The sequence below is a fragment of the Mirounga angustirostris genome, unplaced genomic scaffold, assembly GCF_029215605.1.
Source record: "Mirounga angustirostris isolate CCGP_5_RB_7025 unplaced genomic scaffold, mMirAng1.0.hap1 SCAF_2, whole genome shotgun sequence".
Classification (NCBI taxonomy): domain Eukaryota; kingdom Metazoa; phylum Chordata; class Mammalia; order Carnivora; family Phocidae; genus Mirounga; species Mirounga angustirostris.
The window spans coordinates 112,384,036-112,456,124 of NW_026991710.1; the positions used below are offsets into that span (position 1 = coordinate 112,384,036).

The 72,089-nt window shown below is 34.8% G+C and overlaps 1 pseudogene; it reads left to right on the plus strand.

Moving 5' to 3' along the window:
* Positions 1-1,689: 1,689 nt before the first annotated feature.
* On the plus strand, positions 1,690-51,516 carry LOC123848850 (exportin-4-like; annotated as a pseudogene).
* Positions 51,517-72,089: the final 20,573 nt, after the last annotated feature.

Genomic DNA, 72,089 nt, shown 5'->3' on the forward strand with positions numbered 1-72,089 from the left:
AAAGAAAGGTGTAAGCCTAGAAGAGAGCTCTCATCAGAACCTGGCCATGCTGACATCCTGATCTCAGACTTCTAGTCTCCAGAACTGTAGAAAAATAAATTGCTGTTGTTTAAGCTATCTAGTCTATACTATTTTGTTTTGGCAGCCTGAACTAACACAGGTATTCTCAACTGTTATTTCCTTGAGTTTACTGGTTATTTGACCTCCAGTATATAATCAGCCACTAAACTCACCCAGTTAATATTGTAATTTAGATAACACATTTTTTATCTCTAGAAGTTCCATCTTGTTCTTGTTTATATATCTTCCATTTCTCTTTTGCATTATGGTTTTCTTTAAAATCTTGGTTTAGGTTTTCCTTATGTGGTTCACAATTCTGCTTCTTTGTATGGCAAGTGATTGTTTCATTAGGTCCCAGACATTGCATACGTCATATTGTTAAATACTTATATTTTGTGAAATTCCTTAAGAGTATTGAAGTTTGCTTTGGGAGGATGGGAAACGTTTGTTTTTGTTTTTGTTTTTTTTTGTTGTTGTTGTTTTAGTTTTGTTAGAGCTAGTCCAGAGTAGGCTTTATTCAAAAGCTAATATAGCCCTACTACCCCAGTTGTGACCCTTCAGAGGTTTCTACTGATTGTCCAGGCATTCAACAAAGATTCTTTACTCTGCACAAAATTTTAATTACATCCCTATGTGTATCCTGGGAATTAGTGTTCTTATAAATTGCTTGTAGTTGGTTTTACTTGGCTTTGTGGGGTTTCAACCTGTGCATATGCACATTAATATTCAGCTAAGAGGGGAAAAGATGGCGGATGAGTAGGGGACCCTATTCCAACTGGTCCCCGGAATTGAGCTGGATATCTACCAGACCACTCTGAGCACCCACAAAATGAGCCTGAGATGTAAGAAGATAGATCTGGATCTCTACAAACAGAATATCGCAGGTGATTGGTTTCAAGGTATGAAGCAGGGAGTCGTGATTCCATGGGCAGATATTGGAGGATAAATGGCAGTGGGACGGAGCCTGGCCGTGGGGATCCTACACCTCCAGTGAGCGATAGCCTCCCGCGCTGGGGACAGGGCACAGACTTGCAGAATGGTAGCGGCAGGGGAAGGACTTTAGGGCAGCCCCCAGGATGAAAACCCAGAGCAGCAGGGTCACCAGTGTGAACTGGGAGCAGCTGGTGGTTTTAGAAGTACAGAGGGCGGAGATGTGCCCAGACCTGGAGCAGAACCCAGGATACTGCAGTTTATAACAGCACAGACAGAAACAGAGAAAGTGTGGCCTGGAGAGCTCACTGTAGAGTAGACTGTGGTGTCTCTGCTCTGAGGCAGAGGGTTGGAAATGGTGTCTTCTGCTCTGACTCTCGGAAGAGATGCGGAAAGCCGCCAGGGAAAGTTGCCAGAGAACAAAAGCCCCCCCAAACTGGTTTCCATTGAGCTCATCCCCCACCACAAGGGGGCAGGGCAACTCTGCCCAAACAGGGTTGCCTGAGTAACAGCGTGGCTGGCCCCTATCCCAGAAGACAGGCTGGGAGAACAAGAGGCAAGCAACCCTAAGGTCCCTGGAAAACAGGTGCATCTTGCTTGGGTTCTGGTCAATAATTTGGACTCTATACATTCCCTCAAAGACCCATCAATAGAGTGACTAGGAGGAGGAACCCCCAGAATAGGAAAGACTCAGAGATTATGACTTATGCTGCAGATTTACAAATGGATGCAGATATAACCAAGATGTCGGAGATCGAATTCAGGCTACCAATTGTGAAGACAATAGCTAGAATAGAGAAATCAATCAATGGCAACACAGAGTCTCTAAGGGCAGACATGAAAGCTGAATTGGCAGAACTTAAAAATGCTATCAATGAGATCCAATCTAATCTAGATGATCTAAAAGCTAGGGTCAGTGAGGCAGAAGAACGAATCAGTGACCTGGAAGAAAATTTAATAGATAAAAAGGGAAAAGAGGAGGCCAGGGAAAAACAACTCAGAATCCATGAAAATAGAATCAGAGAAATAAGTGACACTATGAAGCGTTCCAATGTCAGAATTATTGGAATCCTGGAGGGAGTGGAGAGAGAGAGAGGACTAGAAGATATATTTGAGCAAATCGTAGCTGAGAACCTCCCTAATCTGGGGAATGTAACAAACATTCATGTCCTAGAGGCAGAGAGGACCCCTCCCAAGATCAAGGAAAATAGGCCAACACCCCGGCATATAATAGTGAAACTTGCAAATCTTAGAACCAAAGAAACCATCTTAAGGGCAGTTAGGGGGAAGAGATTCCTTACGTACAGAGGGAGGAACATCAGAATAATGTCAGACCTATCCACAGAGACCTGGCAAGCCAGAAAGGCCTGGCAAGACATATTCAGGGTACTAAATGAGAAGAACATGAAGCCAAGAGTACTTTATCCAGAAAAGCTGTCATTTAGAATGGATGGAGAGATGCAGAGCTTCCAAGACTGGCAGAAACTGAAAGAATATGTGACCACTAAGCTGGTCCTGCAAGAAATATTAAGGAGGTTCTATAAAAGGAGAAAGACCCCAAAAGTGAAATACAACAGAAATTTATAGGGATAATCTATAAAAACAACATCATCACAGGCAACATGATGACAATAAATTCATATCTTTCAATAATCACTCTCAACGTGAACGGCCTAAATGCTCCCATAAAATGGCACAGGGTTGCAGATTGGATAAAAAGACAGGACCCATCCATATGCTGCCTACAAGAGAGTCATTTTGAACCTAAAGATACATCCAGACTGAAAGTGAAGGGATGGAGATCCATCTTCCATGCCAGCGGACCTCAAAAGAAAGCTGGGGTAGCAATTCTTATATCAGACAAATTTGATTTTAAACTAAAGTCTGTAGAGACACAGAAGGACACTATATCATTCTTAAACGGTTTACCCAACATGAAGATCTAACAATTGTAAATATCTATGCCCCCAACATGGGAGCAGCCATCTATATAAGCCAACTGTTAACCAAAATAAAGAGTCATATTGATAATAATACATTAATTGTAGGAGACCTCAATACTCCACTCTCAGCAATGGACAGATCATCTAAGCAGAAAATGAACAAGGAAACAAGAGCTTTGAATGATACATTGGACCAGATGGACCTCATAGATATATACAGAACATTCCACCCTAAAACAACAGAATACTCATTCTTCTCAAGCGCACATGGAACTTTCTCCAGAATAGACCACATACTGGGTCACAAGTCAGGTCTCAACCAATACCAGAAGATTGAGATTATTCCCTGCATATTCTCAGACCACAATGCTTTAAAACTGGAACTCAATCACAAGAAAAAAATTGGCAGAAATTCAAACACCTGGAAGCTAAAGACCTCTCTGCTCAAGAATGTTTGGGTCAACCAGCAAATCAAAGAAGAACTTAAACAATTCATAGAAATCAATGAGAACAAAAACATATCAGTCCAAAACCTATGGGATACAGCAAAGGCGGTCCTAAGGGGGAAATACATAGCCATCCAAGCCTCACTCAAAAAAATAGAAAAATCCCAAATTCACCAACTAACTCTACACCTTAAAGAACTAGAGAAAAAGCAACAAACGATGTCTAAGCCACACATTAAAAGAGAAATAATTAAGATTAGAGCAGAGATCAATGAATTAGAAACCAGAAACACAGTACATCAGATCAACGAACTAGAAGCTGGTTCTTTGAATTAATAAGATTGATAAACCACTTGCCAGACTTATCCAAAAGAAAAGAAAAAAGACCCAAATTAATAAAATTATGAATGAAAGGGGAGAGATGATGACTAACACCAAGGAAATAGAAACAATTATTAGAAATTATTATCAACAACTATATGCTAATAAACTGAGCAATCTGGATGAAATGGATGCCTTCCTGGAAACCTATAAGCTGCCAAGACTGAAGCAGGAAGAAATTGACAATCTGAATAGGCCAGTAACCAGTAATGAGATTGAAGCAGTGATCAAAAACCTCCCAAAAAATGAGTCCAGGGCCTGATGGATTCCTTGGGGAATTCTACCAAATATTCAAAGAAGAAATAATACCTATTCTACTGAAGCTGTTTCAAAAAATAGAAACAGAAGGAAAATTTCCAAACTCATTCTATGAGGCCAGCATTACCTTAATCCCCAAACCAGGCAAAGACCCCATCAAAAAGGAGAATTTCAGACCGATATCCCTGATGAATATGGATTCCAAAAACCTTAACAAAATCCTAGCTAATAGGATCCAACAATACATTAAAAGGATCATCCACCACGACCAAGTGGGATTTATCCCTGGGATGCAAGGGTGGTTCAACATTCGCAAATCAATCAATGTAATAGAACACATTAATAAGAGGAGGGAGAAGAACCATATGGTCCTCCAATTGATGCAGAAAAAGCAGTTGACAACATACAACATCCTTTCCTGATTAAAACTCTTCAGACTATAGGGATAGAGGGAACATTCTTCAAGTTCATAAAATCCATCTATGAAAAACCCACAGTGAATATTATCCTCAATGGGGAAAAGCTGAGAGCCTTTCCCTTAAGATCAGGAACACGTCAAGGATGCCCACTCTCGCCACTATCATTCAACATAGTACTAGAAGTCCTAGCAACAGCAATCAGACAACAAAAAGAAATAAAAGGTACTCAAATTGGCAAAGAAGAAGTCAAACTCTCTCTTTTCGCAGATGACATGATACTTTATGTGAAAAACCCAAAAGACTCCACCCCCAAATTACTAGAACTCATCCAGCAATTCAGTAATGTGGCAGGATATAAAATCAATGCACAGAAATCAGTTGCTTTCTTATACACTAACAACACAACTGCAGAAAGAGAAATTAGAGAAACGATTCCATTTACAATAGCACCAAAAACCATAAGATACCTCGGGATAAACCTAACCGAAGAGGTAAAGAATCTGTACTCTAGGAACTACAGAACACTCATGAAAGAAATTGAAGAAGACACAAAAAGATGGAAAAATATTCCATTCTCATAGATCAGAAGACTAAACATTGTTAAAATGTCTATGCTACCCAGAGCAATCTATACCTTCAATGCCATCCCGATCAAAATTCCAATGATATTTTTCAAAGTGCTGCAACAAACAATCCTAAAATTTGTATAGAATCAGAAAAGACTCCGAATCCCCAAGGAAATGTTGAAAAAGAAAAACAAAGCTGGGGCATCACGTTGCTTGATTTCAAGCTATATTACAAAGCCGTGATCACCAAGACGGCATGGTACTGGCACAAAAACAGACATATAGACCAATGGAACAGAATAGAGAACCCAGATATGGACTCTCAACTCTATGGCCAAATAATCTTCTACAAAGCAGGAAAAAATATGCAATGGAAAAAGGACAGTCTCTTCAATAAAAGGTGCTGGGATAATTGGACAGCCACAAGCAGAAGAATGAAACTCGACCATTCTCTAACACCATACACAAAGATAAAATCAAAATGCATGAAAGACCTCAATGTGAGACAGGAATCCATCAAAATCCTAGAGGAGAACACAGGCAGTAACTGCTTTGACACATTGGCCACAGCAACTTCTTTCAAGATACATCTCCAAAGGCTAGTGGAACAAAAGCAAAAATGAATTTTTGAGACTTCATCAAGATAAAACCTTCTGCACAGCAAAGGAAACAGTCAACAAAACAAAGAGGCAACCCACAGAATGGGAGAAGATATTTACAAATGACACTACAGATAAAGGGCTGGTATCCAAGATCTATAAAGATCTTCTCAAACTCAATACCCAAAAAACAAATAATCAAGTCAAAAAATGGGCAGAAGACATGAATAGATGCTTCTCTGAAGAAGACATACAAATGGCTAAGAGACACATGAAAAAATGTTCATCATCGTTAGCCATCAGGGAACCCCAAATCAAAACCACATTGAGATACCACCTTACACCAGTTAGAATGGCAAAAATGGACAGGGAAAAAGAAACAACAAATGTTGGAGAGGTTGTGGAGAAAGGGAAACCCTCTTACACTGTTGGTGGAAATGCAAATTGGTACAGTCACTTTGGAAAACAGTGTGGAGGTTCCTCAAAAAATTAAAAATAGAGCTACCCTGTGACCCAGCAATTGCACTCCTGGGTATTTACCCCAAAGACACAGATGTAGTGAAAAGAAGGGTCATATGCTCCCCAATGGTCATAGCAGCAATGTCCATAATAGCCAAACTGTGAAAAGAGCCAAGCCCTTCAACAGATGAATGCATAAGAAGATGTGGTCCATATATCCAATGGAATATTACTCAGCCATCAGAAAGAATGAATACCCAACTTTTACAGCAACATGGATGAGACTGGAGGGGATTATGCTAAGTGAAATAAGTCAAGCAGAGAAAGTCAATTATCATATGGTTTCACTTATTTGTGGAACATAAGGAATAGCATGGAGGACATTAGGAGAAGGAAGGGAAAAATTAAGGGGGGGGGAATCGGAGGGAGAGATGAACCATGAGAGACTATGGACTCTGAGAAACAAACAGGGTTTTAGAAGGGAGGGGGATGGGGGATGGGTTAGCCCTGTGATGGGTATTAAGGAGGACATGTACTGCATGGAGCACTGGGTGATATATGAAAACAATGGATCGTGGATCACTGCATCAAAAACTAATGCTGTATGGTGACTAACATAACATAATAAAATTTTTAAAAATTAAAAAAAAATCTTCAGCTAAGAGGACCACTATATATATTTTTCTGCAAGCTCTCTTCTTTCTGAAAATCTACCCCGCAGATTTCATCAGGCTCAGTCTCCCCAAATTCCAATCTCTGTCTCTTCAACTCAACAAAACTCTCATGTTCTGCTTTCTCTTTTCTTGCACTGCAATCCAGAACTTTCTTCCCTCTATATAGAAAGACAGAGCAATTGCAGTGAGCACCTCATTCTCTCAGGAAACATAATCCTATAATTTCTGTATTTCAATAATTTCCATTTTCTGATGAGTAAAAACACTGGTTCATACATTTTCCAGATTTCTTTTTTTTTTTTTAAGATTTTATTTATTTATTTGGGGGGGAGAGAGAGTGCGCATGAGTGTGGGGGAGGGGCAGAGGGAGAAGCAGGTTCCCTGCTGAGCAAGGAGCCTGATGCGGGACTTGATCCCAGGACCCTGGCATCATGACTGGAGCTGAAAGCAGAGGCCTAACCCACTGAGCCACCCAGGCATCACCATTTTCCAAATTTCTAATTGTTTGCATTGGAAAACAAGCTACATACCACTTATTGCCTTATAGGATTTGCAATAAGTACTGATTAGGGACAAATATAAAGTAAAGAATACTTATTTCTGAATTCTTTTGTTTTGCTTCAGAAATAGGATTAATGTGGGATAGGATTGAGACAATAGGCATGAGCATGAAAGAAAAGATTTTTCGAAAGGAAAGGGATTTATGCAGTTGGTACATATCTAAGAGATAGACAGTTAAGAAGAATTTTCGAAATAACAAGATGGGGCTTAAGAAACATGTGGCTTATGCACACATATTAACCATTTTTTCTCCCAACATCCCACTAAAACTATGGTACAGGAATATTAAAAGTACAAGACTTTACAGGATAGGAGGTAAAAGCAGATAAAAATTTGAATGATTTTTTGAATCATACAGAGCAATAGAATCACTAATTTAATGAATAATAGTGTTTCTAATTTAAAGGCATTTTGAGAAGCATAACTCCAAACACCTAAGTTTATTTATCCTTTTGAATCTCTGAGAAACTTAGTACTTAAAGGGATCATTTCAAAGATGACAAAATCATTGAGATCAATTTTACATTAACTTCTCAGATTTTGTTATAGGAAAGATATTTAAATGCATTTGGCAACTTCTTTAAATAAAAATGTAGTATTTTACATCTAAAATCTACCTGTAAAATTCTCATTTGTACAAAGGACTTGATACTATTTATTACTAAAGCTAGAGCAAATATTTTCATTTTTTTCTCCAAACTGAGCACATTTACACAAATTAAGAGATAACTCATGTAATTATTGCTGTTTTGAAAAATGTGTGAGCGGGGCACCTGGGTGGCTCAGTCGTTAAGCGTCTGCCTTTGGCTCAGGTCATGATCACAGGGTCCTGGGATCGAGCCCCGCATCGGGCTCCCTGCTCAGCCAGGAGCCTGCTTCTCCCTCTCCCACTCCCCCTGCTTGTGTTCCCTCTCTCGCTGTCTCTCTCTCTCTCTCTCTGTGTCAAATAAATAAATAAGAATTTCAAAAAAAAAAAAAAGAAAGAAAAATGTGTGAGCAAAGACTAAAATGTCTTCTGGTTATTTTTTGAATATTGTCAAATTAGTATTTACCTGTTTTCTTTTATGCAATGCACAATTTCATTTCTTAAAGGAAGATGGCAGGGTATTGTAATATTTGAATAAAAGGACTATCTCTACAATCAACTACAAATATGAATTTCATTCTTGTTTTAGACTCATCTTAATAGATGGTCTGGTTACCTCTGGGTAAAAGATTTATCTCTGACTGAACATCTACCAAATAATATAGAAATGAATAGCATTGCAAACATGGACAAGAAGAAGCAACTGAATATGGTGGAACATTAATATTGTGGTTTGCTCATAAGTGCAGCAATATAAGATAAAATGTAGGATTTCTTTTGTTAGTACTTTAAAAGATCTCATGAGTATTATAAAATATATCTTGTAATATGGGACAGAATTAGTATCTCTTATAAAATATTTAAGAAATATAGATATGTGGAATTTAAGAAACAAGACAGAGGATCATAGGGGAAGGGAGGGAAAAATGAAACCAGTTGAAACCAGAGTGGGGAGACAAACCATAAGAGACTCTTAATCTCAGAAAACAAACTGAGGGCTGCTGGAGTGGAGGGGGGTGGGAGGGATGGGGTGGCCTGGTGATGGATATTAGGGAAGTTATGTGCTATGGTGAGTGCTGTGAATTGTGCGTGATGAATCAAAGACCCATACCCCTGAAACAAATACATTATGTGTTAATAAAAACTTTTAAAAAATGAAATATAGTTGTATACCTAAACAAGGAGATCTGTTTCTATTCAGTCCATCACAAGAGCAATAACAAGATTTCATAAATTAATCACCTCAGGCTGATTGAAGAGCATTGTAAAAATGTGATTTTAGCTCTTTAAAAAATATTTGACTTCCAACTCAAGCCATCAAAAAAGAAATATGAAGGCAGATGGTTATTAACTTTGAAAACCTATGTCTCATATTCTCTTTTGAGATGCAGTCAAAAACACTGGTCAGAGTAAGTGTCCCTTAGGTTGAGACAATTCATACCTACTGATAGATGTTTATAGCTGTAGCCAGTAATGCCAACTACCTTCTTCTTCTCCCCCTTGAAAGGAACTGAAAAATATTTCTCCAGCTGCTATAAAATTATTTACTTATAGGAATAAGAAAGTTTTACTATAATGCTGTTCTAGGAGTCCTGATGGGTGAAATAGTGCAATGAATGGAACTTCTGGTGTTTATAATAATAAAATCCCTTGGAGAGGGTCCAAAATCCATTTGCCTAATACTGAATCGTGTGTTCCTAATGCTGTGATAGCAGCATTTCAGTCTATTCTGGAAGAACAGATGCTCACTATTCGGGTTTTGCTGATTTTCACAGGAGATTGGCTATGTCTACTCACTAAATGGCAGAACAACTTAGAAAATATCTCTGGCCATACTTTCTTCATTTAAATTATTAAGAGTGCAACCTATATAGTAATATTATCATAACTATGTATAACTCCAGTCTTTCAAAATTTTGTTGACAGGGTGATGAATTAATTTGACTGAAAGCCAAACCAGAATTATTTTTTTTAGTATCTTATGCAACTGTGCATGCCAATGTAATTTAATTTTCATTAATTTCAATACATATCGAGAAATGGATGTTAAAGCTTAAGACATCTAAAGTGCCACATTTCTTTTTACATCTATGTCATGATTTTATCAATGTCAGTATTCAAAATAATGTTTTATGCAACTATAATATTTTCTGATTTAAATACCAAAAAGACCATATACAGTTAATTTTTACTTACCCATCAGTGATAGATAGATAGATACACAGATAGATACACAGACAGAATAGAATAGATACAAAGGTTCTGCTAGTAACTTCAGATTTTGACTCTAATCCAAAAGATGGGCATATATCTGTTGGAAGTAACAGTAGCCCATTGTGATACTTCATTTATTGCTTGAAGAAGTTGAAAGATAGTATAAAACTGATCATTACAAATTCAATCCCATTCAATTTTAATTATGTTAGTGATGCTGTTTATCAAGCCTATAATGAATTTGTTTTTGATTCTCTAGCTAATTCACCACATGAGATTTTCTCTCTTCCCTCTTCAATACCCTAAGCTGATAATCACTCCTCCTTCTATGCAATTTAAAATAGTAGAGACTATACAATTTAGTTTCAGAAAATTAGGGTTTTAATTAAGACTTTTCATTTATTAGCTGTGTTGCTTTAAGTCATATAGCACCGTGTCTCTCTGTTCTCATTTATAAATAATAATAGTACCTAACTCACAGGAATAATGTGAAAAGAAAATGTGAGCACACATGTTGAAGTGTTACGCATAGCCTGTTGTGAATAAATCATTGTGTGACAGAGGTTCTTAAAGTATGGTCCTGAGAAGAACAGTATCAGAAGTACGAGGAATTTGTTAGAAATGCAAAGCAATTGAATCCCATCCCAGACCTACTGAATCAGAAACTCTATAGAGAGAGAGCCTAGTAATCTGTCTATCTATCTAAAGATAGAGCCTAGTAATAAGCCATGCAAGTGATTTTATGCTCAGTGAAGTTTGAGAACCATTAGTATAAGGAATCTTACTTGTCTTTCAACTTACTTTTCTTTCAACTTGTATAAGAGTCTTGCCTGCTATAGTCCTTTTACAACCCCTTGTAATTTATATCTAATGATTTTTCAAGGGATCATTGACAATGACATTGATCTTTTATATATGGCTTTATGACAAAAATATTAAATATTTAATATATAATGAAAATCATCTCTAGATATGTAACATAATTACATAATATATAATAACTCATGTAGATATCTATGTTAATATTAATTTTAATTAGATTTTACCTACCTGTGGAATTGGTGAAGACATCATACATCATGTTGTGTTAGGATCTAGGAAATATCACCATTTTGCTCCAATTTAGATTCCTCTTATTACTGTTGCTCAAATTCTGGTAACTTGCGTCCTCCCTCCCTCCTTTCCTTCCTTTTCTTTCTGTCTGTCTGTCTTTTTTCATACATGATACATATCATCATTTGACATGTTTGCTCTCCTTAAATAGTGCTGTTACTACTATTGCAACTGCATCAGAATGTCTTCATGCAGTTGTTTTTAACTCACTTTAGGTAAACAATTTCTGTTAGAATAGCATAGACGAAGAGAAGCTAAAAGAGCAGCAAAAACAACCACTAATAGAGGTGTTATTTAATGAAACTTTTGTTGAGTTTTGTATGTGCATATGTTTAGTTGCAATGTAAAATACTTTCTTACTCTGGGTTGAGGAAAAAAAAGAAAAAAAACTGCTTGTATAATGCCGGCCTTCAATATTTTTTTTCTCTTTTTTCTCTCTCAAGTGTCTAATACTTCTGTGTTCAGTCTTCTGCCAACACTCTTTTAATGGATTTGTGTTTCATGCTCTATTCCTTTGGGCAAAAAAAAAAAAAAAAATCAAATCCAAATTGTTTACAAGATAAAAAATGGACTCCCTATCAGAGAGAAATAGATCTTTATTAAACATCTCTGGCTGAGGCTGTTTAGGGTTTTAATACTTAACCATTTCTATCCCACTGTTTGGTGATTTGCAGAAACATTCTCACACTATAAAAGAGTATGTATTTTCTTGTAATTTTAAGTATTTTATCTCCTATTTTAACAGTTTTGTTCACAATAATATAATGATTTATCCTAAGAATGATGTAATTTGTAAAATTACTTATGTGCCAAATTCTACCTGCTTTAATTAATTTAATATTAATTGTAACTTTATAAATAACCATTGTCCCCATTTTACAGATGAATAAACTGAAGAAAAGAGAGTTTAAATGACCTGTTCCAGACCACATAATAGAAGTGGTAAAGCAGGGATTTAAATGATAGTGGTCTTGTTATAGAGCACTTGGTCTTAATTGATTCAAGATATTCCCAAAGACAAGACTTAAGAGTAGCAGTTTTCATAAATTCCACTTCAGTCATCATGATCTGTTCTTATTTCTTTTTAGCAGGGCTAGGAGAAAGTGTCAGCATTAGCCTCTAGGGTTTTACATAATTTTGAATTTTAACTTTTGAACATTTGAGGGAGGTGGGAATAGAAGACTCATCTCTTAATTGTTAGATTACTATTTCTGAAGAAGAAATGTCCGTTTTGGATAAAGAGACTCAGGAGAACACAAAGAAGGATTTGGCTTGCTTCTTTCTTACCTCTTCCCCCATCTTCCAGCACTTCTTCTTTTTTTTTTTTAAGATTTTATTTATTTGTCAGAGAGAGAGAGAGCATAAGCAGGGGGAGTGGTAGGCAGAGGGAGAAGCAGGCTCTCTGCTGAGCAAGGGGCCCGATGTGGGACTCAATCCCAGGACCCTGGGATCATGACCCAAGTGGAAGGCAGACACTTAACCAACAGAGCCACCCAGACATCCCATCTTCCAGCACTCCTGATGCTCCATTCCACAATGGAAATGTGCCTAAACTCAGAGGTGTCTACTGGGGACAGAGAGCATGTCTGATTATATTCATTTCAATTGAGGGTGTATTTGATTACTTCTTCCCTGTAAAATATTCAGTCTTGGAAAATTTTATTTGGCATGATTTCCATAGGGTTTTTTTTTTTTTTTTCTTTTTTTTGCCCCTATTAGTTTGCTTTTGAATTCTTTTTTTTTTTTAACATTTTATTTATTCATTTGAGACACAGAGATACAGAGAGAGAGAGAGCATGAGCAGTGGGAGAGGCAGAGGGAGAGGAAGATACAGACTCCCCGCTGAGTCAAGAGCCCGATGTGGGGCTCGATGTGGGGCTAGATCCCAGGATCCTGGGATCATGACCCGAGCCGAAGGCAGACGCTTAACCATCTGAGCCATCCAGGGGCCCCTGCTTTTGAATTCTTATCACATTTTATCTTCTCTTTTTTTTTCATTCTTCTACTTTATGATTTTGCATCTTTGGCTTCCTTGGCTTTCTTTTTTTCTTTTTTTTTTCTTTAATTATTCATATTTACTTTAATAATATGATGTTTTCCAGGTAGAGATGAGGCTAAAGTTAATGAGGTACTTGCCTTGGGACACAGTATTTAAGATAGCACCAGAACTCAATAGTCAAGATATATAATATTTACGTAGTATTTAAAAAAAAAATCACTGGTAAACAATGTCATTTCTTTTTGTAAATAAAGTTTTACTGGAACAAGCACTGGGATTAAGTGAGGTAAGTGAGTCACAGTCATGGAAGTGCAGGATTCAATTGTCTTTAAATTTTTGCTTTTTCTAATGTTTTTAAAATTATTTTTACCTTAAAAAATATTTCATTTAGGGGCGCCTGGGTGGCTCAGTCATTAAGCGTCTGCCTTCAGCTCAGGTCATGATCCCATGGTCCTGGGATCGAGCCCCACATCGGGCTCCCTGCTTGGCGGGAAGCCTGCTTCTCCCTCTCCCACTCTCCCTGCTTGTGTTCCCTCTCTCTCTGTGTGTCTCTCTGTCAAATAAATAAATAAAATCTTTAAAAAAATATTTCATTTAAGTGTTACTTGTATTATGTATTTATTTTGTACCCCTTTGAATTTTCTGCTCCAAGGCAGTAGTCTCACTCACATCACCCTAGTCCCAACCTGGAAATATATAGTTTTGTTTTTGTTTTAATCCTGGAGCCCACTTTCATACTCTAATTATTATTATTTTTCCCATGATATCTACAACCAAAAATCTTTCCCAATAAGTAATGATTCTGTTCGTATAGATAGTACATATGGATTAGTAGACTTTTATTAAGTGTTCAATATATACCAGGCTATGTAAAGCATGGCCTACTACACAAATTCAGAGCACAGGTTCAATACATCTCTTTTATTTTCCAAACAAAATATAATAAATCTTCTGCATATCTAACTGGGATGAATCCCAATGTCTACCTCTTGGTGTGCTTTTCAGATTTTCCAAAATCATGCAAGGCTATGGCATTCATGACAGTGATCTGAATGACTTCCACACTTAAACTGGAAATAAAGCACCTAAAGAATAAACATCACTGAACTTTTCTTCCTTGCCTTTTTTCCTTGGTGTCACATGGTGCCCTCCTCCAGTCCTCCATAGAACAGTAGCCATCGCCAGTCCACTTTGTAATAATGCCTTCCTGGCCTGGGACCTAACACAAACTGCCATAATCCTATACAGCAAAGAGATCTAAACTCCTTCTAGGTCAAGTACAATTAAATTTATTTGTGTTCACCTCCATTCTCTGCTTATTTACCCATTCTCAGCCTTTATTCTTAGAACACAAGCAATGTACTTTGTCTTCTAGAAAAGCTTCTGGCATCAGTCTCATGCAAGGAAGATGGTAGTTATTTTCCAAAGAACCCATACTCTTTGTCTTGAGAGTAGTTCAACAGCCTAGACTCCCACAGCCTTCAGAGATGAGTCTTTTTGCACTTTTACACACTGTGCCAAACTGCCCACCAATACGTGTCTCCTAACTTTAACTCCCAATGATCAGGTATGGAATACTGTTTGTTTCCCCCTGGAAAAGCACTAGATTTTTATGTATATTGGATCCTCTTCCTCTCATACTTTATTTTCTGTTCTAACAATGCCAAGTAGTGGGTATTTTATAGTCACAAAGAAACAGAAATTCTAAGATAGTAGTTTTCAATAAAGATTTATAGAACTAAGAAGGCAAACTTTTTCAAAATAAATTAATCAATCAATTAATTAATTAAGCATGTTGGTTCTCCCAAGTTGAGGAATGCTTATTTTTTCTTCCACCATTTATCCACCTCAATCCAGTGAAAAGAGCTTGTTATGTTCTTCCTCTTGAGGACATTTTATTTCCTGAAGTAGAAAGAATATTTCAGCTAACACAGGGCCTGATACTGAGTTATATATTCTGGGGGATGTCAATCACAAAGTAAGAGTCTTTCCTTCTACTTGCTTTGGTCTTCTGCTGTTTTGCCCTTTCCTCCACACAGACACAGTTGGCGCCCATTATCAGCTCTTTCCTTTTTATCGGTCTTCTGGTATTTGGCATCTCTTACCTGCCTCCACTCCTCCAATCCCTGCTAGTCTGTATTTCTCTGCCCAGATAGTAGAGGACCTTCAGTCCTACATCCACAAACTTAGGTCTATAGACTGATGACAAGGATCAAAGACAATTTGGGGAGAGAATCAGGGATTCCTTCAGGCTTCACTTCTAAGGCATCATTGCACTTACGATTTTATAAGATATATGCTTACCCATTAATTCAGCTAATATTTTGATTGTCATTTATTTAATTTTCTAGTTTTAAATTCTCTATTGGTTAAGTCCAAGAAGTAAGTGGAGGGGTTTTTGTTTCATCACTTTGAAAATGCTGTTATATATGATCACATTTATAATCCCCTTAACAATTCTATGGATTAGGTGGTCAGTTGTTTCTTAAGTGAGATATTAGAAATTTGGAGACCTTAAATAACATTTACATAATTACATGAATTGGGAGAGCTAGGATTTGGATCCAGTTTTCTTGGTTACAGGTGTTGGCCTCTTAATCACCATGTAGGAACAGCACCCCTTAGCCTTTCAGAGGTTCCTGCAAGGTTCTCTGACACTTCTACATTAGTCTACCATTTCATTATTCCATATAGCAATCTACTCAAAAGACAGGTTTTGAATTTTGTCAAATAAGATGTGGGTGAGGATTTTCGGATTGAGGACTAAGGATCTTTACCTTTTCCTCTCTTGCCGTCTCTCAAGAGCAAGAACCAGATGAAAATCCGTTCTGTTTTATAAGAATCATAGTGTGCAATTACACCTTTCTCCTACTGTCGATAATGTCCTCCAAATGCAGTAAGAAAGTAGACAATATTCTAAAATGGCTTATTAATGAAAGGTGTAAAAATATACAATTGATACTAAGTTCAAAGGACAAAAACATGAGATACAGAAAAAAGAATCAAGGAATAGTCAATCACCTTTAGGTTAAAGGAATCCTTTAAGCAATAATTTTGCCTAAATTTTCTTTATTTTGTAGGTCAAATTTCCATGCCAGGTAGAAGCAGCCAACAATACTCATGTGTCAGAAAGTTATGCCAGTGTTCCCTTACAACAACTGTCAAAGTCAGAATCTTCCCCTGTGGAGTCATTTTAAGTGGCACATGATCTAGCACAATTGAGGTGAAGTTTAGCCAGTACATGCAGCAAACTATAGGTTTCAGTGTGGCAAACACTTGGGTGAAGATAAATCTAACATTGCTACAAAATATTATGAATTTGACTGGGTTTTCCAGCACAGATATGAGAACATACAGTTGTTCTAAATGAAAAAAAAAATGGCAAAGGAAAGTTTAGATTCAAACTGTCTCTGGTCACTGTCTTGCTTTGTGGATTGCATCAGTAGCATTTCAATGTAGCATAAAGAAAGTTTCTTCTAGGGTAGGTTTTCCTTTTTAAGTCCCCTACAAAAATAAGGGGGGGAAAGGCAACAACTATGAAATCACCTCAAAAAAGTGACAAAAGAAATTGATCCATTAATTTATAAATACCTTCTAAATCCTTTCCTTCTTAATAAAGTAAACATGTCAGGATAAATAACCCACTGGCACAAAATATCACTGTGTGTCTCATATTAGCACTCACTAATTAGCACTGAATTTTGCCTTTTGATTAGAAAGAATGCCATTACTCCTTTTTTCTTCATTTCTGAAAACAATTTGCTAACCACTGTCATCAGTAAGTTTGTCTTTTTGTGAATCTTACACAATACAGCTGAGTTGAGTTTGTGCTGTTTTCCCAAGATCTACAAACCCTTTGGTTCTGCAGCAGTTTGGGCATATATTATTAACAGTGTTTCAGTGTGTAATGATGTGTGGTTGCAGGCTGACACAGGTCACACTAAGCCAAATATATGTACATGAAGAGGCTACATAATTTTTTCACTTTTTTCTTTGCCATTCTGAAAACAGCACTACTCCTTAAGAGAAAAAAAACTGTTGATTTTTTTTTTTTTTTGGAAATTTCAGTAAAGAATACACATTTTGTGACTACTTTTTAGTCTTTCATACATTATCTAGGCAGTGATAATATAATTCAAGAAAGAGATATCCGTATCTATCATATATATTCTATGATAAAGACATTTTAAAAAATAGTCAATTAACTTGAGATTTTCTTTAAAAAATTTTTTTTTAAGATTTTATTTATTTGAGAAAGAGAGAGAAAGAAAGAGCATGAGCCCGGTGAAGGGCAGAGGGAGAAGCTGACTCCTGATGAGCAGGGAGCCTGATGCGGGACTCAATTCCAGGACCCTGGGGTCATGACCTGGGCCAAAGGCAGACGCTTAACCAACTAAACGAGCCAGGTGCACTGAAATCTTCTTAAAAGGCAAAGATTCTGCCTACTAAAACCTGGGTTTTAGTCCCAACTAAACATTTAATACTCTATGGCACAGGATATATCTAGTCTACTGCCTGATTTTTTTTTTAATTTTTATTGTTATGTTAATCACCATACAGTACATCATTAGTTTTAGATGTAGTGTTCCATGATTCATTGTTTGTGCATAACACCCAGTGCTCCAACTACTGCCTGTTTTGTATGGCCAATGACCTAAGAATGTTGTTTTTGTTTCTTAAAGTGATTAAATGGGCTGCCTGGGTGGCTCAGTCAGTTAAGTGTCTAACTATTGATTTCGGTTCAGGTCATGACCGCAGAGTTGTGAGATCGAGACCTGCAGCAGGCTCTGTGCTGAGCTTGGAAACTGCTTAAGATTCTCTCTCTCCCTCTCTCAGCCCCTACCCTTCTCTCCCCATCTCTAAAAAGTAAATAAACAAATTTTAAAAAGTGATTCAAGAAAAATCAAAATAATATCATGTCATGTTAAAATTATACAAAATTCAAATTAATGTCCATAATAAATTTTTATTAAACACTGGTTTACATAATGTTTATTGCTATTTCTGCACTACAACAATACAGTTGAGTAGCTGGAACAGAGACCTCGTGGACCTGCAAAGCCTAAAATAATAAATTTCTGGCCCTTTACAGAAAGTTTGCAGAACCCTGCTGTCGATGAACTAAAGTGATTACAGCCTACTGCCTGTTGGCCCTTGAGCCAAATTTTTGTATACATTTTTGTATTTAATCCTCACAACCTTACATGGTAGGTATTATCATCAACATTTTGACAGGAGTTAAGTAATTGCCTCATTGCTTAAAGTTAATTAGAGGCAGAGACATTATTCTAATTTTGGTGCCTCTGACTCGTAGGATGTTATTTAATTACAAACTAATGCATTCCTTCCTTAGACAGAAATTTTTATTCCCTTTTGCCAAAGTTATAAGAAAATGCACATTTTGTGAAAGATATGAGTGTGCTTTATAGATGACAAATATTAGGAAACACTAACATATAATTCCTTTTGTACAGAAGAAAACAATATTTATTGATGCACAAGGAAAAATATTTCAGCTATTCATGCAGTAGCACTGCTTGTGAATTTGTTGGGTGAGTTGTCCCCAAAACAATATTGAACAGTAACCAATCAGGCATCTAAAAATAGTATGTATTTTTATTAAGCCAGCTTCAAGGTGTTTTTCAAGATCATCATTTTTGTATCTCGGTTTAAAAAGCAAATTGTTATGATTATCTGATATGACTCTTTTTTCATTTTATAAAAAATATTTTCACACATTTTATTTTATCTTCAAATCAGATAGTTAACAGTTTTTTTTTTTTTTTAAAGATTTTATTTATTTATTTGACAGAGACAGAGATAACGAGAGTAGGAACACAAGCAGCGGGAGCGGGAGAGGGAGAAGCAGGCTTCCCCCCGAGGAGGGAGCCCGATGTGGGACTTGATCCCAGGACCCTGGGATCATGACCTGAGCCGAAGGCAGACGCTTAACGACTGAGCCACCCAGGCGCCCAAGATAGTTAACAGTTTTATTTATCATTTAGAAGTGAGAAAGTGGAAAAGAAAAGAAAATTAAATCCTAGAAAGTAATGGACAGAAGTAGGACCAAATATCACTGTCTCAAGTACTAGTTTTGGGCTTCTTTCTTCCTGGGAGAAGGTTGCTGGTTACATGACCATTCTTGGAATATGGCTAGGAATAAAGAGAACTGCCTGTGTTTGAAGGTAAGAGAGGCAAACAGAATTGTTTTCTCCTTTTCCTAATAATCATTAACCTCACTTATTTCTTTTAAATGTGAAACATGGAATACTCCTGGCTACTTATTTAGAGCAAATTTACTATTTTTATATTTTTATGTTTTGCTGTGATTTATAATTGGGAATTTTTTTAAAAAAATTGTATTTAGTGAATAATTCTATTGTTTTTAATTTATTTTATTCTTCTGAAAAACACAAGGACGTTTTTAAATCAAAGTTGACAGACCTATTTTTCCTCCATTAATTGAATGGCATGATTTATTCAAATATGCAGGCAGTGAACACTTTTATGAGTAGTTACTTTTCATGCCATTCATGAGATGTTACTATTAAAGTATGAACATTTTCCAATGCAAAATAAATATATCTTTGATTGGCTAAGTGAATTCTGTAGGGAGACTTTCATAGAACAGGCCATGTCATTTTGTGTTTTTAATATGATCTGATGAACACTATTGTTCCCTTTATTCAAGAATTGTTTGGCTTTCCCCAGAACAAAGATGCTATGACTACAGTTACAATTTTAGTTTTAAGATTACAGACTGTAATCATCTTATTACAGTATCTGATATGTTATATTCAAATAGACTTCCTTGCATATTACTCTCTACCAAGAATAAAGAAAAAGTATTTCCCTGAATGAATCCAAATTATGCTGAAGTCACACAAATGTGGAATTAGATACCAAATTATTCTATAAAGAAACTGGGAATTGTAGCCTTTAACTCTGTGCTAAAATAAGAATCTTAGGGTTACAAATTTTACCCATAAGATTGTAGCTTTATCCAGGAGAGTTCCCATTACATTTTTAACCTGATTTACTGCACAATGGTGCTAAGGTATATGCTAAAAAACAAAACAAAACAACAACAACAAAAAACTACAATAAATAAACTTATGAATTATTTTTGTTTTAATTTTTTGTCTTTTCCTTTCTGCTTTTGGTTCAAAAAAAAATAGAATAAACAGAATTAGCAATAGCATTCCATAGTTATAGAACCACTATGTCGGAGATGTTTTTAAATACTAGAGAAATGTTTGATTAGTAAAAAGTAATATAGTCCAGAATAGAATTGGATTCAGAGGAGGAAAATTTATTCTAGTGAAGTGATCGTGGATATCCTGGAATATTTTTCCTCAAAAGAATGCTCTGTTGATGGGGTGCCTGGGTGGCTCAGTCGTTAAGCGTCTGCCTTCGGCTCAGGTCATGATCCCAGGGTACTGGGATCGAGCTCCGCATCGGGCTCCCTGCTCGCAGGAAGCCTGCTTCTCCCTCCCCCACTCCCCCTGCTGTGTTCCCTCTCTCGCTGTGTCTTTCTCTGTCAAATAAATAAATAAAAAATCTTAAAAAAAAAAATGCTCTGTTGAGTGAAATCCAAGTTTCATGTTCCAAATGAAAGCAATAACAATAATAATAAAGAGAGTTATCAGGGTGTAAGCATACTGAGATCTCTGTAAGTCAGGGATATTTGTCAAAAAGAATCATAGCTGGCAGTTAAGATGTCTGCAAGTGGCATGTATTATTAAAAAAATTTTGGTATGTTTTTTCTCTGAAGTAAGAAGCAAGGTGATCTCTTGAGAGTAAAAGGGTAAGAGCAGGATTAGCAGGTTTAGGAGAGGAGAAAAGGTTTAAAATAATTATTGCATTATACACACCCTCTTGCACACAGTGAATGCTGCCCATTGACTTGAAATTATAGATAGCATTTGCAGAGCCTAAGACTTTGTAAGTAGTCCTGCCATTTCAACTGAATTGTTGAATCAGTTTGGTCAAACATCATGTTAATAAGGTCAAAAAGCCAGTCAAACTGATTGTCTGACTTGAATGATTATGTGACTAAAGTGATTAGTGGAAACAGCCCTAAACTCACATTCACCCTCAAACCTTGTCTTCTGAAAAGCTGTCATGTTTCGGATGCTAGGTTTTTCCTGTATAGTCTTTATGTTTGCATGAATGTTCTCAACATCTTAGAGCTCACACTTCCTGTTGAAAGCATAGTAAATTCTATGCCTTCTCCTAAAGTTTTTTAAATTCAAAACAATTTTTTAAATGCCAAAAGAGTCAACTGGTTTTCAAAATAAAGATATCTCTTCTTTATCATGGCGTGAGTCCATGCCCATTTTACAGGAAATTGTCAGGTCAGCAGTGGCCTTGAAACCTAACTCTGTTCCATTATTTCTATTGCCTATTAGGGAAATTGTGTTCTAGTAAAAATCTAATAAAAAACTTCCTGTTTTCCAAAATCTAATTCTTGTTAACTTTACACTGATACTCACCATAATATATTAAGCTCACTGGGTATTAATTCTGTGTGTACTACACACCATCTGACACAGTTATTACTAGTACAGACATGGTGGAATTTGTCAAAAGGAATTTATCAATTTGAGTCAGTGATGTTTCCTTTATGGCTTCCTACTCTTTACATATTGAAATCAATCTTTGCATTAACATGATTGGATAAATCAAACCCAGAGCTAGACTTTGAGTAACTTGTGTAAGGGGTATCTTTGTGGGGCAAATAGGATCTACTTGAAATTCTTTTTTGGGGAAAATTATTAACTATTGAAAAGACCCAAACCGTTAACTAATTGAAAAGACTCAACATTGTCATACATAAAATGATATCATACCATGAGCATCTTTCAATAATCCCTTGATAACTGTACTGAAAAAAAAATGAGAACTTAAATTTGATACTATGAAAGGAGATTTAAGTTTCAACGTCTTGCTGTTCATCCTATACATCATACCCAGCATGACCCAGATGATCTCCCACTTCTTTTAGCCTCATCCAAGAGATGTATCTGATGCTAAGTATCCTTGAGGACTTTAAGAGCAAAAGAGAAGAATTTTCTCTTCCCCCTACTCCTACTCCCACACATTAAAATAACAAGTGAAGGGAGACTGCATGGCTCAGTCCTGAAAGCATCTGACTCTTGATTTCAGCTCAGGTCATGTTCTCAGGATCGCAAGATTGGGCCCCACTTCGAGCTCTGCCTTGAGTGTGGACCCTGATTAAGATTTCCTCTCTTCCCTCTCCCTCTGCCCCTTCCCCCTTAAATAAATAAATAACTAAATAAATAAACAAACAAACAAATAAAAATAAATAAATAGAAGAGGTGAAGGCAGCCAAGAGGGGTACAGGTTGGAGAGGGAATAGTTCACTAAAACAGGAAACACTAAGAAGAAAATACTGAATAATGAGTTAAAGATCATGAAATCAGTACTATAATGAATTCAAGGTAATTGTGAGAGAGCAAAGTGTAGATGCTGAGTAACCAGTTACATACAGAGTTGAAGTTATTAATAATGTTTTTACCTAGAAAGATAAATTTTAGAGTCCTCATTGTTATTACCATACTTGGAGGACTACAGTCACAAGGCTGTTAAGAATCAGTATCATTCTGCCTTAAAGTTCTGTCATTGAAAAATCCTGTGCAAATGTCTCCAATATATCTCAAGCATACCAACTTCTTTCTCCCTCTTCAAATCCCTGATATCTTATTCCCAGTCTCCAGAAATAGCCTCATATACTCTTGTCTCCTTTTCCAAGCACAGTTTCTTGTCCCTGAAAGATATGTTTTCTCCCAAAACGGGACCTTATGAATCAAATCACTACTTTGATCCAGCCATTCTAAATGCTTTATTTAAAATGCATTGCTATTGTTCATATCAGTATTGCCTAGGCCTTGAGTGGTCTGGGCTCTGCCTGTGTTTTCCACCTCATCTTGTTATACAGCCTTCTGTGCTCCATCAGTATTGTTTCGGTGCTTTCCTTGCACCAGTCTCCTTCCCCTGCAGGGATTTCTGTATATTTTACATAGATTAGTCATTCTACCTCCTTCCCATAAAATATGGACCTGTATAGTTTCATCAAATCAATCATTTTGAGTTACTACTGCACACTCCAAAGTGCACTGCACACAGGGAGGAAAAAGGGATGAGTAACTAAGATGTAAATGGCCATTCAAATATGAATAGAAGAGTCTGAGTGTAGTCATAAAACAAAACACTTTGGAAAGGTATTTCTAATAGTCTAACAAGAAATTATTACACTAAGTTATATTGTGGGAGCACTTACTTTTTCACTGAGGAGACAGCCATGAAATAGTCTGGTTCTTTTATTTATTTGCTTTTGGCTCAGTTACCAGTTTTACTAATCTTTTAGTCTCGAAATTTGGGAGGGTGTCATGTATCACATACTGTTTTTCTTGTTACACTTTCATTGAAGATGATCTCTATTTCCTCTAATTTAAGGCAGTCTTTTTTAATAGAAATAAAGCGACTGTTACTTTTATAATTATGCCCCTTGGTCTTTAGGTAGACAAGTAAAATGATTTCTAGATTACTTTAATGAGCAAAACTAGATGTAATTGAAGATATTAGATTTTTTTTTTTTTATTCTGAGGAACTTGTATATGCTTCATGAATTTTAGCTGTTTAAATGGACAAAAGGATTCTTGAACCGTTTATGGTTTTTCGATTTGGGAGCTTTACAGGTTTCTTTTTTTGTTAAGTACTAAAAGCCTGCGCTTATAAACATTATGAGTAAGACCAATTTTCAAGCTAATAGTTCCAGGTATTTTAGGCTGAATATATGAAATATAAGTCCAGTATACTAGATAGATTAATAATGTGCTAATACCTTGGGAGCAGGTGCTCAGAAAATTTAGAATCTATTTTAATTATAATACTATATTTAAAATATATATTGATTATACTAATTGGGTAGATTTTATTTGTCCAAGAAAAAGCAATATTGGTAATTTACTGCTGCTCCTGAACTTTTCTGTATTTTACTATATATGACCAAAAGCCACAAAGTAGAAATTAGTCACTGAAAACAGAAACCATTGTAAAAACCCTAATATATCACTATCTTTATGATGTTTCTGAGTCTCCTGAGATTCTTATTATATCTATCATTTCCGTAGTTATTTGTAATTGATCGAAAAGATTTTCTCAACTATTCTCCAAAGCTGCTGCACCATTAGGTGCAGACTTTACAAGATATGGGATGGACCAGATTTGCTTGGGTCAATGTTGCACCCACAGTAACTTGCCCGCTAATCAAAAACATTAAAAATAAGCTGAATTCTTTATTTTGCCTAATGAATTGCCTATCTGTAATGTAGCTATCCAGGGAGGCAACAATAAGATAAAAATAAAATATCAAAATTATTTATATCTGTACTTGACTATAGCTTTATTTTGAACAGGATTTAAAGAAACGGCTCTTAATCTTATTGAAAAAAGAAAATGATTATATGAATTTATATTCACTTTCTAAATAACCAAAAGCTAAAAACATACTTGAAAATAGCCACTGATTGCGTTTAATAATTATCTTAACCTGTAGATATGAAAATAATGGCTTCTCAGTCCCAGACTCCTGTGATTTTTAGTGAGATCTTTGTACATTAATCTTTGTTGATGATTTTAAAGCTCATGGTTTCATATACATTAGAAATTAGTAAAGTATATGTTTATAAACTATTTTGTGATCTCATCTGTTAATAAACAGTTTTTTTCCCAATTGTCAAGTATTCAGCAGCATGAACATAGTTTATGAGTCCATTAATAAACATGTCAAGATACTTCCAAATGTCTGAGATAGCCTTGGGCCTTTTATAAATCATCCCATAAACCACAGTCTAAAAGCATCTTTAGGATATTATAACATGACCATTTAACTAAGTCATTTTAAAAAAGAAAACAGTGAAATTTAAGTGCATTTCTGTGATAAATATGAATAAATATACATATAAAAATTAAGGAAGGAAGGAGTTCCAACTGCTTTTCTTACTCCTGTCCATTGGATATACTAGATGTCCTTTGAAATAAGGTAATGCATATAATGTTCCATTTATATAATCAGACATTTTTAAAATAAGCTTTGGGTTTCCTTTGATAACTGTGAATCTGTATTACGTTGGCATGGCTGTTCTTTTCAACTGGCCTTTATTAACACCAAAGCTTTTTTTGACTTTTATTTTATATTGGAAAAACTCAGTTCAGACCAGTAGTGACAAACAATTCCATTAAAATCAGTAAGCCACGTAATGTTTTGTTTTGTTCTCTTAAATGCAAATTATACAATATAAATCTTCTGCTTAAAATCCTCCAATAGCTTTCTATTGTCTAACGGACAAAAAGTCTAATTACTTAGGCTAACCCTTAAGTATATCTGAACCTTGGCTGCCTTTCATTCTTCCTCCTTTTCCTCTGGCCACCTTGGCACTCATTCAGTGGCTTTTCAGAACATTCCGCATACATGTTTTCCCCTTTCTGCCATACTTCATCAGGAATTTTAAGGCTCAACTGCCATGATGCCTTCCAGTGCTGTCTCCCACCTCCCATTTAGCCACTGCCATCAACTAAAAGGGTCAGCCTCATGAAGACAAAGACTGTATCTCTTCTGTTCACCATAATATAGCCAGCACTTAGTACAATACTAGGAAGTAAACATACACTTATTAAATGAATGAACGTCTAATTAGTGATGCTGGCAATGCACTTAACCTGGTAGTAACAGCAAGTGCATTAGCATCTTCACTGCTGTCATAGGTCTACTTCTCTTTTGTGGTCATTTGGTAAAGTTCACAAAACTCCTTTGCCTACGCTACCCTATTCTGATCCTGGCAATAGTCTTTGTGAGGTCAGCAGTGTTTTCCTTAGTTTTTCAACATGAGAGTTGAGATCTGAGGCTAGAAGGAGAGGGAAAATGAAATCCAACAAGAAAAACTAACATCCACGCCTTCTGAGATTAACTACAGCCATTGTTTCCGTTAACCAACAGAAAATGTGTTTATTATTAACTTCCTGTATTCCTTCCACATCTGAGACAGAGGTCTATAGACAGTGACAAATATTTTTAGATTTTGGATTAAATATGTATTTCATAAACTCAAAGTAGTCAGTTTTCTCTATACATTACTAAATCTATCATTTATTATCTTTTTCTAAAACTTGCCTGAGCTTCCTCTCCTCTTACTTGTGTTACTCCTTTCCTCTAATCAGTGCTAATGGCTTGCTAAATTTAATACTGATAAAAATTATTTTCAAATGGTAAGAAGACACCAAAATGAATTTTTTGCTTTATCACTTAAAAACTAAGTCATGTTCATTGGTTGACTGAACTTCCACTATTTAGATATACATATAACTTTCTTAAGCTCACATTTCTGTAAATAAAATGGAACATATATGTTGAGAAATTAGCTAAACTACTCCATTATTTTTCTGCCTTGACATCCATTTTCTGTGGCCAAGTTGATTAATGGGGAGACTAAACTGATATTAAACTTTCATGCAAGCACATGCCCTAGATAACAGCTTGCAATTACAAGTAAATGTACATTCCTGATATGACTCCCCAAGTGCCCTTGTGATAGAAGTACTCTCCCTCACAGGTGGAGGTTATTCCCTCAGTGCATCCTGTAGATAAGACCTTCACCCAAGCTTACCAGAAGCCCGCTCTTTCTGGTTTGAATTCAACCATCCAACCTTAGCCTGGAAGCCCAAAGCACTCCACCCTCAGACCCTGATAAAGGAAGGTGCTCCTGGGTCCTGTACCTCTTTTTGCCTGCACCCTGCCTTGACTTCCCAATGGGTGGCCCCTTGAGAGGACTGTGTAGTTCCTCTGGGACCTGTGAGTAATAAACTTCTCTATTTCAATATCCTTGTGGTCTTTTGTTGAACATGGCCCACGATCTGACAGTCTGGCCTCTATTTAACAAATGCCAATTGTTAAAAGTCAAAACAACAGATTATATTAAATTTCTATTGTATGTACCCTAATTTAATTTATGCCTATGTACATGGTTAAAATTATTTTCTTTACAAAGTATGACTAGACATAGTATTTCACTTTAAGAAGTAATGACTTGGGGTAGAGGCAACGTTAAATAGAAATGAAAGGGAAAACACTGAATCAATGTTGGGTATATAAATGTATTATGCCACAAGTACTCATAAGATGAAGGCAATAAATGGAAGCCCTTAGAAATGCAACATATCATGACTGCCACACTTGTTCAAATCTAAGATACCCTCAATTGAAAGACGCATCACTCTCACATGTAGGACCACAAAATAATAATAATAATAATAATAATAATAATAATAATAATAATGGTACTGTCAATTAAGCAATGGCACAGTGGCTTAATGAAGCACTCTCAAGATGTCTCACACTAACCTAATGTGTTCAAAACTTTTCAAGAAATTTGTCAGTATTTTCACCTTCAGTTTTATTGCCTAGCATGTTCTACCCAATTTCCTTAGAAGTATGTCTATAACAAAACATACTATGATTTTAACTACTACTTCCTATCTTCCTTTCCAAGTTCTGTAAACCACATTGCTGCTTTGCAAATAAATATGGAATTGTTAGTTATCCATTGACATGCATTTTCTTTACTGATACATCAAATTACATCTACTGTTTTCTCAGACCTTTATGTATACCTAATTATCATTTTTAAATGCCCCGTATCGCCTTTTGTAAGACATTTGAAGAGCAATTAAATCCAAAATCATATTTCAAAAGTTGCATATAAATTGAAGTGAAAAGTGTACGAAAATATTATGACTAATATCATACATGTAAAGAAAATTTCAACAACTTCAAAATGGCTGCTCAGCAAAAAGCAATTGCTAGGTATCACCAATTGTACATGTCCCAAATTCAGAAAATTCAGAGCTATGACATGTGTGTGTGATGGGGGGGAAGGAAAGGGAGAGAGAGAAGTGGGACTTGAAAAAAATTAAACATTATATGAAGCAGGTGAGTGGACATAAAAGCCAGGGCAATAGCATTATATCCATATCCTATGATGCTTTTTCCTTCTATACATTAATGCTTTTCATTGAAATGAGAATAAAAAATGATAAAAGTAAATGTTTGTAATATTTTGTTTGTTTTTCACAAATATGTAGAATGAAAATTATTTGAATTGTTGAATACACATATATAATCACAGGCCTATAAAAATATATATATACATTCTACAATGAGTAATAGTAATAAAAATTGCATCAAATTTAGCTTTCTAAATGACACAGTCTGCATTACAGGTGCAAACCCTTGCATAAAATTCAAATTCTCATCAGGAAAGATTAGGTAAAAATGTACAATCCAACATACTAACATACTTTTTTTTTTTCTGAAGGGCAAATACAGTCTTCACATATGCAAATGCACATTGCTCTGATTACTCTGTTGCATGTTCATTGAAAGAATTTATGAAGCAATTAGGGTAACTTGTTTGCATTATTCAAAACTCAACACATATGACTAAACTTGATCAAATCTTTGGTTCTAAACAGATTATTGCCTATTGATAGTGAATGATTGTAGAGCTCTATTTCATGAAGAAGAGTGAATACTGCATACTGTACTTGCCGATTACTTGTGTAAATATGTATTTTTTTTCTTACAAAATCAACTCTTTCAAAAGAGATCTGACTTCTTTCATCCCTAACTCTGTCTCATAAGTCACACCTATACTTGTCTTTCTGAGAACTACTGACATGAGCTCTCTCTCTCTCTTTTTTTTTTTTTTTAAGATTTTATTTATTTGACAGAGAGACATTTTATAATAATAAAATATTAAAACAGTTAAATAACAATAAGTCTGATTTGAATTTACAGTTGTAATTAAAGAGTTAAATTTAAATATTTCTCTTAATGCACATACTATAATCTTGCCCTGTACCCTATGCTTACAGATTATATGTGGAGATACAAGTTTTAATTACTTGAAACTGGTTCTCTTTATCTTATGATTATATAGTTGAATTATTTCTACTTTAATGAGCAGTTTTCATCTTTATGCATGCGTTTTGTTCTTGAGAGATTTTCTACTTTACTACTTTTTTTGGACATTATACAAATACATGGGCATATTTATATAACAAACACATACACACATATATATAATGGGACAGTACTTCTTGAGTTTGGTTAAATAATCTGAAATTCAAATTTGAGATTTAGCAATAACGACCATTTGGGGAAAACTAGTCTCCATATCTTTTTTAAATTAATTTATGTTGTAATCATTTAATATTTTACATGGAAAGATATTAAGCACATTGAATTATTGCTGTTCTATTAGTATATTTAAATAACTCAATATAGTAACAAGTTTATTCAAAATTCTAAAATATACACTACAAAACCCTAATGGATTTAAGAACTTGTGTGCCAGTTTACTCCCATAAAAATAATAAACTCAATTCAAGAAATATAGGCCTGCCACAAAACATGTATGATATTAATTTAGCATTGCATGGAGTTTCAAGTAATAGCTCTATTCTAGATTTTTAGTAATGTGAATTGAGAACAATCACCCAGCACATAGTTATAAGCCTGCATTGCTTCAAATTGTTTGCTATTTTATAGCAGATAATCATTTGTGTAACATGCATTTTTATTAGTATCTTCTGCATTTGCTATTGTTTAACATTAAAGGAATTAAGAAAATATTACTCTTATATGCCTCCTCTGCTACTACATAATCACATCCTATTTAAATATCCTTAAGATATTTGAATATTTAATGATAAAATATTTTTATGACAAAACATGCATTTCATTTAAACACTAATTATAGAGAAAGAAAAACAAAGAAAAAAGTCACATAATGGAAGACTCAGATTGACATTTTTCTAAGAAAACTATTTAAACTCAACCATAATTACCTCAAACTCTCCCTCCTAATGTATTTCTGACAACATACTCGACAAAGGATATTAAAATAAAGTTCACATAGTGATTCTTCACCTATGACCATTTAATTAAAGCATTTGAATTAACCTGCAATACTCCGTTACATATCTTGTAAATAAAGCCAAGTCCACTGTAATAAAATTTTATAAAAAAATTCTTACTATTTATGTTTTAACCAGAGTTAAATGTTGACATAGGCATTATTTTAATATATTTTCTAACAAGATCCTTTACAAATTGGAAAACAGGATACTAAACAATTTTCTAATGAAAGAAACAGGTAGCCAGTTAATTTTGATTCAAACTTTTGATGTAATAAATAATCTTCAGTTAGTAATGGGGGAGCATTAGCAATAATTTTTCAAATGTGTTTTGTATTATAACCTTAAAATAATCCAGAGCCACATGGTTGATCCCAAGTAAGCCTATTCAAATACTGAGACAAATGGCAACTACTTTAAGAAACACATGCTTTAAAATCTTAATAACGTTCCTTATTATATATCACTTTTAACCTAAAGGAAAAAAAGTGCTTGGTATAAGTTGAAGATATTTCACTTACTCAAATGTTTAATCAAATTTGAATTTCAAGTAACTATGTAGAGTAAAATTTAATTATAATAATCAGTGAATTAAAATATTTTCCTTTTTTAAAAAAGAACTGCATTATTTTAGAATACCTAGACCAAAATACATGTTCTTAAAAATTATTAAGAACACTAAATCCTGAAACAGCTCAGTAGATATGAAGTTGTAGGAAATAAAGTGATAACCACTTGATAGAGTGTATCATTTATTAATTTAATGTGTCCCTAATTGTTATAGTCAGAACCATGGGAATAGAGTTGAAATTTAAAATCTAAAGGAGTCAACCAGGAATTCTGGGCTTAGAACATTATTGGCTTATCAACCTAACTATATATTAAACTTTTTGATACAACTGACTAGGTAGCAAAAGTCCAGAACACTGATTCTATTTCAATAATGAAACTTAAAGATATATTAGTAAGAAGAAAATGTAGCTTTAAAAGTGTTGTAGGCTCTATTTTTTCCATTTTCATCGGTTTAACATAAGCTTTCAAGGTTATAATAATTGCAGCAGGAACAACAGAGGTCACATCTCTAATAGGATTTGAAAAAAGGCAAACAAGAATGTCTTTTTTCTCTGATATCAGATGACCCCAAAATGTGTTGATGATAATTATTTTATAACCAGTGAATATTCAGTACCACTGAGAACTTATTCTGGGCATTAAATCATGCTTTCCACAATTTCTTTTTAGAGATCAATCTAGTTAAAAATTGTCTATATCATGTCCTCTCACCATTTCAATTCACAAGCAATAATTTTGGTTTTGTTGAATATCTACCCCAGCCCCTTTTCTTTCTTTCTTTCTTTTTTTTTTAAAAGATTTTATTACCTTATTTGAGAGAGAGAGAAGAGGGAAAAGCAGACTTCCCACTGAGCAGAGAGCCCAAAGTGGGGTGGGGGTAATCCATCAATCCCAGGACCCTGAGATCATGACCTGAGCAGAAGGCAGACGCTTAACAGACTGAGCTACCCAAGTGCCCCTCTCAGTCCCTTTTCAATATACAAGTGATAAATTAAAAGTTTCATAAAATATTAAATATATTTTAAAAATCAAAAGCATAAAATAAATTCAAAAGCATAAAAAGTAAATTCTTCCTTCTTTATTTGCACTCAATTCCTCAGAAATAGACAACATTTTTATTATGCCTCTTTTCAGTCATTACTGCTGCATTTATTTACATTCATATATGCACGTGCAAAACTCTCTTTTATACAAAATAGATTTTTTTATATATTTATATGTGATTATCAGTAAAGTTTCTTGGAGACCTTTTGGTAAAATGTACCTTATTTCATCTTAAAGTTTGTATGGTGTTCCACGGCCAATTTTAATGAACTGTCTTAGTCGAGTATAATATACATATAGAAAATGAAACAAATGTTAAATATACAGCTCAGTGAACAAATACTAAGTGAACATATTTTTGTAATCACTGTAGATGGATAAAATAGAGAACAATACCAGCTTTCCAGAATCCACCCTCATTTCCCCTTAGGCCTACTAAACCACTACTTACCCAACCCAATCACAGTCCTAAGTCATACAGAAATTACTTTTGACTACCATTATGTTTGTAAGATTTAGTCTTATTATTGAATTTATCAGAATTTAATTCATTTTAATTGCTGAAGTGTACTCCATTATATAAATATATACATATTTATTTAGCCATTTTATCATTGATGGGCATTTCAGGTTTTCCTAGTTTTAGATATTATGAATAATGCTGCTTTGAAAATTCTTGTACATGAATTTTGGTATCCATTTATAAACATTGTGTTATGTGCAGGCCTAGGAGTAAAACTGCTAAGTTCTAAGATCAGCCTAAGTAGATATTGCCAAAAAGATTTCCAAAGTCATTGTATTAATTTATACTTCCTCCAACATTTTATGACACCATTTGATTCTAACCCTTGTCAACATCTGGTGGTGTCAGTCTTATTAATTTGTAGTCATTCCCATGACTATATAGTGGTATCTAATTTGGGTTTTAATTTACATTTATTTCATTATTAATGAGGTTGAAACTCTTTCACATAATTTGTAATTGATTGGGCATTTAACCAAGCATATAATTTATTGGGCATTAGGCTTTCTGTATGTATAAATCTATGGTGGGGGGAAGGAGAGACTGTTATCTTTCTTTTCCCAATTGATACAGAAATTCTTTATATAATCTTATTATGTATTCTTTCTTCTATATGTATTGTTAATACTTTCTTTGATTTTGTAGCTAGCTTAGTCACTCACTTAATGGGTTTTTTGATGAACAGATGTTTAAATTCAATGTACTATAGTTTAACAATCTTTCCCATTATCATTTTTTTACCCAAATAAGAAAATTTTGCCTACTCCAAGGTCATGATTAATTTCCCATCTTATCTTTTAGATCAGTGGTTCTCAAACAGGCATGATTTCACACACACACACACACACACACACACCTCTCTGGGTACATTTGGCAATATCTTTGACTATCACACCCAGGGATTTATGCTATTGACATCTAATGGGTAGAGTTCAGGGATGATACTAAACATTCTACAATGAACTGGGCAGTCCCACAACAAAGAATTATCAAGTCCAAAATATAAATAATGTCACTGTTGAGAAATCCTCCTCTAAATTTCTCTATTTCAACCTTTCACAATGTAGATTAAAACAAAACAAAACAAAACAAAACAAAACAAAACAAAACAAACAAACAAACAAAAGAAAACCTATCTAGATTTTATGCTGTGCTTGGATACTCTTTGTTTCCCCCTATGGATATGCGATCGTTTACTAAGAAGACCTTCCTTTCTCTACTTCCCTGAAGTTTCAACTTTGTCTTAAAATCAAGTGTCTGTATATTAGAAGGGGGCTGTTTCTGAACTTCCAGATTTTTTTTTTATCTCTCCATTTTTCCAAGCCTATACCAATGACACCGTCTTAATTGCAATAACTTTATACAAAATAATTTATATGTGATAGTGTACATCTCTAAACTTCTCCTTCTTTAACTCTTCCCCCTCCTCATTTCTTCTCCCTTCCTTTACCCTTGTCGTGTCTCCCCCTTCCTTCTTTTTGAATGCCTTTGTTCTACATTTTCCACTGACTTGAATGTGAATTGTATTATCAATTTTTCACTTTGCTCCACGAAAGCTGGGGTTATAATTGACATTGAACTGTTTCCATAGATCAAATAGGAGAAGTTGATATATTTCAATTAAGAATCTTTCCATGTATATGGTATTGACCTTCATTTAATGTTAATAAGTTCTGATAACCCACTACCATCGGACCAGCCGGTATTGACCTTCATTTAAATCTTCTTCAATTTCTGCCAGGAATGCTTTAGAGTTTTCTTTGTCATGGATTTGCACTTCTTCCGTTAGTCCTCTTTACATATCTTTGAAATTTTATTTTATTTTTTTAAAAGATTTATTTATTTACTTGAGAGAGAGAGAGAGAGAAGCAGACATCCCACTCAGTGTGGAGCCTGATGCCCATGCCGAGCTCAGTCCCACAACCCTGAGATCATGACCTGAGCTGAAATCAAGAGTCAGACGCTTAACCAACTGAGCCACCCAGGTGTCCCAGATCTTTGAAATTTTAAAAATTATATTGAAACATCATTATTTGACATTGCAACTGTTAAGTGTATTATGTTAGGATATAAAAATATAATTCATTGTTTTTAATATTTTATTTATTTATTTGACAGAGGGAGACACAGCGAGAGAGGGAACACAAGCAGGGGGAGTGGAAGAGGGAGAAGCAGGCTTCCCGCGGAGTAGGGAGCCTGATGCGGGGCTCCATCCCAGGACCCTGGGATGATGACCTGAGCCGAAGGCAGACGCTTAATGACTGAGCCACCCAGGAGCCCCAATATAATTCATTTTTATACTGACTTTATATCTAGTTACCTTACAAAAAAACCTCTTATTAATTGTGATATTTCACCTGTACATTCTTTTTAGTTTTCTGTGTATACAACTATCAAGACAAGATAGTAAATACTAAAAGTGCTGTTCCTTCCTTTTTGAACATTGAACATTTTTTTTTTCTCTTTATTGTCTTGTTGTAGCTTAAAGGTTCTGATCATCAATTCCAGTATGTGTGGGAGGAGTAGTTTCCCCACACCACCAAGCAATTTAGTTTGGGGAAAGAGTGTGAAGCTTCCATGCCCTCCCCAGGTATGCCATTTTCCCCAAATCTCTACATGCTCACCAACTCAGAAGCTCTTTGAACCCTATCTTATTGGGTTTTTATGGAGACTTCATTACATAGGCATGGTTGATTAAATCATTGGACATTGATGATTGATTCAACCTCTAGCCACAGAAATGCCAAAATTTTAGGAGCTCTGTGCTAGAAATGGGGAGGAAGACCCAATCTATGTATCTTTATAAATCACAATATGACATATCTCTAGTAGAATTCTGAATAGAAATAAGAATGGTCATATTTTTCTTGTTCCTGATATCCGGTAGAAATGATTTCATTTTTTTAACATCAAATTAGTTATTTGTTAGATTTTCACAACATTTTGTAAATTTTAACATTTCTTCTCTATTTATGATTTGCTGTGTTATCTTAAATTACAAGTGGATTTAGGTTTTATCAAATCCTTTTAAAATATCCAATGAAAGGAGCATGAAGGGTTTTTTTAAATCTATTAATGTAATGAATTACTTTGTTGTTGTACATAATTAAAAAGTACTTCTGAACAAAATTCAACTTTCACATGGTATATTATCCTTTTATATATGATGGAAGTTTTTGCTCCTTTTAAAAGTATTTGTGAATATATGTACATAAATATCATTCCTTTTAATGTCACATTTGCTATAGAGATTATGCTGGTATGACAGAATGAATTGGAAAGTATTTCCTTTTTCTCATCAGTGGTTGGGTTTATGTATAACTGATCTTACTGCTTCTTAATGTTTGTTTGAAATCTTAAGTGAAATTATTTGTGCCTTGAGTTGTCTTTATGAGAAGATTTTAAGTTTCACTTTCTTTAACAGGTATTGGATTAACCATTTTTTTCTTTGTTAGTCCTGTTTTTCTAGGAATGAGCAGTTTTATCTAAATTTTCAGATTTATTGCTATAAAACTGTTCAAAATATCCACTCATCATTTTAATTACTATAGTATCTATAGCGATGCTCCTCTTTAGTATTAATCACTTTGTCAGCAGTTTATCAATTTTTCTGTCTTTTAAATAAATTTTAATAGAAATTACCCTCTGTTGTGTATATTTATCTTTATTATTTTCTTCCTTCTGCTTTTTTGACTCATGTATCTTTTGTACTTTAACTTATTCAGAGAGATGCTTAAATAGTGGGTTTTTACACTTTCTTCTTATATGTATTTAAGGATATAAATTTCTTCTTAAGCACAATTTAGCCACATTTACTGTTATTTTTTTCTTATAATTCTATTTATTTATTTGAGAAAGAGAGAGAGAGCAAGCAGGGGGAGGGGTAGAGGGAAAGGACCTCAGGTAGACTCCTTGCTGAGCATGGAGCCCGACGAGGGGCTCGATCTCATGAACCCAAGATCATGACTGAAACCAAGATTTGCATGCTTAACCGAATGAGCCACCCAGGCATCCCTTGTTATTTCTTCTTTGATCCAAGATTTTAGAAATGTATAGCTTAATTTATAAACTTAAAAAGATTATCATTTTGCACTTGTTTTCTAGCTCAATTACACTATGATCAATGGGCCTATTCTATAAGATATCAATGTAAAAATTTTTGAAATTTCCTTTATAGATTTTGGGAAAACAGAATATGCATTTGAGGTTAGTATTTTATATATGTCAATTAGGTTATGAGAGCCAAGAGGAAAAATCTAATTATAACTCTATCACTAAAATTGATAATACTCCATTGAAGAGATGAGTACCATGCATGGTTTCTGTCATAACTATTCAATTCTGTCACTGTAGTGTGCAAGCTGGTATAGATGGCATGCAAATAAATGACCATGACTATGTTCCATAAAATTTATGGAAGGTGCTATTTGAGTTTCATATAATTTTCATTTTCATAAAATATTATTCTTTTGATTTTTTCCAACCTTTAAAAATATAAATACCATTCTTAACTTGTGAATCATACAAAAATAGCTGCTGGCCAGATTTGACCCATAGTTTGTAATTTGTCAATCCCTAATCTATATCCTTACCTACTTATGTCTGTTTGTTCTGTAAGATTTAAAGAATGCTGATTTAAAACGTCTATTATGATTTTTGACTTATTTCTCCTTTAATTTTGTCAGATTTTCCTTCATAAATTTTAAGGGTATATTTTGGATGCCTAAAAATTTAGATTTATTATATCTTCTTCCTTGGTTGATCCCTTTACCATTAGAAAATGTTTTTATCTTTATAAATGCTTTTGCCTTATGTTGTGCTGCTTTGATATTAAACTGCTCTGATAGCTTAACCACCTTCTTTCTGGTTCATATTTGCATGGAATATTTTTTCTATCCTTTTTAGTCTTTTTGTATTCATATTTTATATTACTTTCTAAGCAACATATAGTTGGATTTTAGTGAAATGCATTTTGACATTTATTCCTACTATATTGCAACTGAGCACTTGTTTTACATTTAATGTAAATAAGGATACATTTAAGTCTGAATTTGAATTTACCACCTTACTATTGTTTTGCTATTTGCACCAGTCATTTATGTCCCCTTTTTTCTCTTCTTTTACTATCTTTTGTGTTATTGAAGTATTTTACCAATCTATAGTCTCTTCTCTTTTAGTCGTGTTATTTTATTCTTCCCTTAGAATCCTAGAAATTATAACAATAATCTTTCAATTAGAGTAGCCTAATATAAAGCAGTATAGCTATTATTCCCAGACAATGCAAGTTCATTAGAAGCTTTAACTCATTTCTTTAAAGATATTTATTTTGTTTTCTTTCTTCCATTGTTTCTGCTGAACTGATACCTCTCAGTCTTACTATTCTGTTAAATATGTCTTTTTTTTTTTAAGTGGGTTGCTTATTTTCCCTGTCTTTGTTTTTTTTTTTTTCTTTTTTTTTTTCTATGATGTGTTTAGACATGTTTTCTGTTTATTCATTCCACTTGGGGTTTATCAATCTTTTCAATCTGTGGCTTAATATCTTTCATCACTTTCAGAAAATTTGGGTTAGTTTCTTCTCTCATATTGTCACTGCCCATATACTTGCTTCTATCCTTCTGGGTTTCCAAACAAATGTTAATACTATGTTTGTTATATTCAACTTCTTCTTTTCTGTATTTTACATCCATGTCTCCATTTAAAAATTGTCTATCATCATATATACTGATAATATAATCCTCTTTTCTTGCTGTTTCTAATCTGCTGTTAAGCCTTTTCTTTAGCTTTCAATTAATAGGTATTTTTTTTTCCAGTTTTAGAATTATCACTTGATTTTTTTTTTTTTAAGCTCAGTCATGAACATTACACCTTGATCCCATTTTCTTTATATACTAAGTACATTTTAAAATAAGTGTTTTGATAACTCCAATATTGGGTTACCTGCAAGTCTAATTTTTATTTTATATTTTGTAATATAAAATTTGGCCTCATCTCTTACCATTCCTGAAAATTGTTTATTGTATACTGAGCACTGTGTATATAAGATTGTATATTTGAAGCTTAACTGAATTGTCATCTTCCAGAGAGTATTTATTTTTACTTATAGTAAGTAATTAGAGTAAGGATATATCTCCTTTTCAATCTGAAGTAAAATTGTTTTAAAAGTTGGTCTATTTCTTCTTTGTGATTGTTCCTAGTCTGTTCCTCTAGGATTCTACTTGGGATTTTTAATAAGACTTTTCCTCCTTGGTTTAACCTCTAATTTTTATCTAAACCAGGCCCATTTACCATCTTAGTTGTTGTTTCCTGATTGCTTCTTTCTTGGATGCTTATGAATTGGATAATGTCTTGAGGAAAAGGTAGTACAGAAATTTGGAACTACTTCAATGTACTTCCTTTCTGTCAAAAATCAAGTGCAGAGCGCCTGGGTGGCTCAGTTGTTAAGTGCCTGCCTTCGGCTCAGGTCATGATCCCAGGGTCCTGGGATCGAGCCCTGCATTGGGCTCCCTGCTCGGTGGGAAGCCTGCTTCTCCCTCTCTCACTCCACCTGCTTGTGGTCCTGCTCTCGCTATCTGTCTCTCTGTCAAATAAATAAATAAAATCTTTAAAAAAAACAAAAAATCAAGTGCAGCCAGCTCTTGAATGTAGTCCTGAACACTAAGTTTGTCTCTGTCCTAAGAGGCTGTTGAAAGCTCAGCTAAGTTCCTTAATCCTTGTGTACTACTTTCTTTTCAACTTTTTATCCACTTAGTGCCAAGCCACATTTAATTGACAAATACCTTGAGGGGAAATTGCCATAGGATGCTGGGCTCACCTCAGTCTGTTTCCTTACTCTTTGGGACCCTAGTTCTTCAAGTCCTGACTTGCTTGCTTTCTTCATGCCTAAAACACATGTACTTTGGTATATTTTTCTGTTTTTGTATTTGTACTTGGGGAGAAGGAATGATAATTGTTCCTGAAAGTTAGCCCAGTGGTTTTGCCATGTAAGTCTACTACATACAAGTCTACTATACTATTCAACCAACAGATTGAACAGATTTTACAATTCTCAATTTCTTTTCATGGTATAAAAGGAAAATTCCCTTAAGAGAACTGAAGATAATTTATGGGCAAGATTTTGAGACCCATTCTCTAAACTTATCTTTATACTTCCCAGAAAATTTCTATGACTAGGGAAAAATAAATTTCTATCAATCCTGAGACCAAAGAAATAAAAACTGACCATAAAGAGAATCTGGGATAATTTAATAATAAGCCAATGCTGACAGCATTAGCTAAGGAAACTGTCAATGACCAAAATCTATTCTGTTGGTTTTAGAGGCAGGTTTTCTAGAAAGCAAGCTACTGATTTATGAATACCTACTAGAATTATCTTGGCATCAATACTGAGTATAATTGAGCTGGGACAATCTAGATGTCATGATTGTTCTCTAGTACCAGAAAAGTGTCTTTTTATTCAAGTATGAATAAATAAAAATATGTCTTGAGGATCATGTGTTAAAGTTTGATATTATTATTGTTGTTCCTCCATAAATGCATGCACTATAGGATGTAAAAATAACCGAACAAATATTTGCTCTTTATTTCACCATCACAGAATATAGCTGTGATGAGAAATGTCAGCCAATAATTTAAGCAGTGTTGTCAGAGGCAGTAAAAGAGAGATGTGAGCCTTTGTAATATTGTTTCAGTATGTAAAAATATAAAACTTGAGAAACTTAAGAAATAGCGACACTATAGAAAAAATTTAAAGTGACAGAATGATAAAAAAAAGAATGTTAAACTATAAGGAAAGCAAATGATAAATATCAAACAAAAGATATGGTTTTCCCAAAACTAAAACAGAGCAAACACTGCAGATTAACAAAGCATGAATTAACTGTGAAAGAATTTTTGTCAATATTCACATTTACTTACTTTAAAAAAGTAAATTAATGTTAAAAGATTCATATATAAATTGTAATTACATATAACTTTATAAGCATCAATTCAAAAATAGAAGTATCTTAAAAAAACAAAAATAGGAGTATCTTTGTTCTTAAATTTCTCACTGTGTGATTAATAATTATATTATAATAATATATATGATATGATATTATGATATATTACATTATTTTGCCTGCCATGATTTCTGTCTCTTCCCTAGGAAGCAGACTCTATTTACCTAAGCCATAGTGCCATGTAATTAAGGCTGGGCCAACAATGGTCACTCACATTTCCATCCTCAGTGATAGGTTTGAGAGTATTCCTGACCCAAGCTGAGCCACTGCTTTTCACTTTCAACAATTTCAATCATGAGTGGACATTCTGGATTGTAAAGTTCTGAATTCACAGTGTACCACAAAGAGGAATTTTGGAAACTCTGGCTGCAGGGTTCTCCAAAACTGCCTGATCTCTGTCTTTTGCAATATTTGTCTTAGATAATCTGTTCTTTAAATCTTTGAGCTGCTCCAGGATATTGTTCAATAAACCTATACAATCATTTATGTGTGTGTGTGTATAACTATATATGTGTGTGTGTGTATAACTATATATGTATAGTTTTAAAGAAATTTATCTTACATTGGTAATCAATTAAATTAGATTGTGTGGCTAAATCTAAAAAATTAAAAAGTCTTAGCTACCTCAAAAGGGAATTACAGGTAAAAACCTCTTATTTCTCCTCTTTCTCTTCACAATCTATTCTACACACAATAGTCTGTTTGATCCAATTAAAATATAAGTTTAATTATGCCAAACTTATCTTCAAAACCATTGTTTGGCTTCTCCTACTATTCAGCAAAAAAATACAAGGCTGTAAAAAAGGTTTATAAGACCCTACAAAGCCTAGGCCGTTATTATATCTCTGACTTCATCTCTTATTATTATTCTGCTTTTTAATCCACTAAAGCCACCTTGGTCTTGTTGCTGTTCCTTGGAACATGCTTCAGGACTTTGCATAAGCTATTTCTTCTGTGCAGACACTTCTATTCACAGTTATCCATATGGCTTACTCCTCGACCTCCTTCAGATTTGTGCTCAATATCAAAAAGGTCTAATTTGAGTATCATAATAATCACTGTCACAATATTTTTAAACTCTAACATTTCATTAATTGAAAATGTACCAAATATAAAGAGTCCAAAAAGCTTTGAAAAGGACAAATAAACAAAAAATGAGAATTTAAAAAAAAGAAGAATACCTTAAGAAAACGTGAATGGAAAAAAAAAGAAAAAAAATGCATGTATACTTTTTGCCATCCTTTAGTCTTTCTTTTACCCTTCTCCAAAAAATTGGGACTCTATATCTCATGTACTTAAGAGAGGAAAACTTTAAAGGCAATTGGATCTAAGCTTCAGACTAGTACTAATTCCTGGGAACCCGGACTTTAAATGAAGTTCACTGTACAGAATGAGTACTATGAGGAGGAAAGTGATAACTTAAAATCTAACAAAATTTGTCACACATTAATTGCAGTGAGTTTCTGAATCCAATGTGGTCATTTTATCAATTCCTGAGTGGAAAAGTAGAATGGGATATTTAGTACATAGTAGCACTCCCACATTGGCTACTTAACTTTTGGTGTCTAGTCAACTTATTTTTTAAAACTGTCTCTTTAACAATTCTAAATATACTAATTTTAAAAAAACAAAACAAAAAAACAAAAAAATCCCTAAAAATAATACTTGTCCCTTCAGGGAAAATTGAATATGTTGACTTGGGACACCCAAGTGCATCATGTTCTCAGTGCTTTTTGATCTGCCTAACCATACATTTGGGCATGAGTAGGAGTATTCCACCATTATGTGCCAATGTATATGTGAAAGTCCCTAGCCCCCTCTGAAGGTGCCAGTGAGTTATATGAATAAGTTTATCACGGTCTCAGTATACCATCTCCTCTCAGAGGAACTCCCTTCTCCTCAAACTCAAACTATAAGGGATAATTAATAACTGTATGAGTAAAAATTAAAAATTATAAATATAAAAATAATACATACATGTTTCATTCTGTAAGTTGTCATTACTCAGAAATAGACAACTTTGACTTCCTCTCTTAGGACTGGCCTCGACCACAAGTGGAAAAAGAAAATCCTCATAAAAAGTAGAATTTTGGGGGCGCCTGGGTGGCTCAGTTGGTTAAGCAACTGCCTTCAGCTCAGGTCATGATCCTGGAGTCCCAGGATCGAGTCCCGCATCGGGCTCCCTGCTCAGCAGGGAGTCTGCTTCTCCCGCTCCCCCCTCTTGTGCTCTGTCTCTAAAATAAATAAATAAAATCTTAAAAAAAAAAAAAAAAAAAAAGTAGAATTTTGAATGTGACGTTTAGTCGGTTTAAAAGGTGTGATGCCTGGAATCAGACTCTATGTTGATTTCTGGGCACTGGGTAATGGTTTGGTTGGATAACTTGAAGAAAAAAGGATTAAATAATTGCTCACTAAGCACAATATGGATAAATCTCATAGATATAATATTGAGCTAACAAAGCCAGGCACACACACACCAAAAAAACAAAAAACGAAAAACAAAGCAAAACAAAAATAGCCAAATTAAATAAACAGTCCAAGTGCCCATCGAATAATGAATGGATTACTCAGCCATAAAAGAATGCAATCTTGCCATTTGCAACAACATGGGTGGAGCTAGAGAGTATTATACTAAGTAAAATAAGTCAGAGAAAGATAAATGCCATATGATTTCACTCATATGTGGAATTTAAGAAACAAAACAAATGAACGAAGGGGGAAAAAAGAGAAAGGGAGACAAACCAAGAAACAGAATTTTTAACTATAGGGAACAAACTGATGGTTACCAGAGGGGAGGGGGGAGAGGGTATGTGTAAGCTAGGTGAGGAGAATTAAGGCGTGCGCTTGCTGTGATGAGCACGAGGTGATGTATGGAAGTGTTGAATCACTACATTGTACACCTGAAACTAACACTGTATGTTAACTAATTGGATTTTAAATAAAATATTAAAAAATATAAAATTAAAAAAAATCTATTTGATTATATTTATAGAAAATTCAAAACCACAACAAAACTAATCATGGTAATAGAAATCAGGAGGGTTGCGACTCTTGTGGGTATTGAAACCAGAAGAAAGTATATATATATTTTTAATTTAGCAAAATGATACTTCTACAAGCATATCTTCTCAATTCTCCTAGAACAGGGTTACATATTTTACTAGAATGGCTGACCTGATAATCAAGGAGAAATAGAGATTGTGCTACAGAAATATGGGTAGAACCCAAGTAATACTCTGGAACGTTTCCATGTAATAGCAGGCCTAGTAATAAATATTAAGTAAGACAATGTAATAGGATCCACAGAGGCTCCAATAACAAGGAATAGATAAGTTAGTTCAACTCACAAGATAGAAAAATAAAGAAATATGACCTGAGAATATTCTGGCCAAAGATAAAATTATATAAATAGAAATTAAAAAAAAAAAAAAAGCAGTGACAAGTTTACTTCCCATGGTCATTTGCAGCACTGCTTACTCTTTTACATACATTTCCTTTCTCTTGATTTTGTCCACTATTAAACACAAAGTGTGTTGGTTGACATGGTCCATAGATCACAGAACACTGAGATGTTATAATGACAGAGCAACCCAAGAAATAGACATAACCCAGAGAACACCAAATGTCATCTTTGGAAGCATTAGCTAAAAATTACTTTTGGTTTTCTCCTACTGTAAATGGAGTAGATTATTTTTAATTGTGAGACACACTATGTAAAACAGGAACATTTTAGGAATTATATACATAGAAAAAGGAGTGGGGTAGTACTTGCCTAAGACTTTGGACAGGTAGAGTATGTGAGAGAATTTCTATTGTTTTTGCCTGCTTATTAGTCCTTCTTCTAGGAACAGATCCCAATCTCTATGACAACAGCAGAGGCAGTATGTGATGCAAACTGGCTCAATGAAAATATCTCCTACCCCTGACACTTAGAAAATATGCACTTCTGTGAATATTAATCTATAATAAAGAGGCTGAAGATTTATTAAATTACATTATTTTAAGGCTTTACCCTGGTTGAGACTGCCTGAGTTCCTGCTGGCATTCCCAGTGTTGCCCTGAGCCATCATCTTTCCTAAGACTTGAATGTTTAGCTTTAGTTATTTCACTAACCTTTATATAAATCCTCTTTCTTTTGTTTATTTAAGTTAGCTGAATCTGAGTCTTTCTTTGGTTATTGTTAATCTCAGAAACCCAAGAGCCTAAGTGCTAGTAAATTAGAACAAGATCCACAGCAATTTGACTTTAACATTTAAATCAAGACTTTTGCCAGCAATTAGTTTGTCAAACATTTAAAAAGGCAAAAGAATTCTCAGATACACAGAGCTCATTGAAAGTTCTTTTCTGTTTCACAGGGAGATAAATAAAAATTTGATGTCACTGATAGTGATCATTATGTTATAGCAGAAAGTTTGGTCATCAACATCAGAAATTATTTAAAAGACTGAAATAAGCACATATGGTTTAAATATGAACTATTGTTCTACTACAGTAACTATAGTTATTGAGTAAAAGCTATTTTACTACTAGCTTTCCATGAGCCTGGTGTAGTGGTTAGAAAAAATAAACTGATGACTTTAATTAAGTGCACTAAATGTCAAGATGAAAGTATTATTAATATTGCCATGATAGAGAAAAGATGGGGTACTCTGTGCATAAACTCTTACTTAGGAGTAAACAAAGTCTTTCTAAAGGCCCAGCACAGTTACAGGCACATAATGGGTGCTTAATATATATTTTCTAATTTTGTGAATGAAATAGTTAATACAAATTGATCCTTGAGGGATTTTTTTTTTCAGTTAGATATGATCAAAAATATCTGAAATAAAAGATTAATTAGATTATCTAAGGAAAATTAGATAAAAATAAAATATAAATTTATAATAATAGTATTGGGAAAACAGTCACAGGTAATTCAATATAAAATAGATATTTTTAAAAATATGATTATATCATCTTTTCCCCGCTCTGGACATTCACTGATAAACAGGCAAGGATTTCATGTTATGAAATAGTAAAAACGATAGACATTCTGGAAAATGTTCTATCTCTATGTTCTCTGATGTTCTATTAATGTCAGAACAAGAAAATGCAAATTAAGCCAACGATAAGATGCCATTTTAAACACTTTTTAAAATAAAAGGCCAAATGGTAGTAATGAAAAGACAACATTCCTTTGGAAAGGACCTTAGATATTTAAGAATCTTTTTTCATCCCCTTCCTTTAGACATCTTCTTCTAAGCGGTAGCTAAGTGCAGTTCATTCTGTTTTCCTTTTTTTTCATTCTGTTTTCTAAAGTTTCCCTCCAATCTCTGTTCTTCTCCACTGCTCATAGCAGGCATTTCAGCTTAGTTTAACATTACAGCTAGCTACCTAAATTCCTACAATTACCTTCTATTTTGTCCTTCAGCCTCCAGTCTTACTCCCCTTGATACATTCTCCTCTCTCAGCCACAAAGCAAATTTGATCACGTTGTTCCTCTGACATTGTAATAGCATCTCTTTTTTCTTACTTGAAATCAAACTGATCAATTTGTTTTTAAGACACTTCATTTACTTTTGTGTTCCTGTTCAATTACTTACCCGACTTCATTTTCCCTTTTCAACACCATCTCCCATTCTGTAACTCCCAAATCTAAGTTCTAGGCAGCTCAACGTCCATTCCCAATGTTCTCACTTACCTCTTGACTTTGGCCTAGATTTCTTTTTGCAAAACATGCTTCCTTTAATCTAACGACCTCTAGGCATCCTAGACATAGAATCAGTTTTGATATCAATCACTTACCCATCATTACAACTGGTTTCTTTCCAATAAACTCCTAAGGAAACCTATAATTACCCTATTACAGCAACCTGTATTTGGTTTCATTTAACCCAAATCAAGTGTAGAATTTAAAACTGCATTAAAGGGGCACCTGGGTGGCTCAGTCGTTAAGCGTCTGCCTTCAGCTCAGGTCACGATCTCAGGGTCCCCAGATCGAGCCCCACATTGGGTTCCCTGCTCAGCAGGAAGCCTGCTTCTCCCTCTCCCACTCCCCCTGCTTGTGTTCCCTCTCGCGCTGTCTCTCTCTCTCTGTCAAATAAATAAATAAAATCTTAAAAAAAAAAAAAAACTGCATTAAAGTTTACTTGTCTTAAGTCTATTTAAAAATGATTTAAAAAACCCCCTTTACAGTTTTTATTATTTTTGTTTTCCTTTAATGATTTCTCTACAAATTTAACCTTATCTGTACAGTTCATGTAACCATCTCTGCTTTTTCTGTTTTTTGGCCTTCTTAGGATTTTTCTTTAATTAAAGACATACTTTTTTTTTTTTAAGATTTTATTTATTTATTTGAGAGAGAGAATGAGATAGAGAGAGCATGAGAGGGGGGAGGGTCAGAGGGAGAAGCAGACTCCCCGCCGAGCAGGGAGCCCGATGCGGGACTCGATCCCGGGACTCCAGGATCATGACCTGAGCCGAAGGCAGTCGCTTAACCAACTGAGCCACCCAGGCGCCCCAAAGACATACTTTTTAAAATTTAAATAATTTCTTCTAGTGTGTAAACAATTTTATCAGGTCATACCCTAAAAATGTCAAATATTTATATTTCTGACCATATAATATTTACAACAGAAACATCTTAGTAACAAAAACTGTGTCCTTTTCTACGGTATATGTTGAAAAGAGATATTTCATGAACAACAACTTTTTTTTCCTAAATATACTGAAAAGATCACGAACATACTGACATTATATTTTATTTGAGTTCATAGAAATATGTGACATAATATAACAATTTAAAATTTGATCTATTTTATTATTTTCCCTATTGGATAATATCATCACTAGTTTTACCGTAACATTATTCAGAATAACCATTCATGAAAAGTATCCACAAAAAAAAAAACTGCAATGGAAGTCTATCCACATCTAATCGAACATACATAATTTTCTCCCCCTTTTTTATTTAGCACAAAAGATTTAATTTAAAGGAGAATGAAATGTGTACTTTGTCCACTAAATACATCAAACTCATATTCTGAGGAACATGAGCTTTCAAAGAACATGAAGTTTCTTTTGAAATGTTCTATAAGGAATACTATCAGTTGAATTTTCCCCAGAGAGATACTTATATTATACTTTCATTGAGAGGGATTTTAAATGCTGAAAAAAAATGTTTAAATAAAAAATAAAGCGAAACGCATGATAAGATTCCATTCAGATTTAAAATGTTAGGTATCATATAGTAATCTTCTGGTGCAGGATTCTTTAGGTAACATGGGTGTTGGGATGAAGAAAGGGGCATTAGAAATTATCTCCATTTCATAAATAAAGCAGTGAGATCTTAGAGGGCTTCCATCCACCATAGACTTAGCTAAGTATAGAAGCAATATTCAAACCTAGATTTGTCTAGTTCTATAGCCTGTGATTTGAAACAACATGTACTTCCCACCACTGACTGCACATGTAGCAATTTTACTGTAATAATTGATTTAAAACTCGTATGCAGCATATTTTATAACTGTATTACTGTCCTATTAAGAGATATTAAATGGTTAGCTAATGACTTCATGTAACATTTAATTACATCAAAATGACTAATAGGGATTCCAAATAAATAAATAACCAAAAATCTTTAGTAGGACTACTACTACCAGTGTGTCAGGATACAATGTGGGGTCCCAGGCAGAGGATGAACAAGGAAACAGAGTCCTGGAGGCATCCTACTGCCTAGGATTTACCTTTTGTTTCTGTATGATAGGGCAATGTAGAGATTTGGAACTGGAAAGACCCATTTGGTAGGAGGGGCTCTCAGGGGATTTGGGAAACAGACTACCAACTGGAGTATAAGAATGTTAATATTTTAATAAATGATGTGCCCATACAAAAAGCATGCTGAAACTTTATCAGCCTGGTTATAGGTGTGCTGAGATACTGATCCTCTCAGCCCTTGGGGTGGTCAGGTAGGGCCTGAGTAGCCAGTTGCTCCATGTGCCTGCCACTCCCGTAGTAGTCTTCTCTCGGCACAGGTAGTCTTAGGTCAGGTTACCTCACTGATCCATAGTAACATTTTTCTATGTCTCTCCTAATATCATAATCTGTGAAGAACTTTTCCAAGTCAAAGTTGAGATGTGTCACCCACTACTTTATGCAATCATTACTTTTTTAGCTAAATTAAGTAATATGCTTTATTATATTTATCTGTATTTGTAGTATCTTTGTTACTGTTGTTATTAACCAGAATACAGCTAGTTGAGGCAAGATGCTTAGGTTCTAAATTTGGTTCCCATAAGGTACTATGTGAGTGTAGAATATAATTTTAATTTCTTTATGCTACATATTGCCTAGAGGCACCTGGGTGGCTGGGTTGGTTGAGCAATCCATTCTTGATTTAGGCTCAGGTCCTGCTCTCAGGGTGAAGAGACTGAGCTCTGAGGCTGGCTCTACACTCGGTGGGAGTCTGCTGGAGATTCTCCCTCTCCTTCTGCCCATCCCCACGTGTACACCCTTTCTCTCTATCTCAAATAAAAAAACCTTAAAAAAAGAAAAAAAGCTACATATTGCCTCATCAGTAAAAGAATGGGATTATAAGAGATTTATTCATCCAACTAACAATTATGTGTGGAGTTTTTGCTAATCTTGAAAATATCCTTATACCTGAAATCAGAAATTTACAGGACTAATTTGAAAAGAAGCATTTGAAGAAAGTTTCAAAATCTTAAAATCTCTTTAGGTGAGGTGGATTGTTATTTGAGAAACAGATTAATCAAGGAATCCAAGTGCTGGTGTCAAGCATATCTCAGGTTTGAATTTTTTTTTTTTTTTTCTCACAGATTTTTTATTTATTTGAGAGAGAGACAGGAAGAGAGAGCATGAGTGTGTGTGGGGGGGGCAGAGGGAGAAGCAGGCTCCCTGCTGAGCAGGGAGTCCAAGCTGGGGCTAGATCCCAGGACACTGGGATCATGACCTGAGCCAAAAGCAGATGCTTAACCCACTGAGCCGCCCAGGCGCCTCTGAATTTAAGTTTCGACATGTCCCCAGAACAAACCATTTCATCTATCTAATCTTCAACTTCCTTAGAAATGAAATGGACATTGGGAAGGGCATATGCTGTGGTGAGTGCTGGGTGTTGTGTAGGACTGATGAATCACAGACCTGTACCCCTGAAACAAATAATACATTATATGTTAATTAAAAAAAACAAAACAAAACAAAAAATAAAGAAAAATAAAACAGTACATACCGCCATCATCTGGGCCAACCACGGTGGCCTCGCCTGGCTCCCTGGCTCGTGTACCCCAGCAAGGCAGCTAGCTCGATTAATATCTCCTTCTCCGTCCCCCAGAGTCGGGAGGCCAGGCCAGCCACCAGGACTGCGCAGACCGCAGGGATGGCAGCTGGGACAGCCACTGTCAGCGTGTGAGGTTCGGCATATTCCTGTTTAGGAAATCAGAGTCAAGATTTACAGTTTACAAGCATATTTTCATACTTCATGCTTTGGAAGTAACAGCTGAAGAGAAGGAGGAAAGTTTTAGAAATTTATAATAGGTGATTAGCTGCCACTTGCCTGAGGTGTATTTTGAGGGGAACTACCCTCTTTGTGGTGCTAAGGCAAGATTAAACAAAATAAAAAACAGAAAGCAAAATGGACTAGATTAAAAAACAAAAACAGAACAGAAAACAAAATGGACTATGTTCTCTTTTAAGCTGCCACAGTCATCCTGGAAGCAGTTGTCTGAGAGTGGATTCTTCTGTAAAAAGATAGCCTCAAGTCACTGCAAACATTTCTTTTAACTTACGCCTTTACAAAGGCCTAACCTCCAAAAGTACATTCGAGAACAAATTCTATTTGCAGCGGCATTAATTATAAAATGAGGATCGTCAGATAAATCAATTAACTGCAAAAGCATGTTTTATGAAGTCATCCAGTTGGTAAGTAGTGGCAATCCCACTATGCAAACTATGGCCTCTTTTATTCTAACTGTACTATTGAGTGAATACTCAAGTTCAAGTAACATGAGCAACATTGGACTGCATATGGGATTCCAGGAGAACTACAGGAGTGTATTTCAGGAAAAAGACCTTTGTCACATCTTCATTTAACTATTGAAGTTCTGCAGTTCCTCAGGAGAAGCAAGCTCAATACTAAAACGTCTTGGATATTTCAGCAGTTACCTTGTACTTGGCAATCAGGCCTTTAGCTGGAACTTTCTTCCTCCAAATTTGGGCAGACACTATAGAGCTATGTTTGAATCCTCTCAAATGTGTAATCAAATCCAACAGAGCCCAGGCAGGAGACTCTTCTGGGCAATAGAGTTATGAAGCTTTTCCTCACAGTACATGGAAAAATCAGAGATTTTTTTCAGATATCGCACAAGGTTCTCTGCAATGCCATGCACAGTTAGCATCTCTTCATGGACCCTTATTCCCCATGTAGGAGTGCAAGTTGATTATTGCAGAATTACTGAATAGTATCAATGGAATTGAAATAAAAGATTTGGAAGTTGTGGGATTCTCCAGCATTAATCAGCAACCTGATAACTGTATTCCCTCCAAATGTTTTAAATGCCATTCCAAATGAACTTTTCTCTTTTGTTAACTGCCTCATACACCTCACTTATTCTTTGGGTGAAATGCTGCATTGGAAGAAGTTTTGATAAAGTTGACATGGTATACAAGGAGATATATGACAAATTGTTGGAGTCCTGCTAACTTGGATCCAAGATGACCAACATTTCCATAAAGGCTTTTTTATCCAACAGGCAGCTCAAATTCGCAATTCCCATATTCAGTGCCACCTAGCTTCTCCAGAAGACACAGGAAATTTGACTGTAAATGGTATGGCTTCTTGTGAAGAAGAAGAAATAAGTAAACATCAGGAGGAGGACGAAAACCAACTTTCAGATCAGCTGTGCGGGAATCCTAGGAAGAATTGCTGCAGAACACTGTACACCCCTATTAGCAACGTACACACGGTCCAGAGAAATCCCGTGGAGCAAATATGATCTATTGACAATTCCCAGGAGAGTACATACATTGTTTAAAGATTTTAAACACCCCCACCCTGCATCCCAGAACACTGGATCAAATGGACAGAAACATACTCATGGATTGCATTCCTTGGCTTGTACATTTGGAGTCTGGGCATCACAGCACAGATGGCAGAGAAATCATGGAAAACATGGTATGAAACGTTATTTGACCCATATCAACAAAAACTTGGAATAACCACTTTTTATGTAAATATTCAAGCAGTCTATTTAGCACAATTGTTACATTCCCTGGTATATAACTCTCACCAGATACTGTTTAATGTACAAGTTGTGACCTTTATGGGGAGTGGATCGCTCATATCCATGCTGGAATTACCCCTGTCACTTGTGTTATTTAAGAAAAGAACTAAATGTAAGCATGGTAAATGAAAATATCTCCGCTATATGGTGGACCTACAGATACAGGGGTCCTCCTGTGCCTCATTTTTAAAAGCCTTCTTAAATAGCCTTGAGTCAGCAAGTGGAGGCTGATTTAGCCTTCAAGTGTGAATAGTTACATAAAAAATTAAACTAGCTAAACTAGACTATATAAACTCTTAAAAGGAGATGTAATAGCTTAGAGTTATTACTTGACATATTTTATTACTTCTTTCCATTCCCGATAGGTAATTACTCCATTGTAATGTTAAAATTCAGGCTTATAAATGCTGTTTATAAGACTATAAAGAGGGTTTTTTGTTTTTTTGTTTTTTTGGGTTTTTTTTTCTGTAATCTCTCTTCTTTGTCTTGGCAGCCAGTTCAGTCTCTCACCATGAAAAAGAGACAGACATCAGCAATATGTGGTGAAACAAGATTTAAAAAATAGAATACTCTCTAAAATAAGATAGTTTTAATGTTAATTACTCATAATTACTCAAACTTTTCATTGAAATTCATCCAATGAATTAAAGAATAGTTGGCTTGAAATTAGACAGTGTTTGAAAGTGTTCTGTTTTGCAAAATATATTGTTACGTCTATGTATTATATAGATTAGATAGGCTATCCCTAAATTTTACCAATACAATTTACCTAAAAAGTGCTAAGCTGATTTTCTCATTATAAATTTATACCTAGGTTGCCAGAAGGTTCTTTCACGCCACTCTGCTGCCCTTCCCTGCTGGGTTACATGAAATTAATAAAATTGGTCTGCTGAAACTTTGTGCAGATATTCATCAAAGTCTTCAAGTTGGAGGGGGATGGTCTCAGAGATATGAACACAATTATCATGTGGATTTTAAGCTCCAACACTTACTAGGTATGTGAATTTGGATAAGATAAACTTTCTGAACCTCGATTTCCACATTTTAAAAATAGAGAATAAATTTATTGCATAAAGATGTTACATAGATTACATTAGATGATGTCAATCCCTCTTACACAGAATCTGGTACTTAGTAGACACTGGATATTTCCTTCTCCTGTTCTATTGTTGAGGAGACTAGTGAGTAAGCCTGTGTCTAAGAAGGAAGAGATTTAAGGGCTTGTAAGGGTGGATATTATTACTATTACAGTGTTGATTATATTCCGATGGCAATTGAAGATACTAACCATAGGTATCAGCCACTCCTGATGTGTAACATGGGCAGGTGCTTAGTTTACATGTTTAGCTACACTAGTGTTTAATTTTATAGACAGGATTAAATTTTGGTACCCATTTGCACTACCTAAATAAATAAGAGATTGATTTAAAGTGGAATGCTAATTAATCATTTACTTGAGAAATATCCTTAAGCTTAGATTTATTTAGGTTCCCAAATTAGTATGAACTTGCTAGTTGAGTTAGCTTCCTCTAAGGACTTGTAGTCCATTATTAAGGGGGCAGCATTCCCTGTTCTGGATAATTCTAAAAATTTCAATATCTATTTCTATTTTTTTTAAATCAGGGATTAAAAAAATTATTACCTCACCAAAGAGTTAGTGTCTAGTGTATCATGACCCTTTATATTCATTGATGTTGCACAATTCCACTTCCAAATCAGTATCCTAGAAGATGAGATTTGAAAGTCACTTTTATCTTTTATGAAAAACACCAGCAATCTATGACTATGGATAATTTATTTTGTCTATCAATAGCTGGCTCCTTCCTGTTGCTGAGTAGCATTTCATTATGGATGTATTCCCATTTGTTTATCCATTTCCCAGGTGGGGGGCATTTGGGTAGTTTCCAGCTATTAGTAATTTGAATAAAACTGTTCTATACATATGGCTGGGATGCATACATAATTCTATGTTTAACTTTATAAGAAACTACACATTATTCTTTGTAATGTTGTATCATTTTGTATATTGACTAATTAAATATGAGATTTCAAGTCTGAATTCTTTTCCAGCACTTAGTACTTGGTACTATCAGTTTTCCCCTCCTTATTCTAATGGCTATGTAGTGGCATCTTTGTATGGTTGTAATTTACCTCCCTAATGAATAATGATATTGAGCATCTTTTTATATGCTTATTTGTCATCTATTTATCTTCCCTGGTGAAGCTCCTTTTCAGATCTTCTGCCAATTTTTTATTAGTTTTTTATTGTTGTGTTTTGAGAGTTCTCTATATAATCTAGATACAAGTAATTTATAAGATATGTGATTTGCAAACACAGATAGTTTCCAATATGGTGGTTCGTCTTATAATTTTTCAACTGAACAATGGTGCAAAAGTGATTTGCATTAAATGGAAACTGTACCTCCAGTTTTGAACTGCAATCTTTTCCAGGGCCATCTTTCTGTGGTACAATACTCTCTTGTGATGTTAAACAGCATCAATGAACCAGAGCTTCCGGTCAGACATGTAATCACACGGGTAAACAAGGATACACTTAAGTCATTCTGTATCCATACAACCATTCTGGTTTTCACTTTCAGTACAGTATTCATTAAATTACATGAAATATTCAACACTTTATCTTAAAATAGGCTTTGTGTTAAATGATTTTGTCATTTAAGATAGGGTAGGCCAAAACTGTGATGTTCAGTAGATTAGGTAGCCCATCATAGTCAAGGAAGATCTGTATTTCTTCCTAGTCTGTGTTTTGATGCTTTAATTCTCTTAGTAGAGACTTTAACAACAATTTCTCAATTTTTATTTTATATATAGCATTCTTTTAGCTGTTGTACTAAAACCACTTTGCCTAGCCCAGTGTTCCAAAGATTTCCAGTGTGTTTTTTGCTAAAAGTTTTATAAATTGATATTCTACATTTAAGTTTACAATCTTATTTGAGTTAATTTTGTATAAAGTTTGAGGTCTAAGTTCGACATATGGGTTGAGTTTTTTTTTCTTATTTTTGTTTTTTTGCATATGAAAGTTCAGCTGTTCCAGGATCATTTGTTTAAAAAACTATCCTTTTTCTGTTGAATTTCTTTTGTTTTCTTATCAGAAATCAATTGACCATTTTCATGTGGATCAAGAGAGAAAGAGGGAAAGTTTGGGGGAGGGAGAGAGAGAAAAAGAGAGAGAGAGAAAGAAAGGGAGGAATGGAGGAAGGAAGGAAGGAAAGAAGGAAGGAAAAAAGGAAGGAAGAAAGAGAAAGAAAGAAGGAAGGAAGAAAGAGAAAGAAAGAAGAAAGAAAGAAAGAAAGAAAGAAAGAAAGAAAGAAAGAAAGAAAGAAAGAAAGAGAAAGGAAGAAAGAGAAAAAGAAAGATCAGTGTTACTCAGAATATACATGTGATTAAATTAAGTATCTGCATTAAGACTTTTAAAATCAATTCTAGTGCACATTATTTTAAACACAAAACAATGAAAACAAATAAATTAAAGTAGGATTACAAATTTGAGCAGGTAATTTGACAAATGCAACCTGTCTTGCACATGTAGATAACTGAAGATAAATTGGGCAATTCAATTGTGTTGTCTCTTGTGCAACTCTCTATCTTAAATAAAAGATAAAATGTACTTTCAAGTTTATAAAAATGTCCTAGGTTTCAATTTTACTGAAAGGTAGACATTAAATGCATTACTTCAAATATACTACTTTATAAAATCTTTTTCTAAATATGCAAAATGGCAAATGTGTTACATACTTTACATACTATTTCAGGTCTCCTTGGCATCATTTTTTTTTCCCTGACTTTTGGCCCCTTAGCTGAAAACTAACGTAAATAAGACTTAAATATTGCTCTTAGACCAATTCTGGTTATCATAATTCATTTCACAAGTAACTATTAAGTGCCTACCACTCTTACAGTTTCCTAAGATACATCAGTGAGCAAAGCAGAGGAAAAATACAAAAATATCTACATTTATGGAGCTTCTATTATGGCAAGAAAAATAGACAATAAAACATTAACACAATATAAGAAGAAAATGATATTGTATATAAGTTGATAAGCATAATAGAAATAAATAAGGCAGAATAAGGGTGTCCAGAATGTAAAGGTGGCAATTTAAACTGTCTTTGTGAAGTTTATTTGATAAGGATGATTTTAGCAAAGACTTGAAGAACATGGTATAGTTAGATATAATAGATATCTCAGGGGAGTATCCCAGGACAAAGAAAAAGCCAGTGCAAAGTCTGAAACACAGGAACCCATCACATGAACATACTGAAATATAAGAAGGTGAGGATAACCTACAGAATGAACAAGGGGGAGGAAATAAAAAAGGACATGAGATCATATAAAAACTTGAGGGCAAGTGTAAGGCCTTTGGAATTTACTTGAGTTAAAATGGAAGCTATCACAGAGTTTTGACTAGAGCTGTGGCATTCTGACTTCTATTTTAAAATGGTTGCAGCGTTGAAAGCAGACTGAACAACAGCGCCAGTAGAAGGAGGGGGCCAGTTATTTGGCCCATATGGCTGCAGAAGCATACAGGGTCATGATTCTCAGGCTGGAGAAGTCAAGCAAATCTTCCTGATGAAAGTTACCTTTGAGTGATCACAGCAATATTAGTTGAATTTTGGTGCTTACTTGATAGAAAATAATTCTCTGATGACTGTGTTCAATAAGACAGATGAGGTTATTAAGCCTTTAGTGGGTTTACAAAAAGAGAGAGCTTGAGCTACCTCTATCCTAAGAGTAATAAAAGAAGTTAATACCAGGAGCCTATAGTTTGATCCCTTCAAAGGAGCCCGGAACCATGGTCAAAATCTTTGTATGAGTTTGTGCACTTTGTAATTTGTTTATTTACTTTCACCATTATTATTCAGGATCTTAGAATCAGCTAATTTCAGCCATGTTTCTTATCCTTAGGTACTGGGAAAAAAAAAAAAAAAAAAGAAAAGAAAAAAAAATACCAGTGGTCCATTTATGCTTCTTTCCATGCCTTAAATTATTCCACCTATGTCTTTCACCCAAAATCCACCACATTATACCTTTTGAAACTTCCTATTACAAATAACTTAATAAAATGTATAGAATAAAAAATGTCTCCATTTTTTTTTCCTAATGAACCTAGAGATTTCCTCATGATTTTACTTGCATTAAAGTCCCTCTTTATTAAAGAGTACTTATTTACCCACACCATCAGAATAACCAAGTCAGGTATGTGTTGAGGTGAGGGAGTCAGTATTACCTTTGTTTCTCAATGCCACATCTGAACCTTTACTTCTCTACTTTTATGTTAAAAAAAAAAAAAAATCATGCTTTTGAAGCTCATCTCTGTTAATCTGTTTCACTCATATCTTTCCTCCCAATCATTTTCCCATAATAATCGAGGTCCTAAACATTTACCTTCTAGATTCCTTTTCTTTCCTGAATTCTACTACTATAATTTCCATGATTGTCATTAATGTTAATTGCCAAGTAATCTCTGTCTCTCCTCCTTCTGGACACATGTTAAGATTGCATGCAAGGCCCCCCTGTTGTAACAGAAGAGTTGTGCGCAGAAGTGATCTCTCTCCCTTCCTAGTCAGAGAATTTAATTGCAAATTTGTGATCCTCTAGAGTATTCCTTCCTACTGGTATGGCAACAAGCAATAATTGAGATGATGGCTACTGCTTCAGTCTAGATTCCTAAATGGTTATGAAAAATTGGACTGGTCAAGGACTAGTAGTAGTATGAGTGAAATGTCAGCCTTTGTTGGTTAAGCCACTGAGATACAGGTCTGTTGATAATGCAGAGTAAGTTAGCCTATTCAGCCACTGAGTAATGTAGAAATTGTTATGTAATGTACAAAAGAAGAATTAAATATGTAGTATTGGTTTATAAGCTGGCTACAGGTGGAAGAAACTGTTATGCTAAAGCTGAAAGGAGGGCAATCCATACTATATGGTGGCAAAAGATTTAAATTCTTACTGCTATAATTCTAGGATAGGCAATGTATTTTGTGAACTCATAGATCTAGAAAAGAGTTTGATAAACAAAATGTTAGAGTGTGTTGGCTATCACTGACAAATTACTATAAGAAAGAGATGATCTCAGACAATTTTCATATGGTAGCAAACAGAACCTTCTGCTAAACCATTATAGATATAACATAAGCAGGAAATAAACTTTTTATTATTTTAATTCACTGAGATTCTGAGGCTGTTGGCTACCTCAGTTTATCTTAGCCTATTCTGACAGGCATGCTTGACCAACTCAATGTCTAATTAGATAATCCATTCAGCACACTTGTCTTCATTCTCATGGCCTTACACTGCTCCTTTTTATAAACTATATTTGTATTATGTATGAAATCCTAACTTGTATCTTTGTTTTCCTGTTAAACACAATATTACTGTTTGGAAGGTTTACTTTTCTAAACAATTTTTTTTTCTCATTTTGTAGAATCATCCTTTTCATGTTGTAGAATCCTGTGCTATCAATAAATTTATCCTTTGATTTTGCTGAGTTATTTAGTCTGTTATTTCTCTGAAATTTACAGCCTTGGTCTATCACTGAAACATAAAGGCTTCCAATTTTGGCACTTGTAAAAGTCTTTATTGTTTTCATTGTTCACATTTGTCTGTCTCCTGTTCCCCATCCCCACCAACATAACAGTGACCAAGTTGAATTTAGTTCAAGCCCTATGATCCTGGAAATCATTACAATTAAACAACCTCCCTCCCACAGGAGGGGAGGGAGGTTTGTTTTCCAGGAAATTGATTACAGTAAAGTCTCATTCTTCCCCATGTGATTTAGGTAAGACTCAAGAATACTTCACTTGTTAACCTATGAGAAGGCTAGAGATAGGCCCTACAAATTGCCATTCTTTTCCTCATAAATGCTTAGTTGAATTGTTTGAACTCACTGACTAATCTGGATAAAATATCTGTTGTCTTGACCAAACTTCAGTTAAGTTTCTTTCCTTCTTCCTGGTTCCTGAACTTTGACCCCCGGCTTCCCACCCTGAGCCAGCACAGGACCCCTTCTCAACAGCCCCTCCAGAACATAAGCTTATCTCAGGGAAAAACACTCCCTAATCAACTGATTATATTACATTTTTATCCCACTTACCCATACCAGTTTTCTCTAATCATGTTCATCAGCTCCCCCCATTTAAAAGAGCCCTTTTTGCCTTACCTTTGAGATATTGGCTGATCTCATGGTCAGTGTTTCTCCCTATTGCAATAGTTCCTCTCCCCCTTGCAATAATCCTTTCAAATAATCTTTCCTTATTTACATGCTGATTTGTTTTTTGACACCAAATACACTTTTTGACAAAAGTATCACAGTCTCTGAAGTGTTATTTCATATATCACGGTACTGTAAATATTATCACCAAAAGTAAAATTAAAGGGATTCTAAAGAGAAATTTAAATTCTCAAATTTAGCATGCTATGTCCCTGAAGAGATTCTCTGACATTAGCCCTGCTTAGTTTGGCAACTGCAACTTTTGATAATGCCTTTTTTAATTCTTTGATCCATTCAGTCCTTCCCTTTCCTCAGTTGCACAACCCTATAAATCACATTTGCCTGTAGAATTTTATATGTACTATTGTTTATGCTAAGAATGTTGCCCCACATTCTTCACCCATCTCTTTTTCCTTGTCCAACTAAACACTCAGTTTGGAAGTCAGTTCTTCCGAGAACCTTTCTCAAACCCCTAAATCTGTTTGCAGTCCCCTTTTTATGTCACCTTATTACCAAATACTTCTCCCATCAGCCCCTGAATTGTAATTGTATCTTACTTGATGGGTGGAATGGTTATTTCTTTCAGAGAAAAAATCACTAAAAGTGAATGGTGATAATAGTGCATTTTGCAAAGCCTGAGTTATTCAATCTGGAGTGCCCTTATAAGGAATATAGTAGAAAAGTCCAGAGTGGTTTGACATTATCAGTCTGGTCAACTCCCATGTGACCCAGTAATAGGTGTTCAGGATAAGCCCCATTTCCTATGGATTTGTTCCTAATCTCCTGGAGAGAATACAATTGATTCTAATAACAATTTATACAGGCAACAAAGTACAAATCTATATCAAGGGGAAAAGCTCCTAAAGGCAATCACATTTGAAAGATGTTACCTACTACCAGGCACACAATAAAGACATCTTTTTATATTATTATGCAAAGTAGTTAGAACCCTATTGAATGTTCCTGAATAGGATTTTGATTTTAATTTTGAACAGAGAAGACCCATTGAAATGTTTGATTCAAACAAGAGATCCCTTTACTCCAAAGGTGAATTCAAGCAATACAGAAGGTTGCAGTACTTTTTCACCAACCTCTTCTTTCTTTTTAAATGAATCTTTTCCTTAACAAAATTTCAAAATGTTGACAAACTTCAAATCTTGGTCCTAAGATCTCTTCTATCTGCATTATTTCCTAATGTGATCCAATTCAGAACCATGTATTTTAGTGGCTGTTCAGACTTTTACATTTAAAAGAGTACCTGATATCTCTGTTTAAGTGGAGTATTGAGGGATGAATGTGTTTAAATCAAAATCATATTCATATATCCTCATTATCTCTCTTTCTCAGTCATTTGCATAAAGATAAATAACACTAATAGCCCAATTGCACAAGTCAGAATCTTTGAGCAGAAATATACTCCAAAATTTGGATCTGAGACTATTATATCCACAGGTTAGTCTCCTTAGGAGATCTGTAAAATTATGAATATAAAAGTTAGATATAAAAGATAGTATTTGCTTGTAATGAGAAAGTAATTACCCAAAATTCCAAATTTAAATAAGTTGATGGATACTATAAACACCATTCCAAAATGTCATATGTCACATCAGGGCAAGATGCATCAGATTCAGATATATATAACTCTAACCCATAATCTGCAGTAATGAACCCAGGAAGTCAACCTACTATCTATAATAATCAGAATAGGAAGTCAGACTACTATCCCTGGCAACTAGTCCAAGAAGCTAACCAATAACCCTTATATTATTTGTCCCCAAACAACTGGGTCTTGATTTATAACTGACAGCTTCTCTAATTTTTGCTTCCTTTTCCAACTTAAGAACAGCTGAGAAAAGCCAACTATGCATACTTAACTAATCACATAGGATGCCCTGCTTCTGTTTGGTTTTTCCATGCTAACAGCCTTCAATCAGAGCATACCTGAAGTCTTCTCTTTATTCCACTATAAAGCTTTCCCAGCCCCTGCCTTCAAGTCTCTGCTATCATGAGCACACTATGAAGGCACACACAAGAATTGTGTCTTTCTACAATGTCAGCTTTATTCAGTCATGAAACAGGGTTAGCATCATTATAAAGCAGGTTCAGGATTCCAAACTCAATGACATTTAACTACTTATTTAAATTTGGCTTCTTACATGTCACACAAAGCAAAGCACAAGAAAAGTTCCACAGCACAAACAAGCTAGACTAGGGGGTAGGAAGTTAATAACCAAACGTGAAGTCAATCTATGAGCACATAGGTGAGATAAGGCCTCGGTCTTGGCACTTACTGCTTATTATGTTCAAGCAGTGGAGGATCTCTGTTCTGTTCAGTGGTCAACTGGGCAAAGCCTTCAGTGGCAGCTGCCTTTTAAGATGTGGTCAGACGTGAAAGGGTCAGTGTCAAGACAGTTTTTCCAAAGATCCTCCCTTTATAAAGGGAGGCTTTGCAGACTCATCTGTTGCTGCCAGTTATCAGTTGTAAGTATGTAATCAGCTGGTGATTTCAGAGATATCTGGTCTTAACTTCTTGGTTGCTTGCATCCCTGCTTGACATAAATTACTACTTGAGGGGCACCTGGGTGGCTCAGTCGTTAAGCATCTGCCTTTGGCTCAGGTCATGATCGCAGGGTCCTGGGATTGAGCCCCACATCGGGCTCCCTGCTCGGAGGGAAGCCTGCTTCTCCCTTTCCCACTCCCCCTGCTTGTGTTCCCTCTCTCGCTGTGTCTCTCTCTGTAAAATAAATAAATAAAATCTTTAAAAAATAAATAATAAATAATAAATAAATTACTACTTGACATGAGTAACTCCATCTTGCTTTCCACAGTGGCTGACTCCCCTGCTACAGTAACCTCTGAATAAACAGCTCATGCTTGTTCTCATTTAAGTGGCCTGTGTTTATTTCTACAGTACTGCTATGTGTTTGTTCCCTAAAATCACAAGGAATTCTTTTAAAAAGCTCAGTTTCACATGATTCTAGTACAAAATATGTTAAATTTTAGAATCGTTCATTGCAGTACAGAGCATATTTCTGTTAGGTGAAAGTTTCACTTTGAGTTATTCATATAGATCTTCATATTTTTCTTTTGATTGGAAGACTTTTCCACTGACTACCTTCTGACTCTGCTTATCTCAAACCTGTTTTTCTTTCACAAGTTCATACCTCCTATGCACAAGGTGGCACAATGCTAGGTGACTCAGCACAGCAGGAGGTAGGACATTCCTAGAAGTCTTTTCTACATGAACAGTCAGTGATAAATATATTTACAAGTAGCATCAGGCTATATCCAATCTAAATATACCTCTTATTCGTTTTCCTCCAAGCTGGACTCCCTACCATAAAAAGGGCCTATCATCATTCCAATACCATTAAACACAAGAGGAAATTTGATAGAGAAAAAATAAAATACAGAGTGGAAAGTGATGGTAGATTTAACATGTTATTGTTAAAATATCTTATTTTTTTTGCAAATGTTATGCAAACTTATGGACACATTGATAGGTTTCCTCCCCAAACCTTGGAACATGCTCATGAAAGAAGGGACCCAAGGCTTAAACTTCATTACGTTCACAGTAAATACATCTCTGATATGCCATAGTCATCTTTAACTTTTGCCTTTCTTTTCTCTACTCCCATACAATCATGAAGGTTTACTTGTCAAAGAAGATCCACATACATCAAAATGGAAAGTTTAAACAATGCCCTTTTGGGCAGAAGAATGGAGATAGTTTTCTGGGAAGATAAGAAGGCAAAACCTGAAGTAATGCATTAGTCTAGAATTGAACTGGGAACTAGAAGTAAGGAATTTCTGCAGGAGATTGTGCCCCTAAGCTCTGAGGGTTTATATATTCATCTTACAGATTAAATGTTGGGTTTTCTCTTTGAAGTGTTCTTTCTGCCTTTTAATACCAAGTGTTCAATAAAGCGATGATAACTATATAACGTGTGCTTTGGAGAATTAAGGGATAGATTTATATCTTCCCTGGAGAAAGGTTAGTGAAGGACATTATGGTTTTTCTTGCCTCACTCCTATAAAGCCAGCACATTGGAGCACTGTTTCTACATCTCAAAAAACTAACTAAAACCTATGGAAGAGTGTTCTGTGGCATTGAGGAAATAAAAAAACAAGAGATGCAGAGAAAAAAAAAAAGAAAATGGAATGGAAAATGGAAAGAGAAACACAGAACATAGCAAAAGAAGAGCTGAGAAAATATTTTCCCTGATGTAATATTTTATGGAGTTTTCTAGGGATACAAGAAATCAATACCCAAGGGAATATGCCAATTCATAATTATAGAATTAGCTAAGTTTATTATTGATAAAAGAAATAATTCTGCATGTATGTAGGTAGTCCCCACGTGACTAAAAACTCGTAATGGGTTTTCAGCACTATTTATCTGGAACTAAAGCTACTATCAAGCTTTAGCAAGCAGTCAGAAGTTACTCAATTTGCATCAGTAGATACATTAAGCTTACTGTGATATCCTGTTTTATATAACTCTTTATCAGTACCTCCTATGGATGCCCCTACAGTACATTTACTTGACTGTATATATGATTAGTCATATTCTTCAACATTCCTCAGTTAGGTTAGGTTAAGATTAATTTCCCACACAATACTGTATTCTACCACAATTCCCAGCAGTGCTTGGGAACTTATTAAAAATGCATCTCAGATCTACTATATCTACTATACTGGGAGTGGGGCCCAGTAATCAGGGATTTGCCAAGACTCAAGTGACTCTGTCACACTTAAGAGTTTTTGCTTACCATAACTAGTAAGCCAGAGGTATTCAACTACTATCTTTATTATTGTATCATTTTAATAAGTGTCACACTACAGGCAACATGATTTGTCCAACAATCTAATCATGTCACTAACATAAGGGCTCTATGCATAAAATATAATCTTCAGATCAGGTTACACTCTGTTGTCGTTAATGCAATAATGTGTGGAAACAAAAATAGGTTTTTGAAATAAAGAGACAATTTATCTTTTTGTTTTAAGTTAACTAAAAAAAAAGAAACATATTTGGTTAAACACATTTCTGTATTATACTTGATTTAAATTTAATATTATAATACAAATATATTTTTATTATAACCCCATAGTCACTTGGGGACAACCTACATTCATACTTTAAAATTTTTTGAAATAAGAGTCATTCTTAGTTCTCAAATGGACTTAAATATCAAATTATGTGGCCTTATGAGCCAGTATATACCTAAGTGTAATGGGGAACCTCCAATCATGAAGCAGAAAACATATGGGAATACTTTATGGAAGAGAAAGGAAGACCTCGTCTCAGAAGAGTGACTGTTACATATCTCATGAGAGTTAGTAGCCTCAATTTACATTATCACTATCTAGTGAAGGGTTTACTATAATATGTCTAACAATAATGGTCCTTCCACACAGATTTCCTTTTGAAAAGCAAACCTTTTTGCCAGGCCTCAAATAATTTAAAGAGATAAGTTGTTGTTCAAGAAAATGGACAGAAAACCATCCAACATATATTTAATTTGATATTCAGAAGGAAAATGAGAAATTGTAACAGTGACAATATGTGAAGATATATTGACTGAACATAACCCAAAGCTGAACAAAGACACCAATCCACAAATTCTAGAATTTCATCAAAATTCTAGGCAGGATAAGGAAAAAAAAAAAAATCTAGACCTAGGCACAATATAACAAAAATGCAGAACATCAGACTAACAAAATCAAAAAACAGTCAATGAGAAATAATTGAAAAAGTGAATTGCCTTTAAAGGAGCAACCACCAGACCAACAGTTATCTACTCAAGAATAGCTGAAGCCAGAAGACAGCAGAGAGGTGTCTTTCAATGGGTTGAGAGATAAAGATGTTAACCTAGAAATCTATAGCAAGGAAAATACAGTTTCAGAAAAGAAATAATTGTTTGCCATTGGCAGAATCTCACAAAAGGAATATGATACTGGCTGAAAAATCTGATATACAGAAAGAAATAAAGACCTGTTTTAAACTGTTCAGGCTACTATAACAAACTATCATAGACTTGGTAGCTTAAACAGCAAACATTTATTTCTTATAGTTCTGGAGGCTGGAAAGTCCTAGATCGAGTTACTGGTAGATTTGGGATCTGGTGAGAGCATGCTTTCTGGTTTATAGATGTCTGTCTTCTTCTTGTGCCCTCACATGGAGGAGGAGATAAGAAGGTCTCTTTTATAAGGGCAATAATCCCATTCTAGAGGGCTCCACCCTATGACCTAGTCACTGCTCAAAGGCCTTACCTCCTAACACTATCACACTGGGGGTTAGGATTTTAACATGACTTTCGGGGGACACAAACATTTAGTCTATAATACTCAGCCTTTATTTTTATTTATTTATTTATTTTTAAATAATTTATTTATTTATTTGACAGAGAGAGACACAGGCTGAGAGGAAACACAAGCAGGGGGAGTGGGAGAGGGAGAAGCAGGCTTCCTGCAGAGCAAGGAGCCCGATACGGGACTCGATCCCAGGACCCTGGGATCATGACCCGAGCCGAAGGCAGACGCTTAACGACTGAGCCACCCAGGCGCCCTCAGCCTTTATTTTTAGAATTCAAACAATTTATTGGGTCTCCTGAAAAAGCTTCCAGCATCAGACTTATATAAAGAAGATGGTAGTTATCTCCCAAAGAATCTGAATTTTTCATTCTGAGACTAGCTCAACAGCCTAAACTCTCATTGTCTTTGGGTAATTGACATCAGCACTCTTGATGTGTTTTTTATGCTCTGAGCCAACATGCCCACCAATATATGACTCCTAATGATCGGGTACAGAATGCTGTTTACCTTTAGGAAAGTACTTAGATTCTTTTGTATATTGTATAGCCCTTCCTCTCTTATAACATATTTCCTAATCACCTAATCACCTCCTAAAGACCCCCAATTCCTAATATCATCATGTTGAGACTTAGGATTTCAACATATGAATTAGGGGAAAGGCACAAACCTTCTGTTTATAACAAGGCCACAGAAAGTATTAAGTGTACAGCTAAGCCTCTCAAGCACTGATTTTATAAAACAATAAAAAATAATGTTTCAGGGGGCGTAGTAAAGTAAGTTGGAATTTAAATATTCAAAAACAATAGCATATAATTTCAAAGAGATCTTAGTTTGTGTTGAAATACCCTTAGATCTTTGTGTTCAAAGAACACATATATTAGCTATAAATGAAAACATAAGTATACATGCTAAAATTTATAGAACCACAAATTGATAAATACAAGAGGATAAAAAATTAAGATAGCATAAAAGATAAGTGGGGCAAATAGGAAGGGCAGAATAGCATTGTACACTTAAATCCAAACTTATGTCAATATAATAAATACACATGGAATGTTATAATTCAAAAATTTTTTCAAAGGAGAAAATCAAAACAAAGAAACAAAAAAATTACTACTGTTAAGAAACAGTTATAAAACCAGAAGATACTGAAGGTGTGAAAGTAAAATTATAGAAAAAATATACCAAGCAAATATCAACCATAGCATACTGAGGCATTAACATGAGACAAAATAAACTATATGATGAGATAATTACTATAAGTAAAGAGAATTATTACAAAATAAAAGAGCAATGCAACATAAAATTAAGATAATGTTAAACTTGCATGGGCTAATATAGATTAAGATATAGAGGGCATATATTAGAAATGCAAGATTTAGACAAAGTCTCAAATCTTATTAAATATTATTGTTCAGGCAGATTAAAATAAGTCATTAACTGTGAACAACTCTATCCCCACAAATTTGTTAATTTAGTTAAAATGGACCAATTCTTTGAAAGGCACAATCTGTCAAAAGTCACACAAGAAGAAATAGATTAAGTTGAATAAGCCTATATCTACGAAAAATTAAGTCAGTAATTAAGGACCTTCCAAAACAGAAAATACCAGCCCCAGGTGGGTTCACTAGTGAATTCTTCCAAACGCTTAAGGAGGAAATTACAAATTCTCTACAACCTTTTTCAAAAGATAGAAGGATGGGTAATAGTTCATAACTCATTCCATGAAGTGAGAATTATCCTAATATCAAAGCTAGACAATACCTCTCATGAACATACATGCAAAGCTCCTCAACAAAATATTAATAAATCAAATCAAACAGTGTAGAGAAATAATTATACACCGAGGAACAAAAAGACAAGCTATAGACTAGGAGAAAGTATTTGCAAAAGACACATCTAATAACGGATTGTTACCTAAAGTTTACTAAGTAGTATTAAAACTCAACAATCAGGAAACAAACAGCCAGATTTAAAAATGGGTCTAAGATCTTAACAGACACCTCACTAAACATATGGAGTTGACAAATAGGCATATGAAATGCCCAACATCATGTGTCATCAGGGAAGTGCAAATGAAAACAACGAGATACCACTATACACCTATTGGAGTGACCAAAATCTGGAACACTGACAACACCAAATGTTGGAGAGGATGTGGAGCAACAGGAACTCTCACTCATTGCTGGCGGGAATGCAAAATGGTACGGCCACTTTGGAAAACAGTTTGGTGGTTTCTTAGAAAAATAAGCATATGCTTACCATACAATCAGCAATCATGTTCCTTGGCATTTACCCAAAGAAACTGAAAGGTTATTTCCACATAAAAACCTGTACCTGGATGTTTATAGCAGCTCTATTCATAATTGCCAAAACTTGGAAACAACCAAGATTCCCTTTAGTCAGTTTGAATGGATAAAGTGTAGTATATCCACAAAATGGAATATCATTCAGTACTAAAATGAAATGAGCCATCAAGTCATGAAAAGACATGGAGGAAACTTACATGTATATTACTAAGTGAAATAAACCATTTTAAAAAAGACTACATAATACTCTATGATTCCAATTCTGTGACACTGGAAAAGAGAAAATTACAGAGACAATAAAAACATCTGTAATAGTCAGAGGTTGAGGGGAAGGAGGGATGAATATGCATAACACAGAAGACTTTTAGGGCAGTGAAACTACTCTGTATGATATTTTAAAGGTGGACACATGACATTATAAATTTGTCTAAATATATAGAATGCAAAACACCAAAAATGAACCCTAATATAAACTATGATGTGTCAATGTAGGTTAGCAATTTTAACAAATGTATCATTCTGGTGGGGGATATTGGTAACGAGGGAGGCTATGCATTGGAGTAAGAGTTATATGGGAAATCTCTGTACTTTCTGATCAATTTTGCTGTGACCCTAAATTACTCTTCAAAAAAAAAAAAAGGTATATTAAAAAAATCACTAAGGATATAAACGGTATGAATAACAGAAATAACAAGCTCAATCTAAAGTACAAGCATAAAATACAGATTGAATAGTTTAAGAAGACACTCTTATTTACAAAGAGGGCATTTTAGAATATTGACAACATTTAGGATCACAAAACAAACTTAGCAAATGTCAATTGTTGAAATCATAGATTTTACTCTCAACTTGAATATAATTAAGCAAAATATTGGTTCCACCTGCACCCCATCCCTAAGAAACACATACAATGTTTGGAGATTAAGATCAGCACATGTGGAATTCAACTAAACACACTCCCCATTTTCTCATTTATATTTAAAATATATGTATAAATGGATCAGAAATACAAATATATGATTTGTGTTGTTTATAATTAATATAGTCTTTATTCTTTTTTCTTTTTTTTATTATTTCATTCTTAAGCTTTTTTTTTAAGTATACCCCAAGTATAGATTTGCATGTGCTTGTCTCATTTTGTCTTTAATTTAACTTTATTAATTAAAATATAGTTTTATTCTTTGATTTAAAAGATTAGAGGTTTGCAAATAAAACACAAGATATTTGAAATTTTTATAAAAATATTTTAATCATAAGCAGTCAGCAATTTTTCTGAATTGATAAAAAATTACAATATTTTTATACTTTGCTTTTCTCCTTAAAAAAACTGAGTTCTTTTCTTTGAATGTACATTTTTTAAAAGTAACATTAGTTCTTTTTTTTTTTTCTTAAGCTTTAGCCATATGCCATTAATTTTCATTGAGGCTAGTTTTTAACCAGGATCATATTAAAGTATTGATTTTAGATGTTATCTTATTATCTTGCCAGATGGCATGAGGGTGAAATCTCATCTTGGGATCCTAAAAAATGAAATAACCTACTTTCCAGAAATAGAAGGCCGTTGCACGAGACTACTCTTTATAGATGTTTAATTTCTAATGATGTGACAACATGAAAAACAAAATGTAGTTGAACTCTACTGAAAATAAAGTATTTTAAACATGTCCCTGTCAAAAGTATATGATAAGGTTGGAATGACATTGCTACTACTCATTATATCATCAGAAGTTTAAAAACATAAGTAATACTATTTTACCATGAAACAGCAAAGTCAATTAGGCATTTGCCTTTAAGTCCCTTCTGATATATATATATATATATATATATATATATATATATATATATATATATATATATATTTAAATTTTTGCCTCACTACACAGAAATAAAGGTATAAATATGACCCAGACTAGGCTAGATGGTTTGCTAGAATTTATACAGAATTTTCACTTACTAGAAGGAAGAAGGAGTTGACCATTCACTAAAACAGCAGCAAACTGAACTTTTGATGGGGAATTAAGAAGAACATTTTTCTTTGTGGGTTTGCAATCACAGAGTAATGTATAAAGGGCTAATGCCAACCGAAAATTATGCTCTTCCCCTAAAGGAATGCACTTTCCTGTATTTTAAAATTCTGAACAGTAAAGTGTAAAAAGAAGGAGTCCCATAATGGATGCTTACATTCTTGGAAATAGTGTCTCAAAATAAAATGATAAAGGTGGTTAGCAGCATGTCTGGGGTGGTCATTTTTAATTTTTAATTTTTATTTACTTGTCTTTTTTTTTATTTTTTTTTAAAGATTTTATTTATTTATTTGAGAGAGAGAGAATGAGAGACAGAGAGTACGAGAGGGAAGAGGGTCAGAGGGAGAAGCAGACCCCCTGCTGAGCAGGGAGCCCGATGCGGGACTCTATCCCAGGACTCCAGGATCATGACCTGAGCTGAAGGCAGTCGCTCAACCAACTGAGCCACCCAGGCGCCCTGTCTTTTTTGAGTATAGTTGACATGCAATATTACATTAGTTTCCGGTGTACAACAGTGATTCAACAAATTTATATTACGGTATGTTCACCACAAGTGTAGGTACCATCTGTCACCATACAATGTTATTATAATACCAATGACTATATTCCCCATGCTGCACCTCTTATTCCCATGACTTATCCATTTTAAAACTGGCAGCCTGTTTCTCCCAGTCCCCCTCATCCATCTTGCCTCTCTCCCCACCCCTCTTCCCTCGGGTAACCATCAGTTTGTACTCTGTGTTGATAGGTTTGATTATGCTTTTGGGGTGATCATTTTTAACAGTTTCAATTGTAAGAGAATAAGAAAATCCACTTCTGTAAGGCAGAGACACTCTAAGAGCTTGCATTCACCCAGAAAGTGCTTATCAGATACCAGGTCCTGCCATGCTTTTGACTAAATTAATACATTTACTCCTCTCAACAAATTTATGAGTTAGATGCCATTGTTATCACTAGTTTACAGATGGGAAACCTTAAGTAGAATTACATAATTTGCCCCAGGTCTCACAAATAATATGTTTTTTTTGTTGTTGTTAAATACTGAGGATTAAATGTTTTTGTGCAGATCAAACTGTTCTCCAACAATAGATCTGATGTAGAAGTATGGCCAGCATCCAAGTGGACAGAGCATAGAACTCTGAAAAACCAAATAGTTCAGCTATTTGCAAAAGTGTGTCTGAATAGAAAAATAAGTACTTATAAAGGGAAAAAGATTGTTATTCCAAATATCCCTAAGTAGAGAATCCCTCTGAAAATGTATGTAACAGAAAAATAAAAATTTGATAACATCTGTAATATATAAAGAACTTTTACAGCTCAATACCAAAAAGGAATGAATAATCCAATTTAAAAAAATGGGCAGAGGACCTGAGTAGACATTTTTCCAAAGACATACAGATGGGCAGCAGACACATGAAATGGTGCTCAACATAACTAAGCATCGGGGAAATGTAAATTAAAACCACAAGGAGATATCACCTTATACCTGTCAGAATGGTTATAATCAAAAAGACAAAAATAACAAGTGTTGGTGGAGGATGTGGAATAAAAGTAACCCTTGCACACTGTTGGTGGGAATGCAAATTGGTGCAGCCACTGTGGAAAATGGAGGTTCCTCAAAAAATAAAAATAGAATTACCATATGATCCAGGATTCCACTACTGGGCATTTATCCAAAGAATATGAAAACACTAATTCAAAAAGAAATGTGCACCCCTATGTTTATCACACCATTATTTACAATCGCCAAGATATGGAAGCAACCCAGTGTCCATTGATAGGTGAATGGGTAAAGAAGATGTGGTGTATATATACGATGGAATATTATTCAGCCATAAAAAACAATGAAATCTTGCCATTTGCAACAACATAGATGAATCTAGAGGGTAAGTGAAATAAGTCGGTCAGAGAAAGACAAGTACCACATAATTTCATTCATATGTGGAATGTAAGAAATAAAACAAATGAAAAAACTAAAAAGAAAAAACAAAACAAAACAAAACAAATAAACCAGACTCTTAGTAAATACTGAGAACAAACTGGTGGCTGCCAGAGCAGATGAGTAGGAAGATGGGTAAAATAGATAAAGGGGATTAAGAGTACACTTATCTTTTTTTTTTTTTTAAGACTTTATTTATTTATTTGACAGAGAGATAGACAGAAGAGCACAAGCAGAGGGAGTGGCAGAGGGAGAGGGAGAAGCAGGCTCTCCACTGAGCAGGGAGCCCGATGCGGGACTCGATCCCAGGATCCTGGGATCATGACCTGAGCCGAATAATATGAGCCACCCAGGCGCCCGATCAATTTTTTTTTAAAATATTTTATTTATTTATTTGAGAGAGACAGAGATAGTGAGAGAGAGCTCGAGCAGGAAGGAGGGGGAGAAGCAGGCTTCCCGCGGAGCAGGGAGCCCGATGCGGGGCTTGATCCCAGGACCCTGAGATCATGACCTGAGCCGAAGGCAGACGCTTAATGACTGAGCCACCCAGGCGCCCCAAGAGTACACTTATCTTGATGAACACTGAGAAATGTACAGAATCATTGAATCATTATATTATACACCTGAAAATAACATTAACACTGTATGT